At 44.8% G+C, this 71,718-nt stretch overlaps 1 protein-coding gene and 1 long non-coding RNA gene across 4 annotated transcripts in view; one reads left to right on the forward strand and one right to left on the reverse strand.

Moving 5' to 3' along the window:
- The window catches only part of LOC125283293 (uncharacterized), a 7,427-nt gene extending 4,725 nt beyond the window's left edge, over positions 1-2,702 (reverse strand). For 2 of the 3 annotated variants that reach the window (XR_008961185.1, XR_007191033.2), the window contains exons 1-2: positions 2,325-2,702; positions 1-1,410 (exon numbers count right to left, since the gene is read on the reverse strand). The exon at positions 1-1,410 is cut by the window's left edge. This is a non-coding gene — a long non-coding RNA (uncharacterized LOC125283293). The remainder of the gene's footprint in view (positions 1,411-2,324) is intronic. The other variant, XR_008961184.1, reaches the window with a different exon arrangement.
- A 19,830-nt stretch (positions 2,703-22,532) lies between these two features.
- On the forward strand, positions 22,533-29,792 carry DYNLL2 (dynein light chain LC8-type 2). The gene is made up of 3 exons (XM_026517427.4): positions 22,533-22,776; positions 25,640-25,778; positions 27,685-29,792. Exons 2-3 carry the CDS (start codon positions 25,647-25,649, stop codon positions 27,820-27,822), a joined length of 270 nt encoding a protein of 89 aa, XP_026373212.1. The 5' UTR covers positions 22,533-22,776; positions 25,640-25,646; the 3' UTR covers positions 27,823-29,792.
- Positions 29,793-71,718: the final 41,926 nt, after the last annotated feature.

The raw sequence follows: 71,718 nt of genomic DNA on the forward strand, positions 1-71,718 counted from the left end.
GGGAAGGCAGACATGAGCTTAGGGGAAGGAGAACGACGAAGCCCAGACCAGACCTCTCTGTAGGACCCCCAGGTACTTGGATACACACGAACACGTATCCGTGCATGCCACAAGCCGGGAGTGCGCGGGAGAACAATGGCCATTTGCATCGTCTGTTGGTTTTCAGTGGGCATTTCTAGAACACTGCCTCATACAGGTCATGGGAGCTGGGTCCCGCATGTTTCCCCCAGGTTCAGAGAGTGCAGGGCCCAGGGTCCCTCAGTAAATGGTGGTGCTGTTGCCCAAACTCAGGTGTTCTGTTTTCTCTGCTGGTGCTCTATCCTTGATAGCAGTGGTTTCTAAGCCTGACTGAGCAGCACACTGGATGCTTCCCTGCAACGCCGAGTCTTGGGCTCTGCTCCAGCCCTAGGAAGGCTGATTCGGAATGTCTGGGGCAGGGCCTGGGCACCTGCATTTTTGGAAGCATTGCCAGGTGAATCTGAATACCACTTAGATTTTTGAAACAACTGCTGTATAGGAAGAGCACCGTGTGTGTGTGTGTGTGTGTGTGTGTGCACGCGCACGTGCTTGTGTATGGCACACGTGTTCTCTAATAAGCAGTCCTAGCAAACCTGTAAAATAGATAACATATCTTGGATGGCTCTCCTCTACTTTTTTAGGGCTCTCCTACCCTTTGTCCATTTTCCCTGCTGCCTCATGGTTCTAAGCCCTCATCAGATGGCAGTTTTGTCCGGTTCAGGGGTGGTGCTTTGTCGCAGGAGACTCCTAGGGCTGGAGAGGTTCAAAAGCAGTAAATCTCTGCTGGTAGAATTTCAGGCTTTGGGACAGGCGAGCGGGTGTGAGGGCTGGTTTAGGGAGGGGGGCAGCTCACTGTGCCACGCAGGGGTTGTGTATTTGCCGCGGCCGCTCTCTGCCACAGAGCTCCCACGTGTATTACCCTATGCTTCCACATCTACCATACAAATAGGATAGCCACAAAACTCGCAGAATGCAAAGCAAACACGTATCACGAGCAGGCGGGTTTTTAGACCGTGCAGTCTTTTTTAGGGGAAAAAAGCGATGAACGCATTTTCAGTGTCAGGTCTCAGCACAAGGCATGCTCTTGAAGCTAGAAGAGAGGCATCCAGAAATATGAGTTTGTCATGGAAACGCTGACAGGGCTTCAGCCGAGGGAGGCTCACAGGTGCAGCCCGGAATGGCGCGGCCTCTTGTGGCTTATTTACGTCCTGACTCACGCCGAATGAATCCTCTTTTCCTGTTTCCTGGCCCTGGAAAGCCAGCTGGCCTTCTGGACCTAGAAGGCTCTTTACCAGAAGGGTGGCTGTGTCTCTCTCGGTGGTGGTTTTTAGACTTGTGGAGCAGGGAATAGAGATGGTCTTAGGATTAGTCTCACATCTGGGAGAAGGAGTCCTGGAGGGAGCAAACAAAGAAATGAGGGAAGGGGGTTGGGAGGTAGGCAAATAGGAAGGAAGGAAGGAAAACATACTGATTCCAAGTGCCAGGCACACCCCTAGAAACATAAGCATCATCTTTGTGGCTTTATCACCATTGGCTGTACCCCAGTGAGTTATGACAGGTTATTGCTATATTACAGGGGAAGAGGCAGGCGGGCAGCACATGAAGACTGGGAGTGTACAGCTCATCCTTGGGTAGACCAGCTGGCTGGGTGGTGTAAGGGTTAGGAAGTTACTCCTGAACATACCACTTCTGCTGATTGCAAAAGCAGGACACAAAGGTCTTCCCTTCCCAAGCAGCCAGAAAGCTAGGAAAGCAATGCCTCCTGGGAGAGGCTGCACAGCCACCATCCTCCGTCCTGTCAGGGGCAGATGACTGGCCACCGACCCTGTGCTGTGGGCGGGCCTTGCTGGGGGTGGAGCACCGTGTCCCTGGAATTATGGGTTCTTTCATCTTCCCAACAGGGCCCCAGGACTCCGGCAGGACCTGAGAAGGGCATTGGCTGCTTTATGGAGCCTGTGGGGCAGGGCCCGAGAGCCTGGGGGAGAGGGTTGGGAAAAGGAAATGTGGTTTCTGTCTGTGCAAAGTTTCCATTCGGTGGGAAAATGTGGTCCCTTAGGGGCTCCCAATCCAGTCCTACAACGGGGGCAAGAGCTCTGCACCTGAGTCCAAGAAAGATGGAAGAAAGGATGAAAGAAAGGAGGCACGGTCCACACAGTCCAGGACTGAAGACCTGTTTCTTCTATCGTGGCCACAGGCTGCTCCACCCCCTGCCGACATGTCAGGAATCAAGCTACCGACACCCCCTCTCCCCCACCCCGGACTGTGGCAAGCACAGGCGTGAGGCAGACCCCCTCCACTGCCCCCACCTGGGTCACAGTGCCCTCCCGCAGCGCTTTCTCTCCACGCTGCCTGCTCTGGGGGCTGCAGCTCTGGCCGGGCCCAGACACCCCGCTGGAGGCTGGCTTGCAGTCAGGGCCTCTCGGGTCAGGCCCACCTTTCCTTCCCCACCGGGAGCCTTGGGAGCTCGGAGACATTCCAGGGCTGGCTCCGGCACGGATTTGCTGCTCGGTGCGCCAGGCGATCAGAGCTCACTCCTCTGCCTCTTCCCTCAGAGGTGTTGATAGTAACAGCAGAGCGGCGCTGCCAAGTTGGCAGGAGAACGGAGCGAGCGTGCACTGCGGCGTGCGGGGGGCGGGGAGCGGCCAGGCGGCCGAGGGCTGGGCCGGAGGGCCGGTTTGTGGATCCCCGGTCTGGCCGCCGGCATCTCGCGCGGGGAGGGGAGCCTGTGCTGGGAGGCCGGGGGCGGGGGTGCCGGGTGAGGCATCTGGGAGGCTCCCGCAGTCGGTGGCTGGGACCTCCCGGGGCCAAGAGGCACGCCCGGCCCCACAGGCACGAGAGAGCCATCTTTGTTCCTGCGCTGCGGGCGCGGCCGCGGCGTTTCCAGACTGCAGGGGGCCTGGGGTGGCCGCGGGCGGGCTCTGAATGCTCCCGAGACGAGAGAGAGCACCTTAGGACGGCACTCACGCTGACAGTCACACGGACCTGGGACCTTGGGCGAGTCCCTGGACTTCTTCGAGCCTCAGAGATGAATAGCTCCTTCGGAGCTTTAAGTGAGGGTTCAACAGAGTAATAAGAGCAAAAACTTATCTTACTACACGACAGACACTGTCTTAAGAGCTTTTGTATGTAAATACACTTAATCTTCAAACGACTTTATTAGGTAGGTCCTCTTAGTCCCATTTTATTAATGGAGTAATTGAGGTACAGAGAGGCTAAGAAATTTATTCAAGGTCGTAGAGCTAGTGAGTAGCCAAGTTAGGTTTGAACCCAGTCGTGTGTCACTTAGGCCATGGTCCCTGCCCTTACACAAGCTGCCTTCATAGTACAACAGTTCTCAGCACAGTGCCTGGCACAGAGCAAGCATTTGACAAATGTCATCATCACCCCAGAGCAACTCCAGATAGGGGACCCAGGCTTCTGACATCCTCCCCAGGGACTCCATGGGCCCTTCCAGTTGTCTTCCTCTTCCATCTTTGGCCTGCTCTTCCTTCACTTAATTCTAAGAGCTGGAACAGCTCCTCCCTTGGAATGAGAGCCCCTGGCCTTCCCTGCTCCCCTCCTCCTCCTGTCCCCTCTTCTTGCCGAGGCAGAGCAGAGTGGAGCAGAGGAATTCTCAGCTTCCTCTAGTTACCCTCAGCCTGCAAAGAAAACAGAGTCTGCCGTGTCTGCTGCCAGTTCCTCTCTGGTGACAGCCACAACCCATTTGCTCAGTGCCAGCCCCAGCCCCAGCCCCTTCTGTGGGGAGAGGAGGGAGCCTCGAGCCAGACCGGGGTGCCCTACATTAGACCCGAGATCCATCACTTCGGGGCTGGACCTTGGGGGCTGCTCAAAGGGAGAGAGCGGGGCCACGGAATTTCTTGCAGACTCTTTCAACTCTAAGAGCTGAGTGAATGTTGGTGTGCTGCAATTCACAGTCTCTTCCTAGGGTAGGAAGTCTATTGCGTAGCTATGCTCCCCATATTTTGGGGGAGTTCATTAATGCGGCTTTGCAAATTAGTAACCAGCTTTACCAGTCCACTGAACTGTGCCACCCTCGCGTCTTAGAAGGTACCAGGGAATGAGTCCTTTGCCACTTTCTGGGCAGCTAGAGCTCCCTCCGCTAGCCGTGTGATAGCCAAACCAGAGCCAGGAGTTTGGATTACTGACAGCTTCTGAGGCCCGAGTTCGTCCCTGAGACAATTAAACCCCAATTATCAGTGCTGGGGGAAAGGAATTGCATGCAGTGTAGAGATCTTAAAACGACACTGTTTTGTTATGAGTGTGGGGAAGCATTATGGGTATGTTAGCTATAGCTTTACCCTCCTAATTCTTTCCTTCAGGTCCTGACTGATGGCAGGCCAGCCCCGAGGCAGGGGGATGCCCAAGTTGACCTGTAAGAGTTCCTTCCCTCTGGAGGCCTCCATAGAAATCCAGAATGAGCGAGCAGAAGTGGGTCGAGGTTCGATTTTCCTAAAGAAGCCCTGAGCAGGAGACAGGATGCCTTGACTATTTATTTATTTACGAGGCTATCGATTAGAATGCAGCTTTTCCACAGGATCCTGGGCTGGAGTTGGGGGAAGAACCCTCTTACCAGTTAGCTTCCTTTGCTCTGAGATGTCAGGCGCTCAGACAGGCAGCCCCCCCCTCCCCTGGCTCTTCCTCTGCCCCCTCACCCCTTCTGCAGCCCTCACCCCTGAGCGCACTGAGGGTTGGGGGCTCCAGAGCACCCCTCTAGTTTCCTCTCTTCTCACGTTTGTATGTTCTGGGTTCCTTCCAATATTTAGGACACACTCGAAGCCCTAAATCTTAACAGCAGTGCATTGCTTAATTTGGGTACAGGCGTTCGATTTCTGAGCTGTGAAAGACCTCTGAGATCCTTCCAGCAAAACCCTTTGTTTTACTGAGAAGGAACAGAGGCCAAGGGAAACTGATCTCCCCAAAGTCACACAAAGAGAGACGCACAAGCTGGACAAGAATGGAGGCCTCCTGATTGCCCCAGGTGAGCGCACTGAGCGCTGTGCCCGGTGGCCTCCCAGTCTGGCCCCCTCAACCCAGGGTTGGAGATGGTGCTGTGCTGGGAATCCCTTTCTGGGAAGCTGGCCCTTTTGCAGCCTCTCCTTTGTTTTGTGCTCGATGAGATTTCTGCTCTCAGTCTGCTGCACTCGGACATGGCATGGAGGGCATTCTGGGTAACCCCAGAGCAAAACAGAGGCTAGCGATAATGACGATGAGGCTGCTCAGCCTCTCCTGGCTGAATCCACCCTCCATTCCCACCTCTCTTCCTACCAGTCATCTTTCCAGAGGCTTCTCCCAGCCTTTGTGCCCCAACACCAGCCTTCAGATTGGCAGAGATGCCCATGTCTATGTGTCCTTGTGAAAGAAAATGCGGGCTCTCCCTTGGCCCTGTTTCCAGGGCTGTTTGCCAGAGAGGCGGGAGCTGGTCTTTCTAGGTGGGCAAATTCAGGAGACAGGTCAATGCACCAAGACCCAAGGGCCGGCTCCCCACTTTGGAGGCCCTGAAGTTTGGCCTAATGGAACACGGCTCTAAAGATGAGAGCCATTGCCTGGGGCTAGGCGGGCACTCCGCCCTATGTCATTCTACTTCTTATGTTCATCTTGTCCTCCCGTGTTCCAAAGTTTAACCCCGACCGAATTTACCGCTTTCAGCTCTTTTACTTCCCTTTCCACAGCCTATGTTGTAGCTAAAAGGAATTCCAGACAAGCACCACACTGCCTTCCTGTGCCGCTATCATTCTAGAATGCCTTACCCTCCGGTTCCACACACGCAGCAAACCCACGGTCTATGCCACTTTCCCTGAAGATAGCAGCTGACCACAGCGGCTGGACCCCGCGCTTGATCTTCTTAAGAACCTCAAAATTCTCACTTCTCCCTGGGGTTACAGAGTTAGTAGGTGGCAAAGACAGGATTTGAATCTAGGTCTGTTGTCCCAGGGTCGATACTCTTAGACATTGCACTATATTGCTTATCAAGAAACAGGGGCGTCTGGGTGGCTCAGTTGGTTAAGTGTCTGCCTTCGGCTCAAGCCATGATCCCAGAGTCCTGGCATCGAGCCCAGTGTCAGGCTCCCCGCTCAGCGGAGAGCCTGCTTCTCCCTTTCCTGCTCCCCCTGCTTGTGGTCTCTCTCTCTGTCCAATAAATAAATAAAATATATTTTTTTTAAAGAAAGAAATAGCTACCCTTCCCCAAATAATCTTCTTCTTATCTAGGATTTTATCTGAACTTTCCTTATCACACATCACTTTTTGATTTTTTTACTGGAACTATTTACATCACATACCTTAACTTCCTTACTAAACGATGATCTCTTCAACGGTAGGGGTTGGGTCACATTTGGCGTGTCTCCTGCACCAGGCCCTGTGCTGGCACATGGCAGGGGGCCATAAAATGCGTGTTGGATGAGGGAATGAATACATGACAATGGATTTGAGTCATGGTGAGGTCTAGTGACTGCCCATGGGGGAGTAGGGAGTTGGAACTCACTTTTTTGAAGGGAAAACTTCACACTTCCTTGATAAAGACACCATGGGAAGTGAAGCGGACGGAAGTGTTTCATCGAGGAGTGAGGTCAGGAACACAAACCCCCGCACGTCTGTAATTACAGAGCTTCTTCATGCTGGCAGCATGCTGGGGAATGTTTTCAGTTCTCCAGGTCGGGAACGGCAGGTATTCCTGATTGCTTTGTGCGAACTGACATCGCTCTGAAAGGAAAAGAGAGAAGAGGATAATAAAACTTGTGAGCGATAGCTTTGCCGGGCACGGGGTCTGCCCGGAAAGCGAGGGCCTCCAGCGTGCACCCCACCTTCAAGACCCACTTCCTTGGCTCAGAGGGGACTCTAGCCACCGTTTCTATGCTGGACGGACTCTTTGGGGATCCGGGACTCCACAAGGAGTGGCCCATGGTGGGGGGGGTGATCTCTAGCTGGGTTAAGGACAGGGTCAATTCGCTGGGGGTCCTTCCAAGTTGAGAAGGGGTAACAGGAGGCTCTGAGGTTCAGGGCACTGGGCAGACGACCTGGAGGGTGGGTGTCATCTACAATGGGTGTGTATTTGTGTGTGTATGTGTGTGTGTGTGTGTGTGTGTGTGTGTTCATGCTCTCCTGACTGTGTCAGAGGCGCTGAGGGAGCCCAAAAGGGGACTGTGCTTTTTCAGGGCCTTGAGGGGCCCTGCTGGGCCCACTTTCCTCAGGGCTCTATTCAGGAGTCAGCTTTTCCGGCCCAAGGCACAATAGGCAGATCAGGCTCCTGGGAGAGTCATGGCTGAGAGGATGGTTTCCCGCTTGGCCTTCCTGTAAACTCACTTTGGGTGAGAGAAGCTACGGTCTCACCCAACACTCCCAGCCTCATTCCCACAACTGTGTGTTCGTTTCCTGCCCAAACAGAACAATAGCCGAAAACCCTTGCCTTTGCATGGTAGTTTTATTCTGATACTTGTATTTTCAAAACCCACTTACATTCATTATCGCCTTCCATTCTTCTTCTTTTTTAAAAATTTTTATTTATTTTTCATCTTTTTAAAAAGTAGTCTCCATGCCCAACATGAGGCTCGAACTCACAACCCTGAGATCAAGAGTCACGTGTTCCACCAACTGAGCCAGCCAGGTGCCTCTATCATGCTTACAACAACCCCTCCAGAGGTGCAGAAAACGGATTCTTTTGATTGTAGATAAGGAATTGAGGCCCAGAGAGGCCGTGAGACTTGTTTTGGGTCACACAGCAAATTAACAATGGAAACCCAGGCACGGCCTCTCTGACTTCGTGACTCCAGGTACTTTTCTGCCTTCAGTTCTGCGTCCCCACCTCCCTATCTCCTCCACATCCCGTCTCCTCAAAGAAAATTTCCACAGAGGGCTCACGTTTTATTAGCGACATGCACAACAATTCTCCTGGTGCTAGGTAGACAGCAACTCAAAATGGACACCCTTCTCACCTCCTTCCCCAACTCCGACCTACCCCACCTCACCCCCACCCAGGAGGAAGCTCATTTCTGGTGAGAATCCTCAATACAGCTCTTTCTGAAAATGTTGGGGCACATGCCAGGGAGCTTTCCTGGGAGGAAAGTCAGCACTATTTGACCTTCCTGGGAAAGAGGAAGAGACAGTGCTGGCCTGGGTCTCCATATATGAGCTGGTGCAGGCCTGGAACAGGACAGAAGACAGGGCAGTGTGTTACAAGTTTCCCTTTGCTTCATTCCCCAGACTGGGAACATCGTGGTCACTAGGTGACCATTTCTTTGAGACTTAGAAGTCATCTGATTCGGCAGTACTCCCCGAAACTTTTTTTATCTGGCTTTGGGGTGAGTCATTCATTGATTCATTCATTGACTCAACAAATACTTGTTGACTGACTACTGGCCGCATGTCAGCCTTCCCTCTGGATACCACAGTGAATGTGACAGGCAAGACTGTAATTAGTCTGGAAAAGGACATAGTTGGCATAACTGTCAGTTGAGGGTGGGGTAGAGTGAGGTCAAGATACAGACATAAAGGGAGCTCAGAGGAGCAGCATAGCTGGGAAGGCCTCGGAGAAGAGACGTCTAAGCTGCGGATGGGAAGATGAGTGGTGCATTAGGAACCCAAGAGGAGAAAGAGTGCTCCAGACACAGAATAGCACACGGGAAGGCCAAGAGCCTAGAGAGCACGTGGTACAGTTAAGGAACCTAAAGAGGTATGCAGGGCTGGAGCGCAGCGTGCAGGGTGGGGGAGGCAGAGTGGGGGTGATAAAAGCTGACGCTGGAGGGTGAGGCTGGGGCTGGGTCATGAAATCTTGGAAACCGTACTGAGTGGAATGAACTTTATCCTAAAGACAGTTGTTAAGACACCGACAGGATTTAAGAAGGTGTGTGACTTGTTCAGATTTGTGTTTTAGAAAGATCTGTTCTGGTTTTGTGTGGAGCAGTGCTCTTCAATGGAAATGTGATGAGAGCCACAAATGTGAGCCACACATGCATTTTAAAATTTTCTAGTCGCCACATTAGAAATGTAAAAAGCAACGGGTGAAAATTTTAAAAATAATATAATCTGTTTAATATATAAAAATACTATCATTTAACATATAATCAATAGAGATATCTTAAGATATCTTCCATTTTGTTTCATATGAAGCCTTCGAAATCTAGGGTGTATTTTACACTTACAGTGCATCTCAACTTGGAAGAGCCATGTTCTGAGTGCTCAATAGCACCATGTGTCTAGTGGCTGCCATGTTGGACAGTGTAGATGGTGAGAATGGATTTGAGAGGAGCAAGAATGGCACAGCTGTTGCAGTTGACCTGGAGGAGAATAGTGGCTTGGGGATAGAGACAAAGGGACATATTTCAGGGATAGGACTCCCAGGCTGCCATACCAGGCCTGGACTTAATACCTCTAGACTCCTTTTATCTGGAAGAGACATAAACTCCTATTTTGTTTGGGCCATTTTACTTGGGGTTTTCCTTCTACCTACATCTGGATGTAATTTTAAAGAATACAACATCTAAATGGAGATGCCCAATGGATAGGTAGATCTGATGGGTCTAAATTAGGAGAGAGGTCTGAGAGAGTTACACATAGATTTGGGATTTCCCAGTCCATAGTTGGTCATTGGAGCCATGGCAACATGCAAGATCTCCAAGGGAAAGTGGTCCAGTGAGAAGATTAAAGAATCTAGACCAGAACTCTGAGGAATCCCAACACTTAGGACGGGCAGAGGAAGAGGAGCCTGCTAAGGAGACTGAGAGCCAGCTGTCAGGGAGGTAGGAAGTAATCAGGGAAGTGCTGTGCCATGAAGCTTAGGGAGGCGGGAGGCCCAAGGAGGATGTGATCAACAGTAGTAAAGACAGCTGTCTCTGCTTGGGATGTGGGTATGGATGGCACCAGACCGCCTGAGTAAACCAACTTAGGTTTCTCTTACAGCCTCAAGTTCCAACAAAGGCTGGAAAGGATGGTCATGTCATCCTCCTGTTCAGTGCCCTGTGGTGGGATCCAGGTATCTTAAGGATAAAGTTCTATCTCACAGCACATCCTTTAGCCACCTCCAAAGTCTGGCCCTAGCTTTTCTGCCCAGACTGTTTCCTTCTCCAGAATGCTGAGCTCCTGCCAGGCCCAACTTCTACCATTCCCTGCCTTAGCTTGTGAGCTTCTCTTCCCTTCCTTCCTTGTCTTTTTTCCCTTCAAATCCTACCATACTTCAAGACTTACCTCAAATGACAACTCCTCCGTTCCCTGATTCTTCCAGATAGATTGATTGCAGTCCAACCCTGGGTCCCCCGTTGGGCATTTGCTCACTCTCAATCGCAGCCTTCATTGTAGTCCTGCCTGGGGTCAAGTGGGTTGTGTACATACGTGTCTCCCCAACTAGGCTGTCACCTTGGAGAAGTCTGAGGCTGCTCTTGGATACTTACCCCCGTCCGCCTTCCAGAGAGCTTGTTTAAGAAGTGTTTGTGGATTTCATGGAATTTTGTCCCTCATAGCCCCCAAGTAATAGGGTGGTCTCTGTCTTCTTTGTCACATCACTGCAGGGATTATGGGGGTGAGGGAGACACTGAAATAGAGAGACCCCTGATTTAGAGGGAAATAGATAAGGAGCTGAGTTTGAATCCAGCTGCTCAAAGAAATAGTCTCAGTCTGAGCTTCCCCTGACTCAAGCAGCTTGTATCATCTGAGTGCTTGAGAACCACCTTAGTAATAGAAAAGGAAGAGAAAAATTAATGCAATAAAAGCTGGTACTTTGAAGAGATGAGCAAAGCTGACAAATCTTTAGCTAGACTGACCAAGAAAAAAACGGAAGACTCAGTTAGTAAAATCAGGAATGAGAGAAGGGACATTACTACAGATCTTAAATAAAAAAAAATTATAAAGGAATACCATGAATAACTACATGCTATCAAATTAGGTGACCTAGATAAAATGGCCAAATTCTTAGAAAGAGACAAACTACTGAAACTACTTCAAGAAATAGATAATCTGAATAGACCTAAAAGAAGTAGATTGCTGTGGTATTTTTAAAACATCCCACAAAGAAAATGTTAAGCCTAAATGGCTTTACTGAATTCTACCAAGTGTTTAAAGAATAATACCCATCCTTCACACTCTTCCAAAAAAATAGTATAGTAGGGAATACTTTCCAAAGAAGTCCAGTATTATCTAGACGCCAAAACTAGACAAAGACATCACAAGAAAACTATATATCATATTGCTCGTGACTATAGATGCAAACACCCTCAACAAAATGCTAGCAGAACAAACCTAGCAACATATAAAAAGGATTGTACATGTCCATATGGGATTTATTCCAGGAATGCAAGATTGGTTTAATACTTGAAAACTAATGTAAGACACCATATTAATAGAATAAAGGAATAAAACCACATGATCAACTCAATAGATGCAGAACAGTATTTGAAAAAGTCTAACACCACTTCATGACAAAAACATTAAACAAACCAGGAACAGAAGTAAACTTCCTCAACTTGATAAAGAGCATCTACAAAAACCACATCTAGCATTAAACTTAGTGTTGAAAGACTGACAGCTTTACCCCTAAGATTAGAAATAAGACAAGGATGTCTGCTCTCACCAATTCTGTTCAACAGTATATTGAAGGTTCTAGCAAGGGCAATTAGGCAAGAAAACAGAATAAAAGTCCCCTGATGAGACAGGAAGAAGTAAAATTATCTGTTTATATGTGATTTGATCTTGTATAGAGAATATTCTAAATACAGACATACATACACACAAACTATTAGAGATTAATGAATAAGATCAGCAAGGTTAAAAATACAAAATACAATATACAAAAATGGGGCACCTGGGTGGCTGTCAGTTGGGCGTCTGCCTCTGGCTCGGGTCATGATCCTGGGGCCCTGGGATTGAGCCCCACAATGGGCTCCCTGCTTGGCTGGGGGCCTGCTTCTCCCTCTCCCTCTGCCTCTGCCTGCCCCTCTGCCTGCTTGTGCTCTCTTTCTCTCTGTCAAATAACAAGTAAAATCTTAAAAAAAAAAAACAAAACCAAACCCAAAATATAATATACAAAAATCAATTATATTTCGATACACTAGCAATGAACAATCTGAACGTGAAATTAAGAAAAAATTCAATTTAGAACAACATTAAGGAAAGAATGAAATACTTAGGAATATATGTACTAAAAGAAGTGAAAGATAAGTACACTGAAAATTATAACACATTATTAGAAGAAATTAAAGAAGACCTAAATAAATGGAAAGAAATCCCATGTTCATGGATCAGAACATGTTAAGATTATCTTAATTATCTTAATATTGTTAAGATAACAATACTTCCCAAGTTGATCTATGATTCAACATAATCTCTATCAAAAGTACAGCTGGCTTAAAATTTTTTTTTAATTTAAATTCAATATAGTCACTCATGCTCTCTCTAAAATAAAATAAAATCTTTATAAAAATATAAAAACACTAATACAAAGGGATACATACACCCCAATGTGTATAGCAGCATTACTAACAATAGCCAAATTATGGAAGCAGCCCAGGTGTCCATCTATAGATGAGTGGATAAAGAATATGTGGTATGTTTACACAATGGAAAGTTGTTCAGCCATAAAAAGGAGTGAAATCTTGCCATTTGCAATGACATGGATGGAGCTAGACAGTATCATGCTGAGTGAAATAAGCCAGTCAGAGAAGGACAGGTACCATATGATTTCAGTCGTGTGTGGAATTTAAGAAACAAAACAAATGAGCAAAGGAAAAAAAGAAAGAGAGACAAACCAGGAAACAGACTCTTAACTACAGAGAATAAACTGGTGGTTTCCAGAGGGGAGGTTGGGGGGATGGGCAAATGGGTAATGGGGATTAAGGAGTACACTTATGTTGAGCACTGGTGATGGATGGAATTGTTGAATTACTATATTGTACACCCAAAACTAACAAAACCCTGTATGCTAACTATATTGAAATTAAAATAAAATATGTTATATGTTCAAAAAAATAAATTCAATTTAGCTAACATACAGTATATTATTAGTTTCAGGGGTAGAATTTAGTGATTCATCAGTTGTGTATAACACCCTGTGTCCTCCTTAATGCCCATCACTCAGTTACCCCATCCCCCACCCACCTCCCCTCCAGCAACCCTCAGTTTGTTCCCTAGAGTTAAGAGTCTCTTATGGGGTTTGCTTCCTTCTCTGTTTTCATCTTACTTTATTTTTCCTTCTCTTCCTCTGTGTTCATCTGTTTTGTTTCTTAAATTCCATATATGAGTGAAATCATATGGTATTCATCTTTCTCTGACTGACTTATTTCGCTTAGCATAATACCCTCTAGTTCCAGCCACATCATTGCAAATGGCAAGATTTCATTCTTTTGATGGCTGAGTAATATTCCTTTCTATACATACACCACATTTCTTTATCCATTCATCTCTCGATGGACATCTGGGCTCTTTCCATAGTTTGGCTATTAAGGACATTGCTGCTATAAACATTGGGGTGCATGTGACTCTTCAAATCACTATTTTTGTATCCTTTGGATAAATACCTACTAATGCAATTGCTGGGTCGGAGGGTAGTTCTATTTTTAACTTTTTGAGGAAACTCCACTGTTTTCTAGAGTGGCTGTACCAGTTTGCATTCCCAACAAGAGTGTAAGAGGCTTCCCCTTTCTCTGCATCTTCACCAACACCTGTTGTTTCCTGAGTTGTTAATTTTAGCCATTCTGACCAGTGTGAAGTGGCATCTCATTGTGGTTTTGATTTGTATTTCCCTGATGCCAAGTGATGTTGAGCAGTTTTTCATGCATCTGTTAGCCATTTGTATGTCTTCTTTGGAGAAATGTCTGTTCATGTCTTCTGCCCATTTCTTGACTGGATTTTTTGTTTTGTGGGTGAGTTTTTTTGTTTTGTGGCTGATAAGTTCTTTTTTTTAAAGATTTTATTTATTTATTTGACAAAGAGAGAGAGAGAGAGAGCAAGCAGGGGGAGCAGCAGGCAGAGGGAGAGGGAGAAGCGGGCTCCTCGCTGAGCAGAAAACCTGCTATGGGGCTCCATCCCAGGACCCTGGGATCATGACCCAAGCCAAAAGCAGACGCTCAACTGACTAAGCCACCCAGGTGCCTCTGATAAGTTCTTTATAGATTTTGGATACTAGTCCTTTATCTGATATGTCATTTGTGAATATCTTCTTCCATTCCATAGGTTGCTCTTTAGTTTTGTTGATTGTTTCCTTTGTTGTGCAAAAGCTTTTTATCCTGATGTAGTCCCAATAGTTCATTTTTGCTTTTGTTTCCCTTGCCTTTGGAGATGTGTCTAGCAAGAAGTTGCTGTGGCTGAGGTCAGAGAGGCTCCTGCCTCAGTTCTTTAGGATTTTGATGGTTTCCTGTCTGATATTTAGGTCTTTCATCCATTTTGAATTTATTTTTGTGTATAGTGTAAGAAAGTGGTCCAATTTCATTCTTCTGCACGTGGCTGTCCAGTTTTCCCAACAACATTTGTTGAAGAGACTGCCTTTTCCATTGGATATCCTTTCCTGCTTTGTCAAAGAGTAGTTGACCATAGAGTGGAGGGTCCATTTCTCGTTTCTCTATTCTGTTCCATTGATCTATGCATCTGTTTTTGTGCCAGCACCACACTGTCTTGATGATTACAGCCCTGCAATACAGCTTAAAGTCCGGAATTGTGATGCCTCCAGCTTTGATTTTCTTTTCAACATTACTCTGGATATTCAGGGTCTCTTCTGGTTCCATCCTTTTCTTTTTCTTTCTTTCTTTTTTTTTTTTAATAAGTTTTTATTTATTTGAGAGAGAGAGAGCGCACACAAGTGGGGGGAGGGGCAAAGGGAGAGGCCAAGCAGACTCCCTGGTGAGACCCCAGGACCCCGAGATCATGACCTGAGCCGAAGTCAGACGCGTAACCAAATGCACCAACCAGGTGCCCCACAGCTGGCATTTTTTTTTTTTTTTTGCAGAAATTGGGAAGCTGTTCCTAAAAGTCATATGGAAATGCAAGGGACAGATTAGACAAAGAATCTTGAAAAAGAAGAGCAAATTTGGAGGACTCACACTTTCAGATTTCATAACTTACTAAGCTATAGTAATGAAGGCAGTGTTGTACTGGCGTAAGGATAGACAGATCAATGGAATAGAACTCGCAGTCCAAAAAGAAACATATTTATGGTCAATTGATCTTTGATAAGGGTGTCAAGACAATTTAGTGGTGAAAGAATAGTCTTTTCAACTAAAGATGTGGGACAATTGGATATCCATAAGCAAAACAATGAAGTTAGACCCTACCTCACACCATACACAAAAATTAACTCAAAAGGGTTCATTTAGAAAGAGCTAAAACTCTTAGAAGAAAACATAGAAGTAAATCTTTGTGATCTTGGGCTAGGCAATGATTTCTTAGAATGACATCAAAAGCACAAGGGACAAAAAAATTGACAAATTGGTCTTCATCAAAATTAAAAACTTTGGGGCATCAAAGCTCACCATCAAGAAAATGAAAATACAATCCACAGAATGGGAGAAAAAATTTGTAAGCCCTATCTCTGGTGAGGGTCTAGTGTCCAGAGTATATAAAGAACACTTACAACTCAATAATAAAAAGACAAATAACCTAATTTAAAAATGGAGAAAGCATCTGAACAGACATTTCTGCAAAGAAAATATAGATATTGCCAATTACATGAAAAGATGCTCCAGGTCATTAACCATGAAGGAAACACAAATGAAAGCTACAGTGGGGTGTTGTTTCATACCCACTAGGATGGCTACACTATAAAAGACAATCACAAGTGCTGGTGAGAATGTGGAGAAATCACAACCCTCATATGCTGCTGGTGGGAATGTAAAAGGACGCAACTGTTTTGGAAAATAGTCTGACCGCTCCTTAAAAGGTTGAGCATAGAGTTATTACAAAACCCAGTAATTCCACACCTGGGTATATATCCAAGAGAATTGAAGGCATATATCCACACAAAACCTTGTGCACAAATGCTTATAAAGGCATTATCCATAACAGCTAAAAAGTGGAAACAACCCAAACGTCCATCAACTGATGAATGGATAAACAGAACGCAGTATGCTTATATGGTAGGGTATTAATCAGCCACAAAAAGGAGTGAAGTACAGATTCATGCTATAGCATGGGTGAACCTGGAAGACATTACACTAATTGAACTAAGACAGTCACAAAAGACCGTATATTTTATGATTCAACTTATAAGAAATGTCCACAATTGGCAGATCTATAGAAATGCAAAGTAGAGTAGTGGGAACTGGGGGAAAATGGGGGAGTGACTGCCAACGAATACAGGGCTTCTTTTTGGGGTGGTGAAAATGTTCTAAAGTCAGATAGTGGTGCTGGTTGCACAGCTCTGTGAATACTAAAAACCACTGACTCGTGCACTTTAGAAAGGTGGATTTTATGGAATGTGAACTATATCTCAATAAAGCTGCTGTATGTAAAAATAGAACTAACTTATTACATTGAAATGTAAGGTGGGCCTCCATTTCCTAGCTAGAAGATTTTTTTAAAAGTTTTTGCCAACTGGAATACACTGCAATATGCCTAACAAGGCAAAATTTTCCTTGAAAATTCTCCTCAGTGAGGAAGGAAAAGTTGTACAGACCTCATTTTTTAGGACCCCGCTCGCCATTCCCCACCTCACTCTATGGGACTGAGGGTGAGAGAGCTTAGCGTTTGTTTTTATGACAGTGGGGACAAGGATCTCCCACATAAATAATCTCGCCTCCCACTCTGGAGGCTCTCCAAGAGTAGACATCTGTGTTTCTGCCTGCCCAGCACCCACTCTCTTGCTTCTTGTAACTTCATGTGGATTCTCCTTCTGTCAGCTATTCCTCCCTTGATCTTAGAAGGTCTCTCAGGCTGCCCTCCACTTCCATGGCCAAAATGTGGACCTGTGACCCAATATGTCCAATCAGATGCCCTTTGGGAATTTGAATTGACAGTTGGTTGACTCAAAGAAAATGCCAGTGACTTGCCCCACTGGGATGCCCTGAGGACACCATTCCATGGTTCCTGTTCCCTGGAGTCGGGGGAGGGGGCTATTCTGGTCCTGTTTTTTTCTTCAGATAGGTCCTGCACCCAAGAACTCTAACTTGATCTTTTGGACAAGGACTGACAAATTCCATATTATTGTCTTGATTCTCCCATGGCAGGGGCAGGGCTCCTCAGGATTGTGCAGGCAATGAAGGAGGAGGGCTCCTAAATTAGGAGGAGTCATGATCTAGAAGCCACTACTTGCACTGGAACATCTTTTTTTTTTTTTTTTGGTTCTTTCTTGATGATCACTTGCTTTCATATTTTAACTGAAGCTCACACATTTATTGACTCTTAAGTGTGTCAAGGCACTTTGTTAATTGAGATAATACACAGCTGAACAGAATGATATCCCAACTTTGTTGGGTGATGGGAGTATAGAGAAATGCTCTCTGAATTCTAAGTGGATCAGAGAGAAGGATCAGAAAAGAAGGTATTTAAGCTTGGCTACAGGTAAAGCAATTTCTCTGACCCACGGGGAAGGCATCATTTGTGATGGGATATTGAAATCAGAGAATCACAGATTTAGGAGCTGATAGGGAACTTATTGATTGTCCAGTCCTACGTTTTCTAGATGAAGAAATCCAGATTCTGGGGGCGCCTGGTTGGCGCAGTCGTTAACCGTCTGCCTTCGGCTCAGGGCATGATCCCGGCGTTCTGGGATCGAGCCCCACATCAGGCTTCTCCACTGGGAGCCTGCTTCTTCCTCTCCCACTCCCCCTGCTTGTGTTCCCTCTCTCACTGGCTGTCTCTCTCTGTTAAATAAATAAAATCTTAAAAAAAAAAAAAAGAAATCCAGATTTTGAGGAATGAAATGATTTGACTAGAGCCAAATTGGGCTCAGGACTTCTCCACTGACTCCCAGTGTAGGGCTAATCTCACTAGCTCTCAGGCATGTTGTTGACCTTGACTGGCTCCTTCAGGTCTCAGAGGACTTGGGAAGGAGGAAAGGTGATATTTAGGGCTTGGTAAATGGTTGCCTAAGGAAGTATGTTTTGCAAGGCCACTCAAGAAATCAGTGAGGAATTGGGGCAGATTCCAGTAGTTCTTGTCACATTGCTTTCTTCCTTAGGTGGTTTTTTTTCCCCCCCACTGGGGACTTGGCAGAGGGGACTGGCACCAGGGTTTGCACTGCAATGAGGGTCAGGGTATATGCTCCCATCCTTCCATCCTTTTGGAGTCTTTGAAGCAAGTCAATACCTGAAGGGCTTGGTGATATGACTTTTGTCATTGCCATCCTCTCTTCTGGGTGACCCAGTCAACTGGGGTGGAGAGTCTTTGATTGTTTTTACCTGTAAGGGTCAGGGTATCAGCTAACTACCCAGCAGGTGGTATATGGAGGAAATCAATTCCGAAGTCAGGCCTGGGCGTTCCCCAGCACTGACGATGACTTACCTTAGCCAGCAACTTGCTCTGGGCAGGAAGGCCCCGGTGTAATTAGCAGGTGCTGCTGGTTCTAAAGAAAGAGACAGAAGAACCCTAATGCGGTTCTTTGGGTGGAGGAAGGTATAAAGTGTCCTTCTAATCCATATTTTTCAGCCTTGCAGTAGTTTCATCCACATTCATGGTTTTTACCACCATGTGGGCCCTGGTGGCCCTCTAAGTCCTGACCTCTCCATTGTGGGAGTCCCACAGGCCCTACCCTGATAGGCATGATCAGTTTAACCAATACTGACAAAGAACTTCCCGTGTTCCAAGAACTGTGCTAGGTTCTACAGCCCACACATAAATAAGATGTAATCCCTGTCTGCAAGGAACTACAGACAAACTTAAGCTTCACAAGTTTAACAGAAGGTGGTTAGTGATAAACACCCGGAATTCAGGAAGACTTCATAGAGGACACTCAAACCAAGGAGTTAGCCAGCAGAGAAAGCCACAAGCCTCACAGGCAAGGGAACCACATGAACAAAGGTGTGGAATCTGGGTGTGGGGGAAACCACAGGCAGTAGCCGGTGTTACTAGAGCACAAAAAGGGAGATGGGAAGTGTGGGGAGAGAAGGCAGGGTGGGGGGATGTGGAGGGTGAGATGGGGGAGGTAAGATATGGGAAAGAGCAGGCTTTTTTTTCAGAGCAGAGAAGAGGGAAGTGCCTGGGAGATTTGCATTTTAGATAGATCACTCTGTGGACTGGGGAGGAGCAGCCAGGATTGCAGGCAGGGAACCAACTAGAAGAGATGAGGAGTTCCCTGTGCAGAGTATTCACAATGAAAGGGGATGGGGGCTGGAGAAGTAGTCAAGAGCTGAGTGATGACAGACCTGGGGTGGGTAAGGGGGTTCACAGGTTTTTGACTTGGTCCCTGGGTGGATAATGGGGCCATGAACTGAGGTAAGAAATACAGGGAAGGGAAACAAGTTTGGAAAAGAAATGTTGATGATGGCTAACAGTTATTAATCACTTCTATGGACCAGGCATCTTGCCAAGAGTTTTTAATGCATTTTCTCATAACTATGAAATAGGTATTATTCTTGATTTATAGAGGAGGAAAATGAAATTTTGAGATGATGAATAGCTTGACCAGTTCTGCACGGCCGGTAGAGTGGTGGAAAGAGGTTCAAATCCAGGCATTCTGGCTCCAGGACCAATGCTCCTAATGACCAGGCTTTCCATGTGTGTACGTGAAGAGTCTGAGGAGCTTGTGGGACATCCACAGGAAAGAGGGCCGAGAATTGGGGGGGGGGGGGTCATCAGGATCCAGATCATGGTAAAAAACCATGAATGTGGATGAAACTACTCAAGTTGGACAGTGACCAAAGTACAGTGCCCTGGGGAACCCTTAGGTTAAAGAAGGAGGGAGAGGGTAAGGAGCCCGCAGATAAGACAAGAACTCAATTTCCTTCTGATTTTTAAATTTGAAGACATGGTTCTGCCATCTGAGCAACAGATAACTGGGCAATCATGAGAGTGTAGTGGCATCAAATAAAAAGGTCCACCAAGTTAAGCCGACATATTAATGACAACAGTTACTTCGTTGCATAATGGTCACCCTAAACAGTAAGCATTTCACATAAATGGCCGTAATGACTATAGCGCGATTCCCAAACTGTGTCCTGTGGAATAGTAGTTCCTGGAGAGGTTAATAAATGTCTAGATAAAAAAGGGCTTCCGAGTCAGATAAGCTTACGAAATGCTGGTATAATTCAGGTAAAGAGACAAACCCCTGGTTCACACTTTTTTTCTTTTCTCTGTTAGAGGCGGGATAGAGGAATGGCTAAGAGTATAGGCCCTGGGAACAGACAGCCTGGGGCTGACGCCTGCATTGACAAAAGTGGGGTAATCTTGGGCAAGTTACTGAACTTCTCTAAGAGGTAGTTTCCACATCTGTACATGAAGATGGTAATACCTATTCACTGCGATTGTTCCAGATTTAAATGCAACAATACATTGAAAACACTCAGCCTAGAGCCTGGCACAGAGTGAGGGCTCTATAAATATTAATTATTGTCTATAAACCATACTATTATTAGCAAGTCCTCCTGATACCCCAGAGCTTTAGGTCTTTCTCACACATATTTCTCACACACACTGACACCCACATTTCTTAAAAGTCAAAGCCTTCATTCTGACTCCTATTAGTTGTTCTCTGTGCCCTTACCTCCACCCCAGCACATCCCAGGACTGGGAATGACCAAACACTTGCAGTACTCTACTCTAGGCAATGGGGCCAGGGAAAGGGAGGATTTATATGCCAGCAGTATGGCCTTGGAAGTGACCATTATGCACGCTTGAAAAAAAGGATGCATCTTTTGGGTGAACACTGGCCTGTACCAGGGCACACAGTTTAGCAAGTGGAGTGCAGGCTGTATTTTAGCCCTCACTTGCTCTTTAGGCTGAATGTCATTGTATAGTGAACAACCTGCACAACCGTACATGGCAGTTCTGACCTTCAGGCCATAGAAGGGGCTGGAAGCAAATGACCTTTGGAGAAAGAGGGTACAAGCTCTCTTCCCAGTAGTCCATGAAATCAGCTCTCCACAAGCCCTAAGGTGATCAAGTATCCTTCATCTCCTCCCTCTCTGCCCACACGTGCCCCGCCCCCCATTCATTCACACAGAGGCTGACATCAGAATACCCTGGTCTAGAGGGGATACACCAGGCGTTGTCTGTTTCTCTGGGATGCCGACGGAGGCTGGGAGATGACAGAGCTGAGGAAAGCAGAAGTGGGAGGGCATGATTTTCCAGGTTTCCCCGGACACACAATGAGTATCAAATTATGATGCTCCACACCAGAGCAGACCACGGCCAGAGCACGTCCCACTTCCTGACCAAGGTTTGGGGCAATGAAGGGAGAATGATGGGAAGGGGAGCTTCTTAATCAAATGCGTGGCTCCCTATAAAGATTCTCACCAGCCCTTTAGGTAGACACTTTCTTTGTGAAACAGAGAAGAAAAAGGCAGACATTTCCTGTTCTCTGGAGGTGGGTGGGGTCGAGTGGAGGGCAGGCGCTCTCCCAAAGTTCACAGGCATTTACACACATTCCCACAGATAGCCTCTTCAGCCACCAGAGCGGCCGCTGCCTAGCAGCAAGACCAGGCCTGAGCTGCGGCGATCTGGTGAGGCCTCTGAGCCCTCTGCGCTTTGGTTCTCTCCTCTGTGAGGTGAGGAATATGGATGGGCTGAATTAGAAGTCTCCTGGCAGCTCTGCCAGACTACGGTTCGCACCTCTCGGGGCTTCTCTGCACTCCCCGTCCGGTCTTGACCGACCAGAAATGGCTTACTCTCACCTCTACCGCAGGAGCCTGGGTGCCAAAGACCAACCTCCCTTCTCACAACTGTGCACAGGGTCTGCCTCCATATTGCTCTTGATGATAAACTGCAGCTGGGGCTCCAGCTGGGAGTTGAGGTCCTGTGGCCTTGAGAGTCGGGAACAAAGGCTGAGCTGCTGTGGGGAAGGGACTTTTCCTGAATGTAAGGGGAGGGGCCCTAGCCCTGGGGCTGTTTATGCCGTTACCTCTCCGTAGAACTGGCTGTTCCTCTCCTTCCTACAGATTTGGGGGGAGGGAAGGGGTGTCCTGTCTTTTCCTCTGAGGCTGATGACTTCACCTCCTTTCCCTTCCTCTTCCTTAGGTTAGGATCTCTACCCCTTCCTCATCATGCTCCCTGGGTCTGAAATCTCCATCCCTCTCTCTCCCTTTATTCTTCTTGGGATTGGGGTCTTTACACCCCTCCCTCTCGCTAAGCCTCGCCTCCTTATTCCTTTTTAGGCCTGGCCTCCTAGCCCAGGGTGGAGGGGTCTGCATTCTTCCTCTCCTTTCTCTTCTTAAGGCCACCTCTCCCTCCCCCCACCCTTTCCAGCTCCCCCTCCCTCCGCCCCGAGGCATTGTGGGAGGAAACAAGATGTGGGGCGAGAGCGGCGCGGGGAGAAGCCCGCAGTGCGGGGCCGGGCGGGCGCAGCCAATGGGGAGCGTGGACGGCGGCGCGCGCGGCGGAGGGGCGGGGGCGGGGCGCTATTTCAGGGGGGGCCGCGCGTCGGCAGTGCTCAGCGGCAGAGCAGAGCGGAGCAGCGAGGCGCCAGCGAGGAGCAGGCGGGCGGGCCGGCGGGCGCGAGGCGGAGCGCGGGCGGCCGGGGAAGCTCGAAGGGCGGACGGCGGCAGCGAGCGATCGGCCCGGGGCCGCGGGACCCGGAGACCGCGGCGGCGGCGGCTGCTGCTGCAGGAGGAGCCGAGGGGACACCGCCCCTGCCCGCGCCCTGCCTCAGGCCATCCCTGCTCCCCCGGGGCCCCGCGCGGACTAGCCTGCGTGAAGGTGAGCGGTGGCTGGGGGCGTCCCCGGGGCGGCGGGCCGCGCCCGTCGCGTGCAGCCCCACGCGCGTGGCCCAGCCCCGAGGCCTGGAGCAGAGCTGGCCTCGGCATGACGCCCTCGGCGCCCCTCCTTCCCGCGGCTGCGCCACCCTGTGCCCTCGCGACCCTCGGGCGAGGCTGGAGGCCCCGGGCTGCGGAGGTGCGGCTCCCCGCCTCCTCCCCGCACCCCCCCTCGGGAGTCTCCCTGCGTTGCGTGGAGGCCTCTGGTGTTTGGGGCCGAGGGAGAGGGGGTGGAGAGGGCTCGGGCGTGACGCGGCGCCTCCTGCCGCCGCCACCCTCTGGGGCGTCCTTCCTGCAGCGAGGACGCCCAGTCACTCCGGCGCTGCTCCAGGCCGGGCGGGGGAGGGCGGCTGACCGGCCGGGCGGAGGTTGGGGGGAGGATGCTTTCTCATGCCCCAGGTGCTGGCCTTTGGGGGCCGCAGCTCTCTGGAGGATGGCATGGTGGAGGGATAAGCCTGGAGATCTCAAGGGAGGGAATACCAGCATTTGTGTGTGTTGGTGGCTGGGGGGGGGCGGGGGGTCCAGCTCTTTCGGAGACTTGGCCTTTCCAATCGCAAAACCGGGGATAGGGGATGGGGAGCTGTCCTGGAGTGCCCTCTTCGCTTTTCCAAGGAGCCTCCTGCTTTTGACAGAGGCAGCTGGCCTGGGGCCCTGTGGTCATCTTTCTGTCCGGAGGCCCAGGTCCCTTGCTTTTTTTCCCCAGGAGGGAGGTGGGTAGGCCGGGCACCTCCCTGTCCTTTTCTCACTGGCACCTTGGACAGGGCAGGTTGGGGCTAGGCCTCACCCCTCAGACGCCTGGGGGGCCGGGGGTGAAGAATCGTAGCATTGTAGTCACAAGACCAACGTTATGTAACTGCAGGCTCTCTGCTACTAGAGAGTAAGGTGGCTTTTACTGTGACAAAGTTGTTCCTTTGGACTTTGGGGATGAGGCCGTGGAGCAGGTGAGCTTGCTGGGAAAACCGTTGCCAATTTCGTGCTTTAACTTCAGTCTCTAACCAGGCCCCACCCCCACCCTTGCGTTTGTAAACAGTGCCCCCTTCTGAGTGGTAACCTGGAATAGGCCACCAGGTGACACTAGTTTTCATCAAATATAAAGAGTCTTATAATAATCAGAACATTCTTCCCCTGCTGCTGTTGTATATCTCCTCAAACTTATCGAAGTTGCCCCATTTATTTTATTTCAACCATTGGTTTTTAAAATGAAGATGTTGATTTGCCCAAGGTCATGTAGCAAGTCAGGCCTTGAACAGGGTTCTCCTGACCTTTTCCTCAGCACCTGATGGTGCTCACATACTCCTTGAAGCTCTGACTTTTCCTCACAGGGGTGTGGGGTCAGATTTTGCTGGTCCACTAACCCTTTCCTCTGCCATTCTCTGCTGAAATAGAACCAGCCCTGCTTAGTTTGAGGTGCCTTGGGTGCGGTCAAGGGCTGTGTGGCTGGCAACTGGCATTTATGCTTTCTTTGCATCTGGTGCAGGCTAAAGGAGTAATCATGAGTTCTGCTTTCCCTTTCAGTCCACCCAGCACACAGGCTAGTGTGGACGCAGAGATCAAGGTGGCCTGGAATGATACCAAGGATCTCTCCTTGAGCAGGCAGGCCTTCTGTGTAGCCTTAATATCAGATGGGGTTGGAATGACGACATCTTTTGTCTACTGGGCTGGGTGACAGAGTCCTCTTTTTTTGGGGAGTGTGGGGGATCAGTGTGATGGGACTGTGGTCAAGGACAGAGGATTGGTTTTTGCAGCTCACCTCCTCTGTTCTTGCAAAGCATTCACATGCTATAGACTGCCAGGCAGATTCTGACCAGCCTTTTTGGGATTCCTGCCATCCCAGGAATAGCCCATGCAAGGTCTACCCCAGAATTCTGGTTGCTGTAGGATGAATACCATGCCTTAATTAGCAGAAATATTAGGGCTATTAAAGTAATAATTCCTCACCTTTTGTTATCTCTGTCACTGCAGGGCATTGACAACCTTTTTCTGTGAAAGGCCAGATAGTAAATATTTTAGGCTTTACAGGCCATGCATTGTTTTGCAACTACTCAACTCTGTCGTTGTTGCCTGTTCCTGTAAAACTTTGTTTACAGAAACAGGTGGTAGGCTGAATCTGGCCAACAGACCCCAGTGTAGACAGTCCTTGTTTGTAAGTGTTCGCTTATAACCTTAATTAATCCTTATAACAACCCCTGATCAAGAGCGATCCTCATTGCTAAAACGGAAGTAATGAATGCAGTAAGGCTGAGCGACTTGCCCAAGACTACAGGAGTTCATAGTCAGGACCAGAAGTCAGGTCTACTGATTCCTAGTCCATCTTCTACTCTGTTACCAATGATGCAGTAATGGTCATTAAATGAAGGGCTTATTGTGTTCAGGTGTTAATGCCACCTGGTTTGCCCTCAGTAACTCTGAAGTCTCCATTTCAAGATGATGGTATGAAAGCACAAAGGTTAAGTAACTTGCCCAAGGACAAAGCTAGTTGGTGATATATTGTAGTATCTTGGCAATTGGTGCTATTCAAAATATCAGAAATAGATAAATTTAGAGTTGGAAAAAACTTATTTTACAAATGATAAAAATTGATGGCTTATTATGTCTCTTTTCCTATCCACCTTCTATTTCCCATGTTTGGGGACCAGGTCTTTGCTAAAAGCTTAGGACCTCCCTCTTCTAATAATGCCTTGTGTCTGTGTTTTCTGTTGTTATCGCCTTCTGTGCTCTGTTCTCCCACTGAGGCTCCACACTCAGCTGCTGATGTTCATTGCTCAGAGCATGGGGTTGTCAGCTTCACCTCTCTACTTCTTCTGCAGTGTCACGATGTCTGACCGGAAGGCAGTGATCAAGAATGCAGACATGTCTGAGGACATGCAACAGGATGCTGTTGACTGCGCCACGCAGGCTATGGAGAAGTACAACATAGAGAAGGACATTGCTGCCTATATCAAGAAGGTGCGTCAGAGAGCTATGGCTGTTGGCTAGGGGTAGGGATGGAGATCTGAACTGGGGACTTAGGAAAGGAGGTATATCCCATGCAAACAAAACCCAGGAGCTTGCAAAGCAGACAAATTAGGGAGTGATTCTCGCCAAAGCATTCACCTTAGGAGTTCTTAATAGGAACTCTTCTGAGGTGTGCTTATGTGTGTGTCTGTATGTGTGTTTACAGAAAATTATGTGACTATAAGGCATTGGGGAGAGAAGCTTAGGATCAAATGTAACTGGCTCAATTCAGAACTATTCAAAATGTAGATCAAGGATAAACAGATAATGTAAGATCATATACAAGTTTTTCAAGGAACTATATCATTTAAAGTAGGATATCCGTGTAATAATCCCTATCATATAGGAGGTTTCCTTTCCTTTCTCTTAAAAAGGACTCAGGTACTGTATCTCCTTCTCCCCACTTTCTTAAGAAGAGGGTGGGCTTGAATATATAATTTGCTAAAAATGGATGAGCAATATTGGGGTGTAGGTTTAGTCCCTGAAAAGTCCCTCAGTGAATGGGTGAATGAATATGGTTAACATAGGAAGCAGCTGAACTAGAAGTGAGAAGTGGTAGCCAGGGCCTCTGATTCCCAGTCAGAATCCATGTCTACTAGTGGCATAATCCCAGTCTTTGATGTTTTCAGCTCTAGTATCCCAAAAGGGATGCCTAAGCTTAGTGATGTTCTGGTCCATAGAAGTGGTAGGGCATCCTTAAGTTTTACAGACTTCTGCTTTCCTACTTAGGCAGGGTGGGTTGAGAAGAGGAAACTCTGGAGTCCTGAGAGAATATCTGTATAAGGAGCCAGTGGGTGAAGAGGCAGCTGGGAGTGCTGGCTCCTTGCTGAACGATGGCCTTTTCTGTCCTGTACAGGGAGAGGATCCAGAATCATGGACTCTGAGTCAGGAGAATCCTTAGATTATATATGGCCTAGCTTCTTTGTTTTGCTGTTGGGAAAATGAGGCCCAGGGAAGTGACTATGCCTCTCCTATGTTACAGAGTCTTGAGAATCAGCATTAAGGCTGTATTTGGTGACCCATCCCCTTTCTACTGTTCCCTAATACCTCTTGGAGTCCCTTGGTATAGGGGGCTGTGAGGAGGCCACACAAATTGTATGTCGATCACCTGGGGGACAGTCCCAGGGTTGGCAGCTTTGCTGGGTCCATGGTGGAGGGCTGTTGCATGGCAGGGTGCATCTACTGAGCCATCTGTTTCCTCCTGGATCTTTGGAGTGACAGGGAACCGCCTGTCTGATTAGGTCACAAGGATTTCCTAGGTTGCTTTGATGCCCCTGAGAGAAGTGAGGGAATTGCCTTGATCTCATGGCCTATGTCCTTGTTCTGCTGCTTATAGCCCACACAGTACCTGGCACACAAGAGTGCCTGTAATGTGGACTTACAAAGAACTGCTTCCTGGTACTCCTGACGTTTGGCTCTAGTGTCTTGGTTCTTGGCATTTGGAAATGCTGCTTAGTAATGTGAGAGGCAGCAGGTGGCAAGTCAGGGAGTCTTGTTCCTCCTCTGCTTTCCTCATGCTGTGTGACACTGGAGTGGTCTCTTATGCCCTGAGCTTCCCTGACTTCTTTGCTAGAGTCACAGGGTGGGCTACGGAGTGGGGTAGCTAGGAGGAGGAGGAGAGATGATCAGGGCATAAAGTGCCAGAGAGAAATAATGGAGCCTGTGCGGTGTTCCATTATTAATGAAGGAAGGAGTGTCCTAGCCAGCCTTAACCTGAGCTCCTGAGGTTTGGGGAGCTGGGGCCGTGGGCTAGGGGTGGGGAGTGGGGCAGTGCTAACTAAATCAGATTCCCATTCTGATTTCTCCTCTTCCAGCTGTCCTAATCACCTTTCTTCTCTCCCTTTTATTCTTTTTTTAGGAATTTGACAAGAAATATAACCCTACCTGGCATTGTATCGTGGGCCGAAATTTTGGCAGCTATGTTACACACGAGACAAAGCACTTCATCTATTTTTACTTGGGTCAAGTTGCAATCCTCCTCTTCAAGTCAGGCTAGGTGGCCGCAGTGAAGGTGTCAGTGGCGGCGGCAGCGATGGCAAGCAGGCGGCGTTGCTGGGACTGTTTTGCACTGGGGCCAGCATCAGGATGTCCTCTCCAATGGCTGTGCTACTGCATGGACTGTATACTCGATTTCATGTGTATGTCGCAGTAAACAAAACCAAACTTCTTTCTGTTTAGTTGCCTGGGGAAGAAGGCTGCTTTATGTTTATTTTTCAAGACTTTAAAATTTTTTCTTTGGTTGTATTGCACTAGGAAATCTCTCCCACCCCTCCCTCTTCTCTTTCTCTCCCTACATAAAATTAAAAAAAAAAAAAAAAAGCCCTCAACAAAGCCTGTAAGACTAGGAAGGCTGGGGGAGAGCAGTCGGTTTCTGGAGGTGGAACTCAGACTGTGCAGCCACCTCCTCCTGGTGGTGGGCGCTGCTTTGGGAGAGCTGGGGAGGCTGCAGGGGGCAGCATAAGGATTGGCAAGGAGAGAGGGATAGGAAGGAGGCTAGGGGGATTGATCTAGTACCAGGGAGAATATTCCACTGAACTGTGATTCCACGGCTTGGGGCAGAGGGTGGGGTGGGGGGTGGATTCTTTGAGGGGCCCTGAGACGTGTTTGTCTGTGGTGTGTGGGAGTGGGGAGCAGACTTGTCTTGCTGTCTTTGTCAGAAGAGTTTCTAAGTAAGGGCTGTGTCTTTGTGGATTACCTTCTTTTATTCTTCTGCCAGAGCTCATGCTAGGAGGATGTTGGGGGTAGGATTAGCTTGATTTTTCTTCTATTCATTCTTCTCTCCTTCTGTCTGCTCCCTGCTTAGCCCTCGGTTTTCTCATTCCTCTGGAGTTCTCTTAGAGCAGCCCCTGTTAGTCGGCTGGCAAGGGAATTTCTGGTGACTATAGTTCCTTAGTTAAGTCGTAGCAATCAAACCAAATCAATGTCTCCCTTGATTCTCCTCTGTGTATATGTGTGTGTATGTATGTGTGTGTCTTGGTTTCGGGTAGAGGGGAGGGAGGGGCAGGACAGTGTGGAATCTCTAGGGTGTATGGGTAGATAGGCTACATGGTTAGTTCTAATTGGGCCTTTATGTTAAAAACCTCTAGGGGGTGTTTGTTTTGGGGGTGAAGACAGTTGTCAACCCCCCCCCCCAGGCCATCGGGCCCAGATACTGCTTGCCCTATGGCTGTCTGCTCCCCAGAAGGCTTTGGGGGATAGCCCGCAAGGAGATGGCCATGATGCCATCTGCCCTGGAACTGGTTCTTAGTGGAGAGGAAAAGTGACTTTGTGGGTGGTTGCAGCCCTTGTGGGAGGTGGCGATGGAAGTGGTAAAGGGCTGCAAGGACCTTTGAGGGAACTTTGGAGGGGATTAGTCTTGCAGTGGTAAAGCCAGGTATCAGGAGATGGAGCAGGGCCGCTAGTGGAAGGAGATTCCAAGGAGAGTGCAGGGGGGAATCTTGTCTGTTGATCAAACAGGGATGTGGGGGTGGGGGGAGTCGTTGCTGACTGAGCTGCTGATTCTTGTAAATCGCATTTAAAACTCATGTGTAGGGTTGACACTGTGGGAGGGGGGTGGTTGGGATCCAGCTCATTCTTTTTTCTTTCTTTCTTTTTTTTTTTTTTTTTGTCCAAGTCCATCTTTGGGGCTGGTGGGGAGGCAGGAGAATTCCCCCTCCCCAAGCCTTTAGTGTGTGCCGAGCTTTCTTTTTGATGCTGACAGGGGAGGGTGGGTACTGGGATGATGAGTGAGTTCCCTATATCAAACCCTTCAGTGGGCACAAGATTGAGTGCTTGGTTTTAGGTTTTATTTTTTTATGAATGTCCAAATCTGTGTTTCCCCCTGCCTTCCCAGACTCGTGTGGCCAGTTGGAAATGTCTGGTTTGTGTTCATCTCTCACTCATTTCTGGAGCAGGGGCTGAGACCCCACCACATCTCCTGTGCTCTGCATCCATGCCTCTTTTGGACATTAAAGGTCGATTGATGCACTTCTGAGCTGTTTGGGGTTTTTTTGCGGGGGAGGGTGGGCAAAAGGGTTGCCCTGGTGACAGGGTTGCCACACATGGGTGGGTGTAGAGGGTATCTAGGGTGGAGTAGAATGGGGACTGAAGAGAAGACCAGGTAAAGAGAAACTGATTGGCCTGAATCAGTTCTTAGTTGTAGGGTCTAGTCTCAGGCCCCTTAATTGGGGGGGGAAATGAACGAGCAGTACTCACCCACAAGGCTTTCTAGGTCCCTTGATGGAGATGGCCAGGTGAGCCACGTTTGGGGTCTTTGGTATAGTACATGTTGCCTTCCCTGTTTCCAGCCCCAGGTCCAGATGGCAGTTTTCCAGCTGCTGTCTTGGACCTGGAGGAGCTTAGCTTCTTGGAACCTTTGGCCAAGCCCTCCTATGGCCAAGGCGCTCCTAGCCCTCCTCCTCCTCCTCCTCCTGTGCTTCCCTGAGGCCTGGGCAGCCAAGTCCGCTCTGGCCACTTACAAATGGAAAAGTGAGGGATCTTTAAAAAGGTGGAAACACTCCTGGTGGGACCTGAGTGATTGTCTGCCTCCTGCATTATTCTGGTTGTCCCACTTGGGGCGCCTGCCCCCACACACCTGAAGAGGTGGGCAATGCTTCTGAGAGTATCTGCCCAACCCCTGATGCCAAGCAGTTGTTACAGTCCTTGTGGAAGTGTCAGCGAGCAGAGGTGTTTATATGCCTTTCCATTGCCACTTCCTCCAAAACACCTGCGTTTCTGTGTACTTGAGCCTAGGATGCTGTGACACAGAGCAAGATAAATTCTTGTGCTTCCATGGTGTACATAGTCTAATGAGGTGGAGCAGGCCTACACATTGATAAGCTTTTTCCAATACTGATAAATGTTCCATCAAGCAAATAAACTGGGTAATGACCTATTGATTGTTGGAGGTAGGTAGATTGAATTTCTTCAGGTGGGAAGTTGGTGGGCTCGATCTTGGAGAGGGTTCTACCTCTGGGGCAGTGAGGTCCTAAGGGACTCTACAACCCCAAATTCTGTTCCTGCCTTTGCTGGTATGAATAATTTGATAGAGGTGGAGGGTTGAGGGATGAGAGTGAAGCCATGGTCCACATTTTGCCTGTGGTGGGTATTTCTAGTGCCCAAACTCCCCTTCCTGCCCTGGTGAGAGGCCGTCCAGCTGGTATCCGTGGACAACATATCCCTTCACAGGTAGGTACACTCTGCACATCTAGAAAGCTAATCCTGCAAGGCTTTGTGGGGAGGATGGGTTCCAGAAGGGGCTGTGGAAGGCAGATGGACATTGTAGTATAGAGGAATGCAGCCACTGTCAGAACCGCGGCCAAAGAGTGGGATTGTCCGTAGCCTACCTCTCTTTTATCCTGTTCAATCTTCTGGGGCCTTTGGCTGAACGTCACTGAAAGGCAGATGGCAAGGCTGACCCACGGATGCAACCTGGAGGGAACAGAGCAGGAAAGAAAAGAGAGGAGAATAAATCCAAGGGGAGCAAACCGAGCCAGCATGGTAGGGAGTTGTCTCTGTTGCCATGGATGTGTCTGTCTTTCTCCAGAATTCTAGTGTCCACTAGCCTAGACCTAGGGTGTGGCTGTCCCCCAAACTGTCCCCTCACTTCCTTCGTGTCTTTACTCAGACATCCTGTTATCTGTCAGAGGGGCCTTCTGACATCTTGTATGAAATAGCACCTCCCTACCACCGCTACTAACCTTATCCAATTTAATTCAGCACAGAAACTGCCAATGCTTGACAAGTTTGCTATTTACTTGTTGGTCTCCCACAACTAGAATATAAACTCTGTGACCGGGCCGCTTTCTCTTTTCTTCACTGCCTTCACACAGAACAGCGCTTGTCCTGTAGTAAATGCTTGATAAATGTTGGTTGGTCAAATGAAAAAGGAAGAGTGTAAGCGAGCACGGGCAGCCCCTCTACCCCAGGGCGGCCAGCCTTTCCTGAAGAGCCTCCTGTCTGGCTTGATGGCCTCTTGCTGCCCAATGTGTGCATAATTTCCTGCTGCCTGGAAAGGAGTGAGTGGGTCACTCCCTTTGCCAGCTATGGAAGAATGAAAGCATGTGTTCGTAAAGTATACTTTAAAACATTTCAGTTTATGTCCCGGAAACCTCCAAGCACCCCTCTGAGCTAGACCCAGCAATCATTAGCCACATTTTTGGAGAAGCAAACAATAATAGAGGGCGAGTGACTTGCCAAAGTCCATGTAACTGGTAGCGTTTCTAGAGCCCAGGCTCTGTGACTCATAAGGGCTGAACTGGGTTTGACAGCAGTGGTCTCACTGATATTCCTTGAGGTTTAGGCCCAGCTCTCTGAGCTCAGGAGCAAATCCCTGGTTCCACTGATATTGCCTTTCCTGGGCTCTGCTTTAGCAAGGGCAGGGAGGATAGTTCCCTGTCCCTCCCTTCTCAAGTTCCCTGTCCCTCCCTTCTCACTCCTCCCATAGACTAAGGATTGAGGAGCTACCCCTTCCTTGAGGTCTCACCAGAGGGGTAAATAAGTCTTACGGACTTAGAGAACAGAATCCCAGAATTCTGATCTCTTTAGCCTCCCCTGAACTAAAGGTACAGCTTCCTTACTACCCTGGTAAGAAGGAGTGCCCTATATCACCTGTTGAAGAGGTCAAGTGTACCTGTATGTATATCTTTGTGATGTCATGGGCTTGGTGTTCACACCAATGTAGAGGCATACTCCTCAGCTTAGACTGCTACTGTAGAGTGTAGACAGGTTCATAAGGGATCAAAGAGGTCCCTGTGCCTCTCTTGTCCAAACAAAAGTGCATAGTGTTTGCAGTGAGGCTGCTAGACATCACTCTCTTGAGTTTCCAGAGAGAGAGGCTAAACGTGCAAAGACTGTGGTAGTGTGGGTAGAACTCAGGATCTAGAATCAGAAGACTTGGGGTTGAGTCCCAGCTCCAACACTTACCCATTGTACGAACTTAGGCAAGTCCTCTCTGAGGCTCAGTTTCTTCATCTGAAAATGGGGATAATACCTATCTACCCTAAAGGGTGGCAGTGAGGACCAAATGACATGTATGTGAAAGTGCTTTGAAATTGGAAAGCGATAATGAGGAGGATACTGATTATTAGGGTCTGTGACAAAGCTTAGGGAAAAAATAAAGGATTCTGGGGAGTCAGGTCCTTCCACTACCCCCTCACATCTTGTCACACCAGCCTCCCCCCTCCCTGTCCAAATGCACCCGTATTATAGAGAAGGAAATGAAGGACCAGACAGGGAAAGAAACTTACCTAAGGTCACATGGTTGTTGGGGACAACTGGGACGTAGAACTTGGTCTCCTGAATCCCAGGCCATTTCTGATTCTAGTTTGAGATGGTGGAGGGGACTAATTCATCACTAGGTGCTGAGCCCCTTCTGAACTCTGGAATACCCTGTGTTTGGTGATGGTGTACGATTCAGTGTTTTGGTTTTTTTTTTTTTTTTAAGATTTTATTTATTTATTTTAGAGAGGGAGAGGGAGAAAGAATCTGAAGCAAACTCAGCACTGAGCCCCCCAGCCGCCCCCAATTCAGTGGTTTTTAGCATATTCAGAGTTGTGCAAACATCACCACTATCTAATTCCATGACGTTTTTATCACTCCCCAAAGAAACTTTGTACCCATTTGCAGTCAGTCCTCGCTCCTCTTTCCCCCCAGTCTCTGGAAACTGCTTATCTACTTCCTGTGTTTTTGCATTTGCCTATTCTGGACATTCATATACATGAAATCATACAAATGTGGCCTTTGTGTCTGGTGTCTTTCACTTAGCATATGTTTTCAAGGCTCATCTGTGTTGTAGCATTTATCAGTATTGCATTCTTTTTTCTGGCCAAGTAATGTTCCGTCATATGACTCTATCACATTTTGTTTATGTATGTGTTGAGGGACATTTGGCTCATTTCCCCTTGTTGGCTATTGTGAATAGGGCTGCTATGAACATTCATGTGTATGTCTTTAATTCTCTTGGGGCATCTTTTATTTTTTTAATGTCAATTTTCTGTTTTTTAAAATCTAGATTGAAATTGGCAATTTTTTTTCTGTAAAGGGTCAGATAGTAAGTATTTTAGGCTTTGTGGGCCATATGACATCATGTATATAGTTGTCACAACTGCTGAACTCTGCCATTGTAGCATGAAAGCTGCCATAGGCAACATAAAAACCAATGAGCATGGATGTGTTTCAATAAAACTTTAAACAGGCAGTGGGCCAGATTTGACCTGTAGACCATAGTTTGCCAACCCCTAGTCCAGATGATACATTTACATGATTCAATATTCCAAAGGCAGGGGCTCCTGGGTGGCTCAGTTGGTTAAGCATCCAACTCTTGGTTTCAGCTCAGGTTGTGATCTCAGGGTCATGAGATGGAGCCCTGCGTCCGGCTCCATGCTCCGCAGGGAGTCTGCTTGGGATTCTCTCTCTCCCTCTGCCCATCCTCCCCCCCAAATAAATAAGAAAATCTTCAAAAACAATACTCCAAAGGAAGAAAAAGTGAAAATTCTCCATCCCACTTCAGTCCCCCAGCACTGATTGGGTTCCCTCCTTAGAAGCATTAATGATGTGAGATTTTATGTTCCCTTTCAGAGACAGTTGAAAGAAAGTGTATTTTTAAGTGGCTGTGCAATATTCCAATGTGTTGCATATAGTTTAATAAACATGAAAGGACTAAGATATCTGAAGGATGCCCTGAAAGGCAGAACACTGTTGTAGGTGTGTTGCCCTGACCTGCCCAATTCAGTCCTTCATCAGGATAATATTTTGAACTCCTGGGATTTGCCTGGGAGTTCTGGGGATCACGCCTGATGAATATGTTGGGTGATCCCTTTTGGGTCAAAAAAAAGCTCTGACTCTTGGGGATGCAATATATATATATATTTTTTTTAGGTGATTTGTGTACCACTTCCACCAGAGAAAAATAACCAGTAGGTTATGAACAAACAAGTATTTGTTCTATCTATCTATCTATCTATCTATCTATCTATCTATCTATCTATCATCTATCTAACCTATCTCTCTATCTATCCATCTTTCTATCCATCTATCCATCCATATATCTAATTTATCTGATTTATTACCAGGAATTGTCTTACTCAGTTGGGAGGGACAGGTAGGCAATTCTGGAATATTCATGCAGGCTGTAAGGAAGGTCAGGCTGGAAGCTCAGGCAGGAGCTGACACTGCAGTTCACAGGTAGAATTCTTCAGGGAAACCTCAGGCCTTCCAACTGGGTGGAAGTTACTCCACCCAGATTCTCTGAGATAATCTCCTTTACATAAAGTTAACTGAGTGTAGATATTAATGACATGTACAAAATAATTTCACAGGAACACCTAGATTAGTATTTGGTTGGATATCTAGGTATTAGAGCCAAGCCAAGTTCACACATGAAACTGATCATCTTAGTCCACATCTCGTCACCCCAGCACCCATATGCATCTCCTTAAACTGTACTTAATTTCCAAATTAAAACAATGGCAATGTCATACTTCCACCTAACATGATGCAATTACCCCGTGTACAACTGAAAATGTGCGAACCTTTTCCCCAGAAGAGGATGCAAAGTCTTTGGGTGATGTTCACTCTTCTCCTTGATAATCCTGTAACTTCAATAATTTAATGTAAAGTTAGCTATTATTTTTTTATTTTTAAGAGTTTATTTATTTGACAGAGAGAGAGAGAGAGAGAGAGCACACAGGCAGGGGGAGTGGCAGACAGGAGAAGCGGGCTCCTGGCTGAGCAGGGAGCCCGATGTGGGACTCGATCCCAGGGCCTCGGGATCATGACCTGAGCCAAAGGCAGACACTTAACCAACTGAGCCACCCAGGCATCCCTGAAGTTAGCTATTATTAATATGTTTTATGTTAGAATACAAGGGGGATAAGAGAGGGAAGAATAAACATATACACACAAAATTAATACATTTATAATAAAATTGGAAATAAATACTCATAATAATTACAGACCTCATTTCTGCAATTGGTCAGGTATTTATAACTACCTTCTTCCCCTACCTATTATATTTCCTTTGCCCTCAGTGAGCACCTTAATGCTGGTTATGGTTCTTTTCCTAGCGGAATGCCCCCAAACCTTCATTCTTGAAGGGTTTGTGCCTTTAGAAGTTTCGCCTAAAATTGGGTTGTTACAATTTTCCGTTGGTTTTAATCACAGGACATGGTAGTACCAAGAGGTTCCTTAAGCGCTGTCTTATATTCCAGACATACTTTTCCAGACCTCCATTACATAGTAGAATCCCAATTTGCCCTTGCTCGTCAGAATCAATCACCCCAGCTAGGACAGTAACTCCCTCCCTGGTCTGTTCATCCAGAGGCCTGAGGAGCCCAAACTGGCAGTCCTAACTTCCAGTTCAATGGAATCATTGTGACTTCTGGAGAAAGTATTCTTCCTTTTGGAGTGAAGACTTATATATAGACCAGCAGAGCGTAACGCTACGAGGATGGGCAGCAAAAATTGTGCTAGTGGGTCACTGGGGTAACAGTGAGTGGTGACATTCCATTTCCACTCCTTAACTCCTGGAAGCCTGAATCCTAGCTGTGGGAGAAACAGTGCCCTACCTGGAATGCTGATTTATTATTATTTTTTTATAATTTTTTTGTTATATTAGTCACCATACAGTATATCCCCAGTTTTTGATGCAATGTTCCATGATTCACTATTTGCATCTAACACCCAGTGCTCCATGCAATACGTGCCCTCCTTAATTAGAACATACATGGTCTCCTGAAGCACATTGCTACAGTCCTGCGAGGCATCGTCACCCAGCTGGTGCTGTAACTAGATCTTCAAAAGGCTGTTCGACCTTTCTATCAAGCCAGCCATTTCAGGATGATGGGGTAACCTGGTGAGGCCAGTAAATTCCATGGACATGGACCCATTGCTGCCCTTCATTTGCCCTGAAGTGAGTTCTTTGATTAGAAGCAATGCCGTGTGGAATACCATGACGGTGGATAAAGCATTCTGGAAGTCCACAGATGGTAGTTTTGGCAGAAGCATTATATGCAAGGAGAGCAAATCCATATCCAGAGTTTAAGTGTCTGTTCCAGTAAGGGCAAAGCACTATCCCTTCCATGATGGAAGTCGTGCAGTGTAATCAACCCGCCATGAGGGAGCTGGACGGTCACCCCAGGGCAGGGCGCCGCCTCTCAGTTTGGGTCTCCGCTGCCGGCAGATCAGGCCCTCCGCCTTGGCTGCAGCCAGGCTGGCTGTGCTGGATGGAAGTCCGTGTTACTCAGCCCAGGCTTAAGCTCCCTCCCTGCTGCCTGTTCGTAAAGCAGCGGGCAATGACGAGGGTGGCTGGGGAAAGAGGCTGACTTGTATCCCCAGAGCAGGGCATCCCATCCGCTTGATTAAAAACCCTCCCCTGCGGAGGCCACCCTTTGGTGAGCATTCACATGGGGTACAAATATCTTTACATTCTTTGCCCCTTCAGAGAGGCCTACACCCTAGGTTTCTGGTCACCACGGTTCCAGTCGTGTTGCTTCTAAGTCCCTGCCTAGCCAGCCAAACCATTGGCCACAGCCCATTCATCAGTACAGACTTATGCCTCTGGCCATTTCTTTTCAGACAAAATGAGCAAGCAGGTGCACTGCTCAAAGTGCTTCACCACTGTTCCGGGATGTCCTAGAGCGGGGCCATAGTGCTCCAGCCATCCACTTGTGGCTGGGCCTGCGTATTGTGCAGAACCATCTGTAAACTCGTCCTGAGTTACTGTTCCTCAGTCAGCTGGTCTGAGGGAACACTCCTGAGGCCACAGATGCAGGCTGGGAAGGTAATATGGCAGCAGTAGGGACTATGGTCATTTAGGGCTACTTTATTATACCAGAAAGAAAGAACTAGACCAGCAATAGGAAAGAAATATATGTATCTCTATATATCTCCTATCCAGAATCAGTACCATATATATAATACATACATATATATAATTACTGATGGTATAGGATCAACAGGATAATAATGCATGATCCTAATACATCATATGTATAAAGAGATTTACTGCAAGCACGTGGCTTATGTGATTGAGGGCAAGCACGTGGCTTATGTGATTGAGGGCTGGGTAGGCAAGGCTGAGATCTGTAGGCTGGCCAGCTGGGGCTCTGGCAGGATTGCTAAAGTTGCAGTCCACAGGCAGAATTTCTTCTTCCTCGGGGAAACTTCAGTTCTGTTCTTAAATGCCTTTCAACGATTGGATCGGGCCGCCATATCACCCAGGATAACCTCTTTTCCATAAAAGCAACCGATTGTGGATGTTAATCTTACCTATATAACACCTTCCCAGCAATACCAGGATTAGTGTTTGATTGAATAATTGACGGGCACGGCCTACCTAAGGTGACACATACAACTGACCACCACAGTTTGCAAACTGAGGAATTTATACCTTCTCATAGAGGAATCCAAACATGTACAAAAAGGCAGGTCATTTTGAAAAGCAGCTTTATCGAAGTGGAATTGATTGCACATTGCACATATTTAAAGCGTACAATTTGGTAAGTTTCGACACATGTATATGCCATTAAAACTATCACCACAATGAAGATATCAAACATTCTTACCCACCCGAGGTCTTCTCACGACCCGCTGTAACCCTCCCTCTCCCTTCCTTGCCTCCCTCCAGCCCCAGGCAATCACTGATCTACTTTTCCTCACGGTAGATGAGTTGGCATTTTCCAGAATTTTATAAAATGGAATCATATGGGATGTACCCTTTTGGGGGGAGGTTTGGTTTCTTTCACTCAACATAATTATTTCAAGACTCCTCCGTGCTGTCCTTGCGCACGTCAGAGTTTATTCTTTACTGTTGAGTAGTCCTGTCGCACGGATACCCCGCAGTGCATGCACCTGTTCCCCAATTCAGGGACATTGGACAATTATGACTAACGCTGCCATAAACAGGTATTCAGGTTTTTGTGTTAATGTAGGTTTTTATTTTATTTGGGTAAGGAACTAGGAGCGGGATTACTGGATTTTGTAGTGAGCGTATGTTTAACCTTAAAAGGAACTGCCAAACTGTTTTCTCGAGAGGCCACCCATTTTACATTCCCACCAGCAGATTTTCAGTTGCTCCCTGTCTTGTCAACACTTGCTATGGTCAATTTTTCTTTTTAAATTTGACTTTTCTCAAGGTGTGTAGCAGTATCTTATTGTGGTTTTAATTTCCATTTCCCAAATGACTAACGGTGTTGAGCATCTTCTCATGTGATGGTTACCTTTATACCTTACCTCATCTTTTTATTGGGTTGTTTGTTTTCTCATTGTTAAGTTTTAAGAATTCCTTTTTTTATTTTTTATTTTTAAAGATTTTATTTATTTATTCGACAGAGATAGAGACAGCCAGCGAGAGAGGGAACACAAGCAGGGGGAGTGGGAGAGGAAGAAGCAGGCTCATAGCAGAGGAGCCTGATGTGGGGCTCGATCCCAGAACGCCTGGATCACGCCCTGAGCCGAAGGCAGACGCTTAACCGCTGTGCCACCCAGGCGCCCCAAGAATTCCTTTTTTTAAAAATAGATTTATTTATTTATTTATTTATTTATTTATTTATTTATTTATTTTAGACAGAGCGCCCTCACCCAAGCCCCTGAGTGGGAGGAGGGGCAGAGGGAGAGAATCTCAAGCAGACTCCCCACTGACTGCAGAGCTGGATTTGGGGCTTGACCTCAGAACCCATGAAATCAGGACCTGAGCCGAAACAAAGAGTCGGTTGCTTAACCAACTGAGTCACCCAGGCTCCCCTTAAGAATTACTTCTATGGGGGCGCCTGGGTAGCACAGTCGTTAAAGCGTCTGCCTTCGGCTCAGGGCGTGATCCCGGCGTACCGGGATCGAGTCCCACATCGGGCTCCTCCGCTGTGAGCCTGCTTCTTCCTCTCCCACTCCCCCTGCTGTGTTCCCTCTCTCTCTGGCTGTCTCTCTGTCACATAAATAAATAAAATCTTTAAAAAAAAAAAAAGAATTACTTCTATGTTTTGGATCTGAGTCCGTTCTCAAATACATGATTTGCAAATATTGTCTTTCAGTCTGTGGCTTGTCTTTTCATTCTCTTACTTGTCTTCTTCACAGTAAACATGAAGTGTAATTTATCTCTCTTTTGCATTGTGCTTTTGGTGTATCTAAGAACACTTTGATAACCCAAGGTAACAAAGGTTTCCTCCTATTTTTTCCAAAAGTTTTAAAGTTTTTTTTTTTTAAGATTTTATTTATTTGAGAGAGAGCGAGTGAGGGAGAGCATGAGCTTGGAGGGGGGAGGAGCAGAGGGAGAGGAAGAAGATGCTGGGAGCCCAACATGGGGCTCAATCCCAGGACCCTAAGATCATGACCTGAGCTGAAGGCAGACACTTAGCTTACGGAGCCATCCAGGTGCCCCTAAAAGTTTTAAAGTTTTACATTTTAAACTATGATACATTTGGAGTTATTTCTTGTATATGATGTGAGGTTTGGATCATGGTTTGCTTCTTCTCTCTTCTCTCCCCCCTTCCCTATCCCCTTTGCGCATTGTCATGTTTTCCAATTGTTTCAACGTTATTTTTGAAAAGAGTCTCCATTTTCTGTTCAATTGCCTTTGCATCTTTGTAAAAATTCAATTGCCCGTATCTGTGTGTTTCTAGACTTTCTGTTCTGTTGCATCAGTCCGTGTGTCTATCTTTCCACCAATACCATACTCTAGCTTTATAGTGAGTCTTGAATTTGTAATTCAAGTTTGTGAATCCTCCAAGTTTAATCTTTCTTTTCAAAATTATTTTGGCTATTCTAGTTTCTTTGCCTTTGCATATAAATGTAATAATATTTACAAAATCTCTTTCTGGGATTTTGGGTTGGATTGCATTGAATTTATAATCAATTTAGAGACAATTGGCAGCTTAACATAATTGAATTTCCTGATCCATAATCTCTGTCTTTTTGTTTTCTTTGATTTTTTTCTATGACTGTTCTGCACGTATTTTGTTAGATTTATATTTAAGTATTTCCTTTTTCTGTGCTATTGTAAGATACTGTTTTTAAACATTTATGTTTCCACTTGTTCAATGTTAGAATATAGAAACGTGATTGATTTTTGTGTGTTAACTTCGTATCCTATGACTTTGCCAAACTCACTTTTAAGTTCTAGGACCTTCTTTGTAGATTTCATGCCATTTTCTACTCTCTGTGAATAGAAAGTTTTATTTCTTCCTTTCCTTTATGTAAACCTTTCTTTTTCTTTTTTGCATTTGCTATGACTTCCAGCATATATTGAGTAGGAGTGGTAAGAGTGAACATCTGGGCTGCTTCTGGACCTTAGGGAGAAAGCATTCACTCTTTTATCATAAAGTATGATATTAACTGTAGGGTTTTTTGCTTTGTTTCGTTTTTATAGATGAACTTTTTCAGGGTAAGGAAGTTCCCTCTTACTCCTAGTTTCTGAGGGTTTTTGTCTTGAATAGATGTTGAAATTGGCCAAATGCTTTTTCCGCATCTGTTGAGATGATCACGTGGTTTTTCTTTTTTATTCCATTAATATGGGAAATTGACGTTGGTTGATATTTGAGTGTTAAATCGACCTTGCTTTACTAGAATAAATGCCGCTTGGTCATGATGATTGTCCTTTTTATATGTCGTTGAATTTTATTTACTAAAATTCCGTGAAGAAGTTTTGCACTTATTCTCAGGAGGGATGTTGGTCTGTAGTTTTCTTTTCCTGTGACGTCTTCATCTGGTTTTGTCATCAGAATCAAGTTAGCCTCCTAGAATGAGTTAGGAACTATTTCTTCCTCTTTAATTTCCTGCAAGTGTTTGTGCAGAAGGGTTATTATTTCTTTCTTAAATGTTCGATGGAATTCATCAGTGAGTCCATCCGTGTCTTGAGTTTTCTTGTGTGTAGGTTTTTTAACTGCGAATTCAATTTCTTGAGTAGATTTAGGGCTATTCAGGTTATCTACCTTTTCTTGCAGAAGCTTACCATTGCGTCTCTCCAGTTAGTTCTCCATTCCATCGAAGTTACAAAATTCATCCGCAAGAAGTTAATGAGATTTCCTTATCATCATTTTATTTGCATGGAATCCATAGTAATGTCGTCTCTCAGCCCTACTATTGGTAATTCTGTCTTCCCTCTTTTTTTCTCGGATTAGTTTTGCTGGAAGTTTATCAACATTATGGATCTTCTCAAGACACCAGATTTTGGTTTCATTTACTTACTCAATTTTTATGTTTTCTATTTTATTTATTTCCACTCCGATCTTTCTTTTTTTCTGCTTACTTTGGAATCAATATGCTGTTTTTATTTTGTGGAAACCGAGGTCTTTCTCCTTTTCTAATATAGGCATTTAGTGCTGTAAATTTTCCTCTAAGCTTTTGCTCCATCCACAAATTTTGATAGGTTGTATTTTTATTTTATTTTATTATGTAAAAAAAAATTTTTTTAAAGATTTTATTTATTTATTTGACACAGAGAGAGAGACAGCCAGCGAGAGAGGGAACACAAGCAGGGGGAGTGGGAGAGGAAGAAGCAGGCTCCCAGCGCAGGAGCCTGATGTGGGGTTCGATCCCAGGACTCTGGGATCACTCCCTGAGCAGAAGGCAGACACTTAAGGACTGCACCACCCAGGCGCCCCTGTATTTTGATTTTAATTCAGTTCCGATTACTTTCTAATTTCTTTTTTATTTTTTTCTTTGACCCATGGATTATTTAAAATAAATTATTTAGTTTCCAAATATTTGGGGATTTTCGGTTATCTTTATTTACTGACTTCTTATTTAATTCCATTGTAGTTAGAGAATATACTTTTGTGATTTGAATCTTTTAAAATTTATTTAGATTTGTTTTATGGCCCAGAATATGGTCTATCGTGGTAAATTTTCATTATACATTAAGAAATAATGCATATTCTACTGCTATTGGGCCTTGGGCCAATTTGATCAATACAGTCTTCTATATCCTCAGTGGTCTCTGTTTACTTGTGCTCTAAATTATTGATATTGGAGTATTGAGAATTCCAACTATAATTATGAACTTTTCTATTTTTCCTTAAATTTCTAGCATTTTTTTGTTTAATGTGTTTTGAAACTCCTCATAAACATTTAGGGTTGTTATATCCTTTCGATGAATTGATTTATTTATTGTTATGAAATGATTCTCTTTATCCCTGGTTATATTCTTTGCTCTGAAATCTGCTGTATCTTCAGCTTGCTTTTCTTTCTTCTTTCTTTCTTTCTTTCTTTCTTTCTTTCTTTCTTTCTTTCTTTCATGATTTTACTTATTTGACAGAGAGAGAGAGTACAAGAGTAAGGGGAGCAACAGGCAGAGGGAGAGGGAGAAGCAGGCAGGGAGCCTGATGTGGGGCTCGATCCTAGAACCCCAAGGTCATCATTTGAGCCAAAGGCAGATGCTTAACCGACTGAGTCACTCAGGCATCCCCAGTTTTCTTTTGATTAGAAGTACCATGGTAGGGGTGCCTGGGTGGCACAGCGGTTAAGCGTCTGCATTCGGCTCAGGGCGTGATCCCAGCGTTGTGGGATCGAGCCCCACATCAGGCTCCTCCGCTATGAGCCTGCTTCTTCCTCTCCCACTCCCCCTGCTTGTGTTCCCTCTCTTGCTGGCTGTCTCTATCTCTGTCAAATAAATAAATAAAATCTAAAAAAAAAAAAAAAAAGAAGTACCATGGTATATCTTTCCGCCACCTTTTTATTTCTTTTTTATTTTATTTTTATTTTTTAAAGATTTTATTTATTTATTTGACAGAGAGACAGCCAGCGGAGAGGGAACACAAGCAGGGGGAGCGGGAGAGGAAGAAGCAGGCTCCCAGCAGAGAAGCCTGATGCGGGGCTTGATCCCAGAACGCTGGGATCACGCCCTGAGCCGAAGGCAGACGCTTAATGACTGAGCCACCCAGGTGCCCCTCCCCCACCTTTTAAATTTTAACCTGTGTTTTTATATTTAAGTGACTTTCTTGTAAGTAGCATATAGCTGCTTGTAGCTGCAGCTACAAGTAAGCAGCATTACTTTCCTTTTTTTAAAAAAATCGAGATATAATTTATATATAGCACCGTGTAAGTTTAAAGTATATAATATGTTGATCTGATACATTTATATATTAAATATGATTACTGCTGTAGCTTAGCTAACACCTCTATGATGTCATGTAATTATCATTTCTCTTTTGTGATGAGAACAATTAAGATCTAGTCTCTTAGCAACTTTGAAGCTTATAATACAGAATTGTTGACTATCATCACTGTGCTATGCATTAGAGCTCCAGAACCGATTTATCTACTATTTGTATTCATATTTTTATTTGCTAAATACGGCAGCCCTGGATGGAGGGGAACGGAGGCCTCCCGCCAACAACTAGCACTGGCTCTTCATCTATGTGAGTGAGACATTTGGGAAGCCCCAGTCATGCCTTCAGATGACTGTAGTCCTTGCCAATATCTCGACGGCAACTTCACGAGAGAGCCTAGATCAGAACCTACTAGCTAAACCACTGCAGAATTCCTAATTCTTAGATACTGTGAGACAGAGTAAATGTTTATTATTGTTTTAAGCCACCGAGTTTTAGAGTAATATGTTACGCAGCAATAAATAACTAATATAGGTACAAACACATTTGAATACATGTGCAGAGAAAAATTTGGATAAACTTTAATCCTCTGGGGAAGGAATTGGCTTTGGGTGGCTGGAGTGTAAGGAAACTCTAATCTTATCTATAATTTTTAATAAGGACAATGTAGGATAGAAAAATATGTGCTATGCAAATATTAATTAAAAGAATGTCCATTAAGAAATAAGTGTTGGTGAGGATGTGGAGAAAAGGGAACCCTCATGCACCGTTGGTGGGAATGTAAACTGGTGTAGCCACTGTGGAAAGCAGTATAGAAGTTCCTCAAAAAAGTAAAATTAAAAATATCATATGATCCACTAATTCCACTACTGGGTGTTTACCCAAATAAAAGGAAAACCCGAATTTGAAAATATAGATGCACCTCTATGTTTATTGCAGCATTATTTACAATAGCTAAAAAGTGGTAGCAACCCAAGTGTCCATTGGTGGATGAATGGATAAGGAAGATGTGGTACGCATGTACAATGGAATATTATGCAGCCATGAAAAGGAGGAGCTCTTGCCATTTGTGACAACATGGATAGACCTAGAGGGTATTATTCTGCTAAGTGAAATAAGTCAGACTGAGATAAATACCATATGATTTCACTTCTATGTAAATTGTAAAAAAGAAAACAAATGAATAAACAAACAAAAAGTGGAGTCAGACCTATAAATAGAGAGAGCAGACTGACGGTTGCCAGAGGGAAAGGGGAGAGAGGTGGGGGAAATGGGTGAAGGGGAGTGGAAGATACAGCCTTCCAGGTATGGAATGAGTAAGTCACAGGAATGAAGGTACAGCATAGGGAATCTAGTCAATGTAACAGCATTGTAAGGTGACAGATGGTAGCTACACTTGTGGTGAGCATTGACTATGGGAAGTTGAATCACTATCTTGTACATCTGAAACTAATGTAACATTGTGTATCAACTAGATACTGAAATAAAAAAATTGTAAAAATAAAAGAATGTCTATTAACTGATGTATAGAGAAAAGTGTGGTATCCATACGATGGAATATTTTTTGGCCATAAAAAGGAATGGAATACTGATTCATGCTTATAATATGGATGAACCCTGAAAATGTTATGCTAAGTGAAAGAAGCCAGACACAAAAGGCCAAATAAAACCTGTAAGATAATAAATACTTATTGTTTGGGGCCACTAAGTACTGGGGCGAATTTGTTACACAGCAATAGATAATAATACAGTGGGTTTATAGGAATTAGCATGAGTAAAGGAATATATGTGAAACATCTAGCACCATAGAATGGTGGCCAGTATGAGTGGGGAAAATGTCCTCCAATTCCAGAGATTATTTCTTGTGGGCAACCAGGGATGAGGAGGGGAGTGGGGCCAGGCCCTCAGCCCTTGCCCCAGCTGGATGTGGCCTCCCCGGGTCACCCCCTGCTTGCCCTCATCCTTTATCTCTACCTACCTCCTTTTAAGGATACTATCACTTTGTTGAGTAGAATTATGTAAATACAGTTATACGATATATAACTAGTATGCAACTAATAGTTTTCTATATAACTAATATAAATTAGTTATATAAATACCCCTTAATATTTATGTGGCTGGAGGGCAAAGCCTTGTCTTGTTTACTTCTACACATCCCACACAGTGCCTGGCACACAGCAGACACTCAATCCATATTTGCGAAAAGAACAAATGAAGAATAACACAGGAAACAGCTATTGCACTGAAAAAGAATGACCCACGTACGTTGACCTAGCTCACTTCTGGGAACCTATCAGAGAGTGGGTGTGGGGAGAAAGCCATAGATCCGAGGATGGTTATTGCCACAGTGCTTGTAACAGTTGAGAAGGAAAACTCGGAAACAGCCAGCTATCTATCCTTAGGGGTGAATAAATTGTGTAACCTCCGTACTCTGGAATGTTGTGCAGCAATTCAGAAAGAATGAGTGTCTGTCCACGGACTTGATGTCGGGTGAGATGAGCAAGTGGCTGGGACATGTGTATGGCGTGATCTTATGTTGTCAAACAAACATGGCCAAAGTACCCTCTAAATAGGATATGCTACGTCCAAGCTGCTAGTATTGAGGGGAGCTGGGAGGAGATTACTTTTTTTGCATGACTGTCTCATTAGATGCAATAAACACAAGTCACTTTTGTGATTTTTGAAGAGTTTCGTAAAATCTCGGAAGGAAACCAATGGGAAACCTTGGGTCTAATTGTCTGTATTCTCGGTTGCCGGGAGGAGGATCCTGGATCTTTTGTCAGTGAGTCAGGTGAGGGGAAGTGGACCCACTTCACCCTCCATTTTGAGGTCCACCACCCTCTTGCTTTTTTTTTTTTTTATTAAACCAAGTGAGAGTCACCTGTCTTCTACAGCTTTTTTTTTTATTAAACCAAGTGAGAGTCACCTGTCTTCTACAGCTTTTTTTTTTTTTTTTTTATTAAACCAAGTGAGAGTCACCTGTCTTCTACAGGAAATCCCTTTTTAGCCTTAGAGCCAACAGCCGCTGGCCCCTGCTAGCAGGGAAAGACTAGTGAGAGAAGGGACTCCCTTTCTCCTGTCCTACATCTGACCTGGGGATGAACTCCTTCCCTGTTCTCCAGGGAGAGGTCTCCTTCCTGTCCAGAGAAAAAAACTGCCTGTGCTACAGCCCCTCTCTCAAGGGAAGGGCATATGGCCAGGGTTTCTCTAACCTGATTGTGAGCAGACTTCTTTTAAAAGGAAAACATTCCCAGCACTCGCAGTGTTGACTAATTTTGTTATAATATTACTTAAGTATGTATAAGCATAAAACTACGTATAAATGTATGCTTATAGCTCTTACGCGACTATGAAACTGAAAGCAAATTGGCAAATTAAATACCAACAAATTTACAAAACCTGTAACATTTAAACGAACGACACGAATGCGATCTTTCTCTCTTTCTGTGTCTACGTCACACTTCCTGCCAGGAACACGGGCTCTAGTACCTAGCGTGCTGGGGCGGGGGAAGGGGGGGGCGCTCACCTCTGCCCCCGCTCGGCTTGGTGGGAACCCCTACAAATCCTCCTTCTAATGGTGCTTCTTGGGGTCATTTGGCTTTCCCGTGGTACCAGTGCATTTTCCTCTCCCTGAACAACGAAAGAAGCCAAAGCGACCAGGGACAGAAACAGGGATGTTAAAATGGGGAGGGAGCTCTTAGTCTTAAAGTGGACACCCAGCATTCACTAAAATGAGAAAGTTATTGTCGCCTCCACACGCATGGGCCTTGAGGGTATTCGTCTAAGTGAAGTAAGTCGAGCAGAGAAAGACGAATACCGTACGGTCTCACTTACATGTGGAATCTAAAAGCATCAAACTCAGGGGCGCCTGGGTGGCACAGCGGTTAAGCGTCTGCCTTCGGCTCAGGGCGTGATCCGGGCGTTACCGGATCGAGCCCCACATCAGGCTCCTCCGCTATGAGCCTGCTTCTTCCTCTCCCACTCCCCCTGCTTGTGTTCCCTCTCTCGCTGGCTGTCTCTATCCTGTCGAATAAATAAATAAAATCTTTAAAAAAAAAAAAAAGCATCAAACTCAGAGAGTGGGGGGTGGCGGGGGGTGGCCGGGGGTGGGGGGGGAATGGGAGACGCTGGTCAGAGGGTACACGCTGCCGGGTTTAGGATGAGGAGGGTCTGATGTGGGGCACGGGACGTTAGCTGGCAGTACCGCGCACTTGGAAGTCGAGACAGGTAACGCGTGGTGATTTGATGCATGTGTTTAATGGCAGTAGAGCCTGAGTGTCTGACCGCCAGCACAAAGGGCAATTGTGTGAGGCGGAGGGTGTATGAACCAACTATTGTGGTCAACATTTCCCATTAAATACGTGATTCCAATCACCCCATGTTACCTGTCACCAAGTTCCTTATACCATGTTCTATGCCAATTACATCGCAACAGAGCAGGGGGAAAATTATCAAATGAAAAGAGAAAGTAAAAAATTATCCTAGTGAATTCTTGTAACCCCAAGAACACTCGAGTTAAACCGATGTGGGGGAAGAGGGGCAGGCTCAGCGGCTGTGGTCCCCATCTTCCCGCCTGCCCCTCAGCGGTCGTGTGGGCTTGGGGAGAGACCATCGTGCTCAGCGGCGGCTTCTTCATCTGCAAACAAGACATAGTAAAAGCTCGGAGTTCCTAGGAGCGTTTTGTTTTTTTAATTTTTAAGATTTATTTATTTATTTATTTATTTGGGAGAGAATGAGAGCGAGCAAGCAGGGGGAGGGGCAGAGGGAGGGAGAGAGAGAATCTCAAGCAGACTCCCCGCTGAGCACGGAGTCCAATGCGTGGCTTGATCTCATGACCTTGAGATCATGACCGGAGCCAAAATCAAGTCGGGTGTTCAACCCACGGAGCCACCCTGGTGCCCCTCCTCTGAGGGTTTAAATAAATGAAAGAGTGTATATGAAAGTGCTTGACAAGTTATCAAGAGTAATAGAAGTATTAGTTATTAATCTTAGTGGCGAGACACAGTGTGCTTTGAAGTCCCCTTGCGATCTGGCCAGGTCTCCGACGGTAGCTTCAGTTCTCTCATCTGTCAAGTGGGGATTAAAACTCTGACCTCTCGGAGGGGGCGATGCTGTAGGCAGAAGCGCGTATGTATTAATTCAGCAGGTGTTTGAGGAGAAGCTTCTCTGTGCCAGGCACATCGCCTTTCTTCCCATCTCTCTCCAGGCCTCACTTTGCCGCTAGAAATTGTGGTGTTTGGACCGAATGCCCTTTGGTCCTGCCACCCTGGCCTTCCGTGTGGTGTCTGTCGCTGCAGTTACAACGCGATCCATCAATCCATCCATACAAGCTTACTGATCATCACCCAAGTGCCCCACGCTGTGAAAGCTACAAAGTGGAAATCGAATCAACATTTACTAAGCACCTACTTCATACTTTTATCATCGCCGAACATAATCTGAGTGCCCAGTTTTTAAAAGAAGGGTTGTCAAGAAAAGTCACTCTGCGCCCCGCACAGCATTTTGTGCACGGGAGAAATGCAGTTGAACGGGCACGGGGAAGCAGCACCATCTTCTGGCTGAAGTGGGTAATGCCGCACCGCTGCCGGGAGCGCGGAGCTAGCGGAAGAGAGCTCCCTGCAAGAGGCTGCCGAGTGTGTGTGTGTGTGTGTGTGTGTGTGTGTGTGTGTGCGCGCGCGCGCGCCGGCGCGCGCTTTCCCAAATTTGCTGTCCTCCACAAGCAGAATTTTAGCCTGAGGATGGTTGAGGCATCCCGGCCTCTGAAAGGAGAGGGCTGCTTTGAGGAAATCTAATCTACACCCGCGCCCCCACCCATGGCAGGTAGGGGAATTAGGCTCAGAGAGGTGAAGGGCTGGCTCAAGGTCACCCTGCAAGGTAGTGGCGGTGGCAGGACAGGAACCAGCACTCCTGACTCTTCATTCAGGACTTTTCCCTGGACCCAAGCTAGAGACCACTTTCCTCCTGAAGGCTGTAATTTTTTACTTCTTTTTTTTCTTTTTTTAAGCCATAATCTCTTTGAAGTGGATGTGCAATCTGGAAAAAGTCATTTGGTTGTTGGGGAACAAGGGTGCGGAGTTGAGGGAAATACCACTTATTGAACATGTGATGTGCCAGGCCCTTCACATGTATTATCTTAAACCCCATCCTCCGTACAATGGGGATGAGAATTGTCTCAAGGGCCCATTATAAATAAGGTAATATAAATGGAGCAATATATGTAAAATGCTATCTTGTGTAAAGTTGCTGGAACATAGTAAGCGCTCCATTAGTTTTAGCTTTAGTTAGATTTTCTATGATGCAGTGAAGTTACTTATGAACAGTCTGATTGGTTTAGATCTTGCTTTTAGGAGGCAGGTCTGGAGGACTGGTCCCTCTAGGACTGAGTATTCCCCGCTACGGAGGCGTGACCTTCCTGAGTGTTCTACGCACTGCCCCGTGACTTTGAGTTTTTACAGTCTGGCTGGAGGCGGCAGCCTCCATCTCCGGCTCTGCGAGAGGGCAGGGCTCTGTTCTTTCTCCTTTCACAGGGTTACTTCCCTGACCTCAGCTAACTTCCTCCCATGCATGCCCTGATCCACTTCTGAGAGGGATCCTCTGCCCATCTCCAGGGGTCTCTCTCTTCCACGCTCTGTCCTGACAGCTTTCCCTACCTTGGTCTCCCCAGACTCTCCATTATGTCTACTCAACTCAGGAGTGGATGCCCCCCCCCCCCCCCCCATCTGCACTGCCACCTGGAAATTTTTCTAGGCAGTAAGCTGGGGCAATCTTGGTGTGCCTATCATTTATGTTCCTGTCTTTTGGGGATCACAGTCCTTCATTACCCTCCCCCCAATATCCAGAGCCTTAGCTTGGTTGTTTTGGTGGTCTCAGGTAGGAAGAGAAGTCTGAGCCCTATTACTTCATCTCGGGCGGAAGCATACGTCTATCAGTTAGATTTTGCTGCTAACACACCACCCAAAGTGTGGGGGCTTCAAACAACTGTTCACTTGCTCATGTTGTGGCAGGCTGACAGTCGCGGCCGGGCAGTTCCGCAGGTCTTGGCTGGGCTCACGCTGGGCTCTGCAGTCAGCTGTGGGTCAGCGAGGTGGCTCTCCTTCCTGGACACTTGCTGGCAGTTGGCTGGAGCGTTGGGGGCAGTGGGGCCGCGTGTCTCTCATCGGGCAGGCTAGCCTGGGCGTGTTCATACGGGGGCTGGGTTCCAAGAGCACAGGAGAGCAAGCCCAGGAATGAGCAATATTCAAGCCTATTCTAGGATCACCTTTGTACTGTCCCTTTGGCCAAAGCAAGTCACGAACTCCGATGCAAGGAGTTGAGAAATAGTCTCTTGATGACGGGAGGTACAAGGTCACCCTGCAAGGGCATCAGTGCGGGAGGGCAGGGATGTGTAGCCATTGGTAGAGTTAGTCTTCATAGCTATTATGATTCCACCACAAGCCAGGAGGTAGAGCTTAGCCCCCTTTTACAGATGAGAAAACTGGGGCTCAGAGAGGTTGAGGGACTTGCATAGGATCTCACAGCTAGGGGAAGGCGGAGTCAGGATTTGAATCAGCGTCTGTCGGAGCCTTTGCTCTAGTCACTGCACTGTGTGCTTGGGGTGGTGTACGTTTGTGGGTGCGTGCGTGTGTGTGTGCGCGTGTGAGAGAGAGAGAGATTTTGATCAGGCATAACTGTATTCACCACCATTAAGCGTTCATCCCCCTCCCTGGTCCCTGTTGCCCCTGGGGCTGCCTATGCAGCTTCCTGACCCTCTCTTACCCTCCCTCCCCCGAAAGGAAAGCCCTGGCCCAGGGCCCCTCCTCTTGGGCCCCGGTGGGTCTGACACACACTCAGAAGGAGACGTCAGTGTGTCAGTGTCTGTGCGTAGGGGAGCTTGCAAGCCCTGATGCCCTCTGTCCCCATCCAGCTTATTTCTCAGTTGGCTGGTCAGTCTCTTCCTTTCTGGGCTGCTCTGAAAGTCTCCCTGCCTCCATGGCCTCCTGTGTCCCCATTCCTCCTTCAGGTCGAAGACAGGTGGGCCCTCTAGAGGCCCGCCTTTGACCACACCCCTCTACAGTCTTTAGTCTTTTCTGTGGCTTCTGATTTGTTTGGCTAGATAAAAGCCAAATTCATTTTCCTGGCACCCAAGCCTTTTATGATCTCATCCTAACCTACTTTCCCATCCTATTTCTTACCACACGTGTTCACTTGCTCCGTAATTTAGCCAAGGACACCGCGACTTTGTCCGCTTTGGGCCTGGTCCCTGATCACCCTTCTCCGTCCCCACATAGCCCCAGCTCCTACTCCCTCCCAGCACCTCCCACCTTTGCCCTACTTTGAGGGTCACGTCTGATTGTTCCATTCAGATGGCACCTTCCTGCGGGAACAGACCTCGTCTCTTCGGTGTCTGACCAATCGCAGGGTCTGCTGCAGTGCCCAGTACCCAGCTGGTGTTCGGTCAAGAGCCCTGGAGAGAGACCGTTTAAAATACACCCAATTACTCTGCTCCCCCGCCCCCCGCCCCGGAGGTCGTGCTGTCGGGTTCTGTGCAGTACACCTGTGTCCTTAAAGTAGATTTCCCTTTTCCGCCCGAGGTAGTCTGCGTGAGTTCCTGTTCCTGCGAATCAAGAGAAGCTTGGTTAAGATATGAAAAACGTGTGGTGTTTTAGCTTTCCTGGGTAGTAGCTATTGGAGTCTTGGGAACCTGAAGCGCAGGGATGGGTTTTAATGGTGAGGACCTTGTGGGGTAGAGGCAGTGAAGAGAAGAAGGTGCTATCTGGGGTTAGAAGGGTGTCCTCCGGTGCTTCTTGGATCCCAGTGAACCTGCAAGTCTGGCAGCTTGTTGGCCATCCAGGGCCGTGCGTGACTGTCTGTGGTCCAGAGCCGCCACTGCTGATCTCTAGGAAATGACTTTCTTCTTCTTCTTCTATTTTTTTTTAAGGTTTTTTGTTTTTTGTTTTTAAGAAAGAGAGAGAGAGAGCAAGCAGGAGCAGGGGGCGGGACAGAGGGAGAGGAAGAGAGCGGACTCCGTGCTGAGCGTGGAGCCTGATGCGGGACTCGATCTCTTGACCCTGAGATCATGACCTGAGCCAAAGTCGAGAGTCACCTAGGTGCCCTGGAAATGACTTTCTTCTAAACCAGGAACATCTCTCAGAGATCCCGAAATAGGGAATAAAAAAGTGGAGAAAAATAAGAGATGAGGGAGGGAGAGAGAGAGAAAATGAGAGAGAAAGAGAAAGAGAGAGAAAGAGAATATACAGAGGTTGTTAGAAGGAACAGACCCAAAAGACTGTCAAAGGTTTCTTTGGTTTTGAAATATTTATCTCTACCACGGAAGAAACCACCCTAGGCCTAGTCTATGGCCAAAATACTGAAAAGCTAAAGAATATGGAAAACTTTGTACACCAAGCTAAGCAAATATGGGTGAGTATGGATAAGATTGGGGGAATAATATCGAGATGGTTCAAGTGAGAGGCGCCTGGGTGGCTCAGTCGGTCAAGCATCTGACTTTGGCTCAGGTCATAATCTCAGGGTCCTGGGATGGAGCCTGTGTCAGGCTCCCCACTCAGTGGGGAGTCTGCTTGTGCCCCTCTCCTCTGCCCCTCCCCCCAACTTGTGCTTTCTTTCTAATAAGTAAATAAAATCTTTAAAAAAAAAGGGGGCACCTGGGTGGCTTAGTCGTTGAGCGTCTGCCTTCGGCCCAGGGCATGATCCTGGAGTCCTGGGATCGAGTCCCACGTCGGGCTCCTCCGCTGGGAGCCTGCCTCTTCCTCTGCCACTCCCCCTGCTTGTGTCCCTTCTCTCGCTGGCTGCCTCTCTCTCTGTCAAATAAATAAATAAAATCTTTAAAAAAAATCTTAAAAAAAAAGATGTTTCAAGTGAAGAAATATCAGCTATTATACTAAAAAGTTCATAGCTTTTATTTCTTTATTATGAAAGTAAAGCCGTGTGAAAAGTTTACATATTATATAATACATATATATTTATAACTATTACACATTATATGCTTTATGCACATTATATATAATGTATTATATAATATATTATATTTTATAATATATAATATATTGTGCATAAAAATAAATATTTTATATACACTTAAGATTATATATTAAATGAAAGTCAATAATATTCCCTATCATATACATATATATATTTAAATTATTTATTTATTTTAGAGAGAGAGAGTGGACTCGAGTTGGGGGAGGGGCAGAGTGAGAGGGAGGGAATCTCAAGCAGACCCCCCAGCGAGCTCAGAGCTCCACGTGGGGCTGGATCTCACCACCCTGAGAACATGACGTGAGCCAAAATCAAGAGCCGGACGCTTAACTGACTGAGCCCCCCCCCAAGCACCCCCTTATCATATAGTCATTATAAAATTGAGCCAGATGGAAAACCTTAAAGAAGAAGGCAACAAATTATCCGGTTCTATCACTCAGAAATAGCATATTTCATCAAATCTAAGTTCTGATTCTAAGACAAATCATTTTTTTGTATCACTAAAAAAATGCTGCCAATGAAACCATGACACAATGCTTTTCTTCACTTAGAATTTTTATTAAAAGAACTCTTCTAGACTTAGTTAAACATGTATTTTGTAATATATCATTTTTATGCAAACACAAAAAGGCAAACAGATGTGAAACAAATTGGACGATATATTCCTAAACCATTTCGCATTTAGAGTTTAACGCTTTTGAATCACATCCTGACTCTAAGTCACTGTGTGTGTGTGTGTGTGTGTGTGTGTGTGTGTGTAAATACAGTATAACCCTTTGTGCATCAAGAGTATGGGTGATGGAGTACTGCATTTCTTTCTTTCTTCTCTCTTTTTAAGATTTCATTTATTTGACAGAGAGAGAGAGAGCACACAAGCAAGGGGAGCTGCAGGCAGAGAGAGGGAGAAGCAGGCTCCTGCCTGAGCAAGTAGCCCGACATGGGGCTCGATCCTGGGACCCTGGGATCATGACCTGAGCCAAAGGCAGCCGCTTAACCTACTGAGCCACCCAGGAGCCCCAGAGTACTGGCATTTCTTAAAAGAGTGCTCAGCTATCATCTCTGGACTTTTCATTCAAAGAACTGATACCCAGCTCTGAATTTTGACGCTGGCATTTTATGTTACCAGAGGGTGTCAGCAAAAACAACTCCTTCACTACTGGCACCCGGCCAACAGCCTTTGCCTGCTGTTCAGTAGATTCCAAAGTTGTTTACATGTGAGAAAAAGAAATCTACATTTCAGAATGAATGAAAACAGAAACTCTGATAAACATTGTTTCAAATCTCTCTCTGTGCTTTTATACAAAAAGGAGAAGGAATAAGTGAAAGAAAGTCTTAGATAAAGTTAGACCAAAAGGATTTTGTAAAAGTTAATCCCCACTCTACATTTTATCAAAATGTAAGCTCAATTTTAATCAAATTCAGCAGAAGAGAAATAAATTGAAATAGATCTGAAGGAAATGATGTACTTTAAATAGTTTTTCCACCACAGGAGGTATTAATTACTAAAAGATCCCCCCAAGATTAAGGAAAAGTGATTATGAAAACCATAAAACCATAAAGAGGTTAGAGCCATTGATTTTTCAAACCTCCCATTTCAATTTGAGACAGCGTTGATTGATTCTCTGCTAGAAAATCTGGTGCTGTGAATGTCCACAATAGCTAAATCGTGGAAGGAGCCGAGATGCCCTTCTACAGATGACTGGATTAAGAAGTTGTGGTCCATATATACAATGGAATATTACTCAGCTATCAGAAAGAACGAGTTCTCAACATTTGCTACAACATGGACAGCACTGGAGGAGATAATGCTAAGTGAAATAAGTCAAGCAGAGAAAGACAACTATCATATGATTTCTCTCATCTATGGAACATAAGAACTAGGATGATCAGTAGAGGAAGAAAGGGATAAAGAAAGGGGGGGTAATCAGAAGGGGGAATGAAACATGAGAGACTATGGACTATGAGAAACAAACTGAGGACTTCAGAGGGGAGGGGGGTGGGGGAATGGGATAGACCGGTGATGGGTAGTAAGGAGTGCACGTATTGCATGGTGCACTGGGTGTTATACACAACTAATGAATCATCGAGCCTTACATCGGAAACCGGGGATGTACTGTATGGTGACTAACATAATATAATAAAAAATCATTAAAAAAAAAAAAAAAAAAAGAAAAAGAAAATCTGGTGCTGTGGTTAGCACAGTTACACTTCCTCTCTTTACCAACCTCCCAATTTTGTTACTTCTGTTGCTTTTCCTTTCATCAGGGTTTATATTATTCACATTCTGTTCTGTAATTATAATTTCCAGATTATATAATTCAATGTATCTAAAGCGGACTACCTGGTCTTTTCACATTGGCTTCTCCGTTCTGAAGTTCTTCTGGTTTTGTAATTATTTCTTTTCAAAGTAATGCATGCGCAGTTCAAAAAGTCACGTTTTCTATGGACTATGAGAAACAAACTGAGGGCTACAGAGGGGAGGGGGGGTGGGGGAATGGGATAGACCGGTGATGGGTAGTAAGGAGGGCATGTATTGCATGGTGCACTGGGTGTTATACACAACTAATGAATCATCGAGCCTTACATCGGAAACCGGGGATGTACTGTATGGTGACTAACATAATATAATAAAAAATAATTATAAAAAAAAAAAAGTCACGTTTTATCGCTTGGCTCTAAACGAAAGAGAGCATTTCTCTGCTCCCTGTCCTTACCCATCCGGATCTCGCTGCTCCGAGGGAGGAATCCCCATCTCCTACAGTGACGTCCTTTGCTATCCCGTTCATATCCCAGAGCACCGACGTCCTGCTACGGCAGTACAAGCTCTAGATAATTCCCTAGGCCCTCTCCCTAGCACACGTGCAACACTCAACCTTTCCCATCCTCCAAATATAATTCTCCCCGCTTTCCATTGAATCAATATCCAGTACAGAGGCAGACACCTAGACTGGATCATTTTTCTGGTACCTCCTCTTCCGTATGACAACTTTATTTTCGGGAATAATTATGAAATAAAATAAATCATAGCAAGGGCCAGGAAAGAAACAAAGAGCAAAAATTTTCTCTTTTTGAACTTCATACCTATTATGCCAGTAAAAAAAATTACTGCACAAAAAAGGAAAAAGCAATCATTTGACAATTTTGTGTGGTTTCTACCAACGTGCTTTGGACGTACTAATTTGCATCTCTTCAGATTTTTTCATTAATTTTACGTCATGTCTAAGGAATTGTATGTTTCAAAATAGAACCATACATTGCTTACATTGCCTTTTCACATTTTCCTTGTTGAACTTCACTAGGTTAATATTGTTTCATGTTAGTATGGCTACTGCCCTTCAGGTTTCTTTATGAAATTCAAAATGGTTATGAACTGAATCAGTGGCTGGATTCACAGCATTATAAATGACTGCAGGCTCGCCCAAGTTCCTGCAGGACAAAAAGCACAACTATTTATCTGTGAGTTTTTATATCTACTCATTAGACTTTGTATCCTTTGGTTACAGTCTGGTACAATAATATTTTAGGTAAATAATCATCCAATGACAATGAATAAAATGTATAAAATGTATAAAAATGAAATATCTCCAAAAGGTACCAGTTAAGGACTTAGTACTCACACCACCACCTTTAGTAATTTTCTGGATTCATTCTTTAGCTTAAAAAAATGAATAATTAGAAAGGAAGATCCATATAAAATTATTCAAATAAATAAAACATTATGAACTAAAATTTGTATTTATCAACCAAATTTATTACACTTTGCAGTTTATTTATTTTTATTTTATTCTATTTTTTAAAAAGATTTTATTTATTTATTCGACAGAGAGAGACAGCGAGAGAGGGAACACAAGCCAGGGGAGTGGGGGAGGGAGAAGAAGGCTTCCCGCTGAGCAGGGAGCCCGATGTGGAACTCGATCCCAGAACCCTGGGATCATGACCTGAGCCAAAGGCAGATGCTTAACGACTGAGCCACCCAGTCACCCCCCCCACCTTGCAGTTTACACTCTGTTTCACTGTTTTATATTTTAATCACAAATAAAAACTCCATGTGGTTGCATGAAATGACAATTAAGGTAATAACTCAAGTTGTGTCTTTGCCTTTGGGATTACTGTGATCGCATTATTTACTTGCATCTACTGTTTGAAAGCAAGGCTATGTGGTACCACAAGGTTGGAGACATGAACTGTAAGCAAAATGAACTCGAACAATGATTCTAAACCATTAGAAATTTACTCTCAAAACAATTGCCTATAACTGAATCCATCTGTACAACCGGGAACTCCTCAGCTTAACTTTCATGGAAGATAAAATGTTCATGAGAAGATAAATAATAAAAACATGTTAACTTAAAGCTTGCAGATATATTATTAAAGCAACAGTCCTTAAAATTTTATTTATAAATTAGACAAATAGAACAGTAACTTAAAATTTTATTTATAAATTAGATGAAAGGTTTTTTTTGTGGGGGAGGAGTGTTTTATCATTGACACTATCTAGAATTGCTAGTGTGCAGTGACAATGAAAACCAGGTTGACTTTTAGCAAGTTTTTTTATTATTTTTAAGTCACTTGCAGATTAATTATTGCTTCCCCTTAGTGCCTATGCTTGGTGCAGACTGCTCTCACCAGCCTGCTTTTGGTACGCCACTGGCTCAGTGTTTCTTTTTCTTTTCTCTCTTCCTTTTTTCTCTCTTCCTTCATTCCTTCCCTCCTTCCTTCCTTCCCTCCTTCCTTCCTTCTTTCCCTCCTTTCTTTCCAGTGTCCCCTGTTCACCAGAACCTGGCACTTCAGGAGATGGTTCAGTGTTTCTATTACTAAGATAATGCAATTAATATTGATAGGCAAGCCATATACTGCACTATAATTATATTTAACTTTTTTTATTTCCTGGAATTGATAATTGCCTTCTTTTTGTATACTAATTCATTCTGAAAATTTTCACCGGAACTGAAAATCTTTTTTGAGCTTATGTCCAGACACGCTACATGTGCTATCTATTCCACTCTTCTCGTGGTACCAATCCAGGAGCTCCATGTTCTCTTACTACACTTCCTACAAACAGGACAGGTCGCTTCTTAGACCTGCTGCACGGCTGTCTTCTTGGCACTTCTATGTAACATCGCTCAGAAAGTTTACATTATTTTTTTTCTTGCATTGATTCTCATGTTGTCTGGATACCATGTTTTCCTCTTTCTTGTTTAATCTTTTCATTGTGATATCATGAAAGCACATCATTCAGTAGCTTTTGGCAAAAGGGCATGTGGCGGGGGGTAAAATTTTAAAACCTGACACATCTGAAAATGTCTTTATCCTCCCAACTTTCTAAATTTTAAATTTTAATTTTAAATTACATATAGGAAAGCTGACTTTTTTGGTGTGCAGTTCTGTGAATTTTAACACGCGTTGATATAGAACACACGATACAGAACAATTTCATCACCTCAAAAAACTCCTTGATGTTACCTTTTGTAGTTACACTCTCCCCCAAGCCCTAAGCCCTGACAACCACTGATATATTCTTTATCACTATAGTTTTGTCTTTCTTTTTTTAAAGATTTTATTTATTTATTTGACAGAGAGAGAGACAGCCAGCGAGAGAGGGAACACAAGCAGGGGGAGTGGGAGAGGAAGAAGCAGGCTCCCAGCAGAGGAGCCTGATGTGGGGCTCGATCCCGGAACGCCGGGATCACGACCTGAGCCGAAGGCAGACGCTTAACCGCTGCGCCACCCAGGCGCCTCTAGTTTTGTCTTTTTCAGAACGTCATGTAAATGAAATCACACAGTACGTAATCTTTTGAGATTGGCTTTTTCCACTCAGCGTAGTGCCTCTGAGATTCATCCAATCCTATATCAGTAGTTCATACTCACTGAGCAGTATTCTGTCATATGGGCGTACTGCATATGTTTCTCTAGTCACCCACTGAAGGACATTTTTAAAAAAAGATTTATCCATTCATTTGAGAGAGAGAGAGAGAGAGAGCATGCACACGAGCAGGGGGAGGGGCTTAGGGAGAGGGAGACAAGCCGACTCCCTGCTTAGCGGGGAGCCTGACGTGGGGCTCCATCCCAGGACCCTGAGATCATGACCCGAGCCAAAACCAAGAGTCGGATGCCCCACTGACTGAGCTACTCAGGCGCCCCATTTCCGGCTCTTTTGAATTCCAAATAGAGTTGTTACAAATTTCATTTATAGATTTTTGTGTGAAAGATTTTTTTTCTAGGTTCAATACTTAGGAGTGGAATTGCCAAGTTATACGGTAACTTTGTAAGACTGCCAAACTGCTATTCAGGGTGGCAGTGTCATTTTGCATTCCCATCAGCAGTGTTGGAGCCCCACATCCTTGTCAGCACTTGGTATTGTCAGGTTATTTATGTTTTTAATTTTAGCCTTTCTAACAGGTGGGTAGCAGTATCTCATTGCGATTTATTTTGCATTTCCTTAATGGTTAATGATGTTGAGCGTCATTTGAGATGAAAATCCCAAAGATTTTCTTCTATGTTACGTAATTTTGCATTTAGGCTTATAAATCATTTTGAATATGTTTTTGTATAAGGTGTGAAGTTTAGGGCTAAGTTCATCTACCTGTATATGGACATCCAATTGTTCCAAAACCATTTGTTGAAAGGAACATCCTTTCACCCTGAATTGTCTTTGCATCTTTGTCAAGAATCAATTGGCCATATTTATGTGGGTCTATTTCTAGGCTCTATTCTATTTCATTAATCTCTGTGTTTATCCTTTTATCAATACACACTATCTTGATTACTTTGACTTTATAGTAAGTCTTAAAATCAGGTAATGTGATTCCTTCAACCTTGTTCTTTTCAAAACTGTTTTGGCTAGTCTAGATCTTTTGCCTTTTCATGTATGTCTTAAAATTCACCTTGTCAATATCTACTAAAAAACCTGCTGGGATTTTGACTGTGGTTACATTGAATTTATACATCAATTGGGGGATGATTAATGTCTTAAAAATACTGAGTCTTGTGGTCTATGAACACAGTATGTTTCCCCTTTCTTTAGGTCTTCTTTGATTTTTTTTTATCATTTTTTTGAGTGCATTTATGTGTCTCTGGGTCTGTTTTCCCCACTAGACTGTGAGTTGGTTGAGAGCAAAATGCATGTCTTATTTTGGTATCCCCAGTACTGAGAGTAGAGGTGTACCCAGATACGCCTCTTGCTGCTTTTTAACTCTTCAAGACATTTCACTTCAAATGATGAATTCCATTCTTAACAAAAGCTTGCTGAATGCTCACAATAGACCAGGTACGGTATACCAAAATAATCACATTGTAATCAATTTGTAAAATAGAGAAAGGAAGAGGTTTAACCACCCATAACCCCACCTCCCTTAACACATTTGTTGTTGGGATTTGGGTATTTACCGCAGGTATTTTTGAACAAACCAACTTTTAAAGTGGTTCCAGTGAGCCTTATTAGCTGCAGTGGCCATGGATCTCGGCCCGGTGCTTCCATTCAAAGTTTACAGGCCCCAGGAGAGGTGGACGAGCCGGCTTAGCCCTCCCTTGGGTAATGACCTTCCGCTGGGGCCCAGCAGTGAGTCATTTTCCAGTGGGGATTGTCAATAAGGTTGATAAACTATCATTAGAATACACTTTCTCTTTTCCATAATCGTACAGCAGCGGTAGTTCATTCGTTCCCATCTAAAACCCTCACTGTGCCCACCCAGCCGATGAGGACCTGGAGGTGCTCAGCGAGGGGTGATGGAAAGAGCACTGGTGTAAGAGTGCTGTGTGTAAGAACCACCGCGCCATTAACCAACCACCTGACTCGGAGCAGGTTATATCATGTCTCCAGGCCTCAGTATCTGCGTTTGTGAAAGTAGAACATTGGATTGGATGGCCTCTCAAGGCTTCAACGAGCTTCAAAATTCCATGACTTTTTGTGCAATTCAAGGTTATGTAGGGGTCAAGGGCAGGCCTCCCCCAAATGTGCCACTTTGGCATATTGATTATTTTACATAAAAGTTACTCAAGAGATGCCCTGTGCATAAGGACACTCAGATCCTCCTCTGTCCCCCTGAGGGCAGGAACTCAGTCTCCTATGTGAAAGGTACCCTCCCTGTACCAGGAGGTAAAGAGACATCCTTATGACCAGACGCAGGACATTTACAGCCAAAAGGCAGCATAAGCAAGGCTTGTCACTTTTACTGATTCACTACCCCTGCCCAAATTCTATCTAGAATTCCTTACTAACTGAAGCTCGCAAAGTTGTTTCTTTTCCTGTCAATGCCTCACAGATTTATTGTCTCTTTGTCTAAAAATTATAAAAACTGTCTACTTGGTTATTTCTTTAGGTCTCCATTTCATTGTTGGGCCTCCGTGTGCACGTAGTGAAACCTTGTTTTTTCCCTCCTGTTAATCGTCTCATACTAATGTAGTTCTTCATCCTGCTGGAAGACCTTGAAGGATAGAGAAAAACTTATTCCTTCCCTACAGTTAGTGACATGGCTTGTTTGTGGCAGAACCATGGCAAGAACTCAGGTTTTTTGGCTTCCGGTCCAGGGCTTATCCAATCACACCACGAAATAATCTTGAGTTCCTCCATGAGAATTTCCTCCGGAATGAGAGGATGCTGTGGCTTCTATCCTCCGTCTCCTCCATCCACTGTTGGGATAGGATTTGGCTGGAGGGAAGGACCAGGGAGGAGCTGGGCGAGCTGGGAGAATAGATGAAGTAAAGAAAAGAACAAAGCTGTAACACTTTGCATTTAAGTCTGGGCTATAGGGAAGAGCAACCCAAGGTATACATAGTGGAAATCTTGGGGAAAGTGGCCAAGCCACTTTTTTAGAGCATTTTGAAGAGGAGAGGAATGAAAGTCAGTCACATATCCTCAACCTTGAGTGAGGCAGCTTTTAAAATAGTGAGATAAAAATAAATCTGATTCTAGGGCACCTGGCTAGCTCAGTCAGTAGAGCATGCAACTCCTGATCTCGGGGTCATGAGTTCGAACCCTACGTCAGGGGTAGAGTTTACTTAAAGAAAATAAGTCTGATTCCATAGGCAGAGATCTCTCTGAAAGATAACGTGTGGCAGGAGACAGGAGAGGCAACTAAAGAAGGACAGGCGTGGAAGTTTTGTGAGTCTGTAAAATAGCCTCGAGGTTAAAGCAAGAATGAGCTGAGCCTTTGGATAAGGAAAACATCCAGGGCAACTGCCCAGGAAAGCGAAGAGACCACAGAGCTCTTGAGCTCCCGTTAACTCCCTTTCACTCTAGCAAGGGGTGACTTTCAAAGCAGAAAGGGCCCCAGGAGCACACATGCATGCACATGGAAATGAGACCGTGGAAAGATAGGAAGATAAGTCCAGGTCATCAGGTGCAGACAAGCTCACCTCTCAGGCAAACTGTGACTCCGTGTGAACTTACCCGTGCTTGTAATCTTTTTTCTGATTGGATAATGTCCTTTGCACTATCTTCAAGTTCACTTTTCATGGTCATCTCCGCTGAGGCCCTACAGTGAATATTTTATTTCTGTTGTATTTTTCGGTTCTAAAATTTTCGTTTGGTTCTTTTTCTACCGCTGTCATTTCTTTGCAGAAAACTGCTATCTTTCCATGTGTTTCAAGGGTGTTCACTCTGACCTCACGGAACATGGTGACAACAGCTACTTTAAAGTCTGTGTTTGATAATTTCACATTAGCGTCATGGTAGGGTTGGTGTTTACTGTCTTTTCCTTGCAAGCGGTAGAGAGTTGCCCTGTTTTCTTTTTCTTTTAATGTTGAATAAATTTGTATTGTATCTTGGAAATATTACATTGTGAGACCTTGAGTCTACCAATATCCCCTGGAGAATGTTGAGTTTGTTTGTCTGTCTTGTCTGTTTAGCTGTCGATTAACCTTTGAGTCCCGACCTGTCTTGTGTGAGGTGTGCTTCCAATGTCAGCAGACTTCAAAACCTTTGTCAGGCTATTATGGGCGGCGCCATGTCTGTGCCGCCTTGGAGCCAGTCTGGGACCCTGTCGGTGGTGCGCAGTATACCTCAGTTCCTAAAGCCTTTGCTGTTTCTTCGCACCAGTGCTGCCTATGCACAGACTTAAGGATCCCTTTCTCTCCATGATTTATGCCATCTGGTTCCTAGGGACCCCTTTTCCTGGTGCTCTGGCTACAAAGCCAGGGTTTTCATATCCCTGTGCTATCATGAAATTCCTATGACTAAATCTGTCTTGGAACAAAGTGGCAAAAATTGAGAGAAAGAAAAAAAACATCAGGAGAATCCCCCCCGCCCCGTCCATTATTTGGACACTGCGAGTCTGTTTATAAGGTCCTCTGGCAAGAGAGGAGTTTTGGTCAGAGTTCTAGGCGTCTGTGCAGCTGCTGCAGGATTGTAGTTCTGTCCCTGGGCTTATTTGGGGTGGGGCCAGGAGAAGAAAAAGAGAAAGGGGGAACATGGAGATTTCCCCGTATATTCTTAGTTCTGCAGCGACCCCTTTCCCAGTCCTCTGACCATAGAAAGAGAGCTTTTCTTAGACTTCTTTTTTTTTGGAAACACATCCACTGAACACTTCTGGGACATGAGAGTCTAAGACAATAGCTGTGCAAGGAGAAAACAAATCAAGGAAGCAGCTACCATATTGATTAGTATTCAGGTTTGTACCCCTCCTCAAACTGCCTGCTATGCTTTCCGTTTGGTGCCCTCAGATTTCAGTTTTTTTTTTTTAATTTTTTTTTTTTAAGATTTTTTTTTTTATTTATTTATGTGACAGAGAGACAGCCAGCGAGAGAGGGAACACAGCAGGGGGAGTGGGAGAGGAAGAAGCAGGCTCATAGCGGAGGAGCCTGATGTGGGACTCGATCCCGGTACGCCAGGATCACGCCCTGAGCCGAAGGCAGACGCTTTAACGACTGCGCTACCCAGGCGCCCCCAGATTTCAGTTTTTATCTGTAATAAGTGGGAGAAGTTGGATGGTGTCTTAGAACTTCTATGCTGTCCTTTTGATTTGCTTGGTGGACTTATCCTTCTGGTGTGATCACATTGTCTTTGGGCTATTACACTGTTCTTTAGTCTTTTTCTTTTCCTCTTATTTTTTTTTTCTTATAACAACTTTGTATGGGATTTTCCCTTGATTTTTTTCTGTGGCTCATTTTTATGTGAAAGTAGTTTTGCTGAACTTTTGGAAGAGGGCATGATTCATACATCCTCTCTTCTGTTGTTTTTATGTAGTATTCAACAATGTGATTTCTTGCTTTCTGAGATTTACTAGCTCTGTTAGAGCTGGCTCTGTCCTACCCATCATTTTTGTCTGTACCTTCTTATTTTTTTTAATAAAAATTTTTTATTATGTTAGTCACCATACAGTACATCCCAAGTTTTTGATGTAAAGTTCCATGATTCATTACTTGTGTATAACACCCAGTGCACCATGCAATACGTGCCCTCCTTACTACCCATCACCGGCCTATCCCATTCCCCCACCCCCCTCCCCTCTGAAGCCCTCAGTCTGTTTCCCAGAGTCCACAGTTTCTCATGGTTCATTCCCCCTTCTTTTTTTTTTATTTTTTATTTTTTTTTAAAGATTTTATTTATTTATTTGACAGAGATAGAGACAGCCAGCGAGAGAGTGAACACAAGCAGGGGGAGCAGGAGAGGAAGAAGCAGGCTCCCAGCTGAGGAGCCTGATGTGGGGCTCGATCCCATAACGCCGGGATCACGCCCTGAGCCGAAGGCAGGCGCCCAACCGCTGTGCCACCCAGGCGCCCCGCCCCTTCTTTTTTTTTTAAAGTATGATTTTTATTATTATTATTTTTTAAAGATTTTATTTATTTATTTGACAGAGATAGAGATAGCCAGCAAGAGAGGGAACACAAGCAGGGGGAGTGGGAGAGGAAGAAGCAGGCTCACAGTGGAGGAGCCTGATGTGGGGCTCGATCCCATAATGCAGGGATCACGCCCTGAGCCGAAGGCAGACGCTTAACCGCTGTGCCACCCAGGTGCCCCTCATTCCCCCTTCTTTTTACCCCCCCCTTCCTTCACAACATTTGCAGCAACATGGACGGGACTGGAGGAGATTATGCTAAGCGAAATAAGTCAAGCAGAGAAAGACAATTATCATATGGTTTCACTCATTTATGGAACATAAGAAGTAGGAAGATTGGTAGGAGAAGAAAGGGAATGTCTGTACCTTCTATTTCCTTTGTCTCTTTGTCTCATCTGGATCAGTTTTGATCTCATTTCCAGCAGCTTCTCTTCCATGTGGGGTATGTGCTGGAAAGAGGCTCTGGTTTATTAGTTCTCAGAGATTTGACTCCAAGCTTCTTACATTTATCCTCCACTGGATTTAGAAAAACTACTTTTTTAGCTGCTATTATTGAACTGGCCTCCCATACTTTCCAGAGAATACCTGTTGGCTATTTTTATTTTCTTCCTTTTAAGCCTGTTAGGCATCCTCTTGCGTCCCTCTGCTTCTTCCTTCACAGATGCTGAGACCATGTGGCCCTTGTGCAAGGATTTTCCTCACTTGCTTGTTGGGGTCCATGGGCCCCCAGTTATCTAGTTTTATTGTAAATGTCCATGAATATTTATATATTAATATATTATCTAGTTTTATTGTAAATGTCCATGAATATTTACTTTGCTATCTACTGCTCTACTTCTTTTATTTTGGAGATTTGAAATAGAAGTTGAGAAAGCTTAAGTGACATTCCAAAGGACACACTGTTAATTTGTGGTAGAGCTGATACTATGGCCTATGTCTTCTGAGTTCTGGTCCAGCGTGTTGTTGCTGTTGTTCACTAAAATTATTGTAGATTGATATGCGGCTGTAAGAAATAATAGAGATTTCTTATACTTTTTCCACAATTTCTTCCAGTGGTAATGCTTTATAGAGTGTAGGATCTCATCCACGATATTGCTGGATATTTTAAAAGATTGAATTCACACAAAGTATCTTCTCTGACTACAATGGAAAGAGGCTAGAAATTAATAAAACGAAAACTGGAAAAATTTCAAATATGTGGAAATTAAACTACATTTTTAAAAAAGATTTCATTTATTTATTTGACAGAGAGAGACAGCCGGTGAGAGAAGGAACACAAGCAGGGGGAGTGGGAGAGGAAGAAGCAGGCTCCCAGCAGAGGAGCCTGATGTGGGGCTCGATCCCAGAACGCTGGGATCACGCCCTGAGCCGAAGGCAGACGCTTAACTACTGAGCCACCCAGGCGCCCCTAAACTACATTTTTAAACAGCAAATGGATAGAAGAAGAAATCACTAGGGAATTAGAACATGCTTTGAGATGAATGAAAACAAAAGCACAACACAACACAACTTAAGGGATGCAGTAAAAGCAGTACTCGGAGCGAAGTTTATAGCACACATGCCTACATTAAAAAAGAAGAGGGGTGCCAGACTGGCTCAGTCGGTAGAGTGTGTGACTCTTGATCTTGGGATTGTGAGTTCAAACCCCACACGGGGTGTAGAGCTTACTTGAAAAAAATATAAAATAAAAAGAAGAAAAATCTAAAATCAATAATCTAACTTTATACTTTAAGGAACTAGAGAAAGAAAAGCAAACTAAACCCAAAGCCAGCAGAAGGAAGGAAGTAATAAAGATTAGAGCAAGATAAAAGAAACAGAGAATATACAAAGAATAGAAAGAATCAACAAAACCAAAAGTTGATTCTTTGAAAAGATGAACAAGATTCAGAAACCTTTAGCTAAACTAAGAAAAAAAAGAGAGAGAGAGAGAGAAGATGGGCGCCTGGGTGGCTCAGTCAGTTAAGTGTCTGCCTTTGGCTCAGGTCATGATCCCAGGGTCCTCGGATCGAGCCCCACATGGGCTCTCTGCTCAGTGGGGAGCCTGCTTCTCCCTCTTTCTCAACCTGCCACTCTGCCTACTTGTGCTCTCTCTCTCTCTGTCAAATAAATAAATAAATAAAATCTTTAAATAAAAGAGAAGATACAAATAAATAAAATCAGAAATGAAAGCAGAAACCAACCTTATGGAAGGAAAATAATTTGCTAGAATAGAACATATTACAACCTTACTGAAATGAGATGGATTAAATAGAATATTATGAGTAGTTATATACAAACAACTTAGAAAATCCATATTAAATGGACAAACTTTTGGAAACACACAAATTACAAAGGTATTACTCAAGAAGAAATAGAAAATCTCAACAATCCTCCACAAGTAAAGAATGAATTAGTATTAAAAAACCTCCCAACAAAGAAAAGTCCAGGAGCAGATGGCTTCACTTAATTCTACCAAACATTTAAGGGAGAATAAAGAACAATACTACTCAAATGCTTCCAAAAAATAAAAGAAAAAGGAATACTTTCTAGGACATTATATAAAGTCACTATTACCCTGATACCAAAGTCAAAGGTAACACAAGAAAATAAAACTATGGACCAATATTCTTTATAAATATGGAAGCAAAAATCCTCTACAAAATTCTAGCAAACCAAGTCCAACAGTATGTTAAAAGTGTTATACACCATGACCAGGTGGGATTTATGGCAGGAATGCAAAGATAGTTTGCCACAAGAAAATCAATCAATGTAATATGCCACATTAATAAAATGAAGGAAAACCCCACATAATAATGTCAATAGATGCATTAAACCCCCTTTTATGATAAAAACCACTCACAAAATTAGGAATAGAAGGGAGGCATTTATTTTTTGAAGATTTTATTTATTTATTTATTTATTTATTTATTTGAGAGAGTAAGAGCAGAGGGAGAGGGACAAGCAGATTTCTCAAGGGTGCAGAGCCCAATGCGGGGCTCAATCCCATGACCCTGAGATCATGTCCTAGCCAAAATCAAAAGTCAGACACCTAACCAAGTGAGCCACCAGGAGCCCCAAGAAGCAGGGTATTTACGAAACTCACAGTTAACATCATGGTCAATGGTGAAAACCTGAAAGCTTTCAAGAAAAAGATGCCCACTTTCACCACTGTTATTTTCAATACTGTATTGGAAATAAAAGGAAAAAAAAAGAAGGAAAAGTAAAACTACCTCTGTTTGCAGAAGACATGGTTTTTTATGTAGGAAATCCTATAGAATCCACAAAAACTATTAGAACTAATAAACAAATTCAGCAAAGTTGCAGCGTGCAAGATCAAAACACACATTTTAGTTGTGTTTCTCTAAAACCAATCAGAAAAAGGGGGTAAGAAAACAATTCTATTAACAATATCGTCCAAAAGAATAAAATACTTAAAAATTTAACTTAGCAGGTGAAAGACTTGCACACTGAGAAATAGAAAGCATTGCCGATGAAAAATAATAAGGATTTAAATAAATAAAAAGACATCCCATGTTCATAGACTGGAAGGCTCAATGTTGTTAAGATGGCAATACCCTCCAAGGTGATCTACAGAGTCAAGGCAATTCTCATCAAAATTCCAATGGGCTTTTTTTTTCTCCCAGAAATGGAATGCACAATCTTCAAATTCATATGCAACCTATAAGGAGCCTCAAATAGCTGAAACAACATTGAAAAAGAAAAAAATAAGAGGACTCACAATTCCTAATTTCAAAACTTACTACAAAGCTACAGTAATCAAAATGTCCTGGTACTGGCATAAGGATAGACATTTAGGCCAATTCAAGAGAATTGAGTGTCCACATGGAAAGGTGCTCAACATCACTCGGCATCAGGGAAGTACAAATCAAAATCACAATGAGATACCACCTCACACCAGTGAGAATGGCTAAAATTAACAAGTCAGATGACAGATGTTAGCGAGGATGCGGAGAAACGGGAACCCTCCTACACTGTTGGTGGGAATGCAAGCTGGTGCAGCCACTCTGGAAAACAGTATGGAGGTTCCTCAAAAAGTTGAAAATAGAGCTACCCTATACCCAGCAATTGTACTACTAGGTATTTACTCCAAAGATACAAATGTAGTAATCCGAAGGGGCACCTGCACCCCAGTGTTTATAGCAGCAATGTCCATAATAGCCAAACTATGGAAGGAGCCCAGATGTCCATTGACAAATGAATGGATAAAGAAGATGTGGTATATATATATACAATGGAGTATTATGCAGCCATCAAAAAAAAAGAAATCTTGCCATTTGCAATGATGTGGATGGAGCCTGAGGGTATTTTGCTAAGCAAAATAAGTCAATCAGAGAAAGACAATTATCATAAGATCTCACTGATATGTGGAATCTGAGAAACAAGGCAGAGGATCATAGAGGAAGAGAGGAAAACATGAAACAAGATGAAGCCATAGAGGGAGACAAACTATAAGAGACTCTTAATCTCAGGAAACAAACTGAGGACTGCTGGAGTGGAGGGGGGTGGTGGGGATAGGGTGGCTGGGTGATGGACATTGGCGAGGGTATGTGTTGTGGGGAACACTGTGTATTGTGTAAGACTGATGAATCGCAGACCTGTACCCATGAAACAAATAGTACATTATATGTTCATAATAAAAAAGAAGAGAATTGAATGTCCAGAAATAAACCATGATATCCGTGGCCAATAGTGCCAAAGACATTCAATGGAAAAAGATAGTCTTTTCAAAAAATGGTGTTGGGACAACTGGGTAACTATATGCAAAGTTGGACTCCTACTTCACTCCACACATAAAAATGAACTCAACGTGAATCAGCTACCTATATAAACGAGCTAAAACTATAAAACTTCTAAATAAAAACATAAGAGTAAAGTTTATGACCTCAAATTTGGCAATGGATTTTAAAATTGACACTAAAAGCACGAGCAACTTAAGAAATAATAGATGTATTAGACTTTACAAAAATTCAAATCTTTTGTGCATCAAACACATTATCAAAAATAGGACAAAATAACCTATGGAATGGGAGACGATATTTGTATATCACACGTCGTATAGGGGTTTAATATCTAGAATATACAAAGCATCTTTATAACTCAAAAAAAATCACAATTCCAGACTTCAAGTTATATTGCAAAGCTCAAGGAATCAAAACAGTATGGCACTGACACAAAAATAGACACATAGATCAATGGAACCCAATAGAAAACCTAGAAATAAACCCACAATTAAATGGTTACTTAATCTTTGACAAAGCAGGAAGGACTATCCAATGGGAAAAAGACAGTCTCTTCAACAAATGGTTGAGAGTACATAAAAATAAAAAGCTTCTGCACAGCAAAGGAAAAAATCAACAACACTAAAAGATGACCTACTGAATGGGAGAAGATATTTGCAAACGACATATCCAACAAAGGGTTAGTACCCAAAAGATAGAAGGAACTTACACAACTCAACAGCAGAAAAACAAATAATCCAATTTAAAAATGGGCAGAAGACATGAACTCACATTTCTTCAAAGAAGACATCCAGATGGCCAACAGACCCATGACAAGACACTCGACATCACTCAGCACCAGGGAAATGCAAATCAAAACCACAATGAGATATCAACTCACACTGTCAGAATGGCTGAAATCAAAAACATAAGAAACAACAAGTGCTAATGAAGATGTGCAAAAACGGAGCCCTCGTGCCCTTTGGTGGGAATGCAAACTGGTGCAGCCACTGTGGGAAACAGTATGGAGGTTCCTCAAAAAATTAAAAATAGAGCTATCTTATACTCCAAAAATCACACTACTGGATTTACCCAAAGAAAATGAAGACAGTAATTCAAAGGGATACATGCACCCTGATGTTTATAGCAGCATTATTTATAATAGCCAAATTGTGGAAACATCCCAAGTGTCCATCGATAGATGACTGGATAAAGAAGATGCGGGATATATATAATGGAATATTACTCAGCCATAAAAAAGAACGAAATCTTGCCATTTGCAACAACATGAATGGAGCTAGAGAGTATGATGCTAAGTGAAATAAGTCAGTAAGAGAAAGACAAAAACCATTTGATTTCCCTCATATGTGGAATTTAAGAAACAAAACAAGTGAGCAAGGGGAAAAAA

The sequence above is a fragment of the Ursus arctos genome, unplaced genomic scaffold (genome assembly GCF_023065955.2).
Source record: "Ursus arctos isolate Adak ecotype North America unplaced genomic scaffold, UrsArc2.0 scaffold_24, whole genome shotgun sequence".
NCBI classification, from domain to species: Eukaryota; Metazoa; Chordata; class Mammalia; order Carnivora; family Ursidae; genus Ursus; species Ursus arctos.

What these genes read in the sequence shown, in the direction of transcription:
- DYNLL2 (XM_026517427.4), top strand. Translation starts at nt 25,647, where the DNA reads ATGTCTGACCGGAAGGCAGTGATCAAGAATGCAGACATGTCTGAGGAC. An exon ending in TTGCTGCCTATATCAAGAAG is followed by an intron (nt 25,779 to 27,684) that starts GTGCGTCAGAGA and finishes TTCTTTTTTTAG; the next exon opens with GAATTTGACAAGAAATATAA.